This window comes from Labeo rohita, chromosome 23 (genome assembly GCF_022985175.1).
Source record: "Labeo rohita strain BAU-BD-2019 chromosome 23, IGBB_LRoh.1.0, whole genome shotgun sequence".
Taxonomy (NCBI): Eukaryota; Metazoa; Chordata; class Actinopteri; order Cypriniformes; family Cyprinidae; genus Labeo; species Labeo rohita.
Window position 1 is genome coordinate 5,387,732 of NC_066891.1, and position 72,089 is coordinate 5,459,820.

Below are 72,089 nucleotides of genomic sequence, written 5' to 3' on the forward strand. Positions count from 1 at the left end.
CTATGGAGAAGGTTTACCTCATGAATATTAATTACGTCATGATGACGTTCGAAACCTAAATAATATTTATTATTATTATTTTTTAATCCAACATTAAATTAACCATTTTATTATTATTATTATTATTATTATTATTATTAGATCATATGAAATCAGTGTACAAATACTAAACCCGTATGCAGTTAGTGAACTTTGTTTTTTATATATAAAGGAAGCAAACCAAAAAAACGCTTTTAAAAAATAAACTTTCGTAATTAAAAAACAAAACAACAACTAACAAGCACCAAACTGGCACAAAGAACCCTTAGAAAAACTTAGCCAATAAAAACGTCGAACGTCACACCATGTAATTAATATTCATGAGTCGTTCCTTCCCGCTAGTAGGATTCGTAAACTTCCTAGCCGCCTCAGGTGAGTTTAAATCGCAGAGAGATAAACAAAGTGGCACAACTGGCTTACAAGGTAATTATTTATTTGATTAACTTGAATCACAGAGCTGTCAGTCGATTAATTAGTAAAACAACAAATGTATCGTTACTTTAGTGAGCGCTGCACAGCTTGAATGAGACGGAAACTACGCTAATGTGAACTTGTACTGATGTGATGTGCTTAGCAAGTTGTTACAGTGATGGTTTCTTCATAACTAGACTGATTAAATCTTGTTTTTACACGGTTTTGAACTGTTTCCACAAACCGGAATCTTGAAAAATAATAATAATAGTAGTAATGCATGAGCATATTTAAGTTGCTATCAAACAAGAGTCACGTTTTCTGAATTTTGGGTCTTTAAAAATGTTTATCTCCGGTCATAGATTAATGAGCACATGGCAAGTGTAGATGTATTCCCATGTTTTTTCACATATAAATCTAGTAAATACCATTGTTTTTGAAGATGGTGTTCTCTGAAACAATCGCTGTACCTTGATACCATTTTTGTATGTTTTTTTCCGTTGACTTCCATGTACTGTACTGTAAATACTACTGTACATGGAATTCAGTAGCATAGCACTTCCTAGTGTTTACTTTTTTTCTCACTGAAAAGCGATAATATTACATGCCACTTGTTTAACTTGTTCTGATTAGTGTTGTTTTGGGGGTTGTGCTTTGCTTGGGTAAGTTTAAGCACTTATTTGTATTGTCTTTGCTATTAAAAGCCCCGTCTCCTCTGCATATGCGTGAAAGCCACACTGAGTCTGTTTCCTGAGATAAAACCCATTTGGGATGTTGCAGAAACTTGTTGCTGGTGACGTGTGTGTTTAGTGTTGAGTAACTGAACTGATCATCTTGTGAGTGCACAGGGAAATTCTGCATAATGTAATGACTTGGATTTCTCACCCAAAACTCTCAGGATAAAAAAGTACAAAAGCTATCACTTTCTAAGGATATACCTTTGTACTTAAGGGATCCATCGTGGTACTTTTAAAAGTACATATTAGTACCTTTTTTTTTGAAAAGGTACTGCCCCAGTGACAGCTTTTGTACTTTTTTTTTCTGAGAGTGAACTTGCTGCATTTAATATGTCTTAATCTGGGGACTTTATTCTTTGCTTATTTATATTGCTGTATTTATCAACAGTGGCTGTTATCAAGATTGCGTCATAGACTTGTTCTCTTTAAGTTTGTTTTATGACTTTATGAATTCACAGCACGTATCCGTATGGTACGTGCTCCGTCCCATGTGAATTTGAAACTGAAACACCTTATATAGTCATAGTGAATGGATGAATGTCACTAAACCTGTCAGGAACATGTTACGTTTTGCTCAAAGTCAAAACAATGTGATGAAATCATTTTTGATGAAGGTCTCTGAAATGTATGTCTAATTAAAAGTCGTTTAATGTGTATATAAGTGTGAACAGGACTTGTTCCAATTTTGTAGGAAAAAGAAAATTATATTATAATATATTATATAATGTATATGGGAAATATGAGATTTAAAATGTTTTTTTTTTAAAAAACATTCTGCACACAAAAAATGAATTTTCAGCATCATTTCAGAAATCATTGTAATATGCTGATTTATTATCAATGTTAAAAACAGTTGTGCCGCTTCATATTTTTTTGGAAACTTACTTGTGATACTTTTTTCAGGATTCTTTAAATAATAAAAAATGTAAAAGTACAGCAATTATTTTAAATAGACATCTCTTTCTAACAATATAAGTCTTTTCTGTCACTTTTTTTTTTATCAACTTAACACTTCCTTGCTGAAAAAAAGTATTAATTTCTATCATAAAAAGAAAGAAAAACATTACCATTTTCAGCATTGATAATAAATCAGCATATTAGATTGATTTCTGAAGGATCATGTGACACTGAAGACTTGAGTAATGACAAGAAAATTCAGCGTTGCATCACAAAAATAAATCATATTTTAAAGTATGTTAAAGTAGAAAAACTTTATTTTAAATTGCAATATTATTTCACAATATTGCAGCTTTTTCTGCATTTTTGATCACATTAATTCAACCTTGATGAGAATAAAAAAAAAAAACATTAAAAATCTTACTGACCCCAAACTTTTGAATATATGTTTAGAAAAACTTGATTTTAAATTGCAATAATATTTCTCAATATTACAGCTTTTTCTGTATTTTTGATCAAATAAATTTAGTCTGGATGAGAATAAGAAACTTCTTTAAAAACATTAAAAATCTTACTGAACCCAAACTTTTAAATATGTATGTATATATTTATATAATCTTATTTATTGAAATAATTAAAATAATAAGATTTTGGGCTGAAATGGAGTGTCCTGCGGCTTTAGTGATCTCTCATCTGACACTGCAGCTGTTTAGTTTATTTGACAGGATATTACGCTACATAATAAAATCATATGCACTATGCATGTGCTTCATAACAAGGGCACAGATTTGCATCTTCCATGCTGATTCAAAAAACCTGTTAATGAGCCCACAGGGACTGAATTTAACACCACCAAACCTGCAAAAGCACATAATAAATTGTGTTTTAAAAGTAGTTATAGTTTAAACCTGTCCAGATCAATATCTATCTATCTATCTATCTATCTATGTATATATATATAGGGCTGTTGAATGATTAATCGTGATTAATCGCATACAAAATCAAAGTTTGAGTTTGCCTAATATATGTATGTGTACTGTGTAATTATTATGTGTATATATAAATACAAACACATTAACAAATATATTTAAGAAATACTTGCAAGTATATGTAGTTATTATAATTTTTATATAAATTGTTTTATCTAAATAAAATATTTTGTACATAAATAACATTACTCTTTTTATATATTACTCAATATATACATTAATTTGTGTGTTTATATATAAATAATAATTACACACATTACACACACATATTAGGCAAACTCAAACATTTATTTTGTATGCGATTAGTTGCGATTAATCATTTGACAGCCCTTATATATTTATTATTATATAAATTTATTATGCCTTTTTTCTTTAGCATTATAACTATTTTTATGTCATAATTTACCCAATGAAATCTCATTATTGTAATGTATCTGGACATTTTACTTTTGTATGTAATTCTTATTGGTGAATCTCCGTGAATCTCTATTTTTACTGTAGTGCATTATTAAATGCAATTGCTAATGCAATTATTTTTATTACTTTAAAAAAATCTATTAAAAAAAGCAAATAAATGTGTATTTTTATATTAATATATTAAAGACATTTCATAATAGTGTTAATGCAATTTTTAAAAATATATTTTTAAATATTATTATTATGTTTTTGGGGGGGAGTGAAATATGGCTTGGACATATTCTTGACAGGTTTCCTGAGATCCACCCCCTCGATTTATGAGAGGCGTGAATATATATCATGATTGGCATGCTGTACCTGATAAGATACAAGAATAGTATGTGTTGAACGTCTCACATCTGTTCCGCATATCGCAGGCCTTTATTCGCGAACAACAGCAAAACTGACATGCTGTCAACTGTTTCATTCAAGCTCTTTCAGGTAGTAGCCCGTCTATTTGTTAAGCGTTAATGTGAACAAGACATGACTTTGTTTGTTTCCAGGAAGTGATGCGTGAGAGATTACTGGCTGCGCTACATGCTGCGTGCACATAAAACGTTCAGGAAGTGCCACAACATTTGTTTGAAGCAAGTTGTTGGCACACAGGGGGCTGATTATGGGGTTTGAACATGAAAACCACCTGAAGTCACGTGCTGTTTCTAACACAGCAAGACGTCACTAAGAAATGAGTTGCAGCATTGCATTAACCTCACTTAACTGCAGCTAAACTCCTAACATTAATACTTCAAATCATGCAACACATTGTTCTGCAAATTTCTAAGACCGTGTCCTTGATGTTTCTCATTTTGACCCACTGAGAAGTTAAACTGGGAACCAAGTAGCATTCTAAATGCCATGATACTTGACATCATTAGAGATGAGGTAAAACAGGGATGTTACAAGAGCTTAACATCATGCTTGTTTCCTCAGAATTCGTATGTTTTTATTAATGCCATATGCGTTTTAGTTACAAGTGTCTGTTGTAAAGGAAGTTCTTACAGTAGCTCAGCACTTTGAGAATCAGACCGGAGATGCTGTGACGCGTGTATCATTTTACTTTCAATTTAAGCATTTAAAGGTAAGAGTTTATCAGTTTATATGCTATCAGAAATTTCTGGCACATGTCACTAGGTAGATTATTTAGCATGATAATTTTAAACATTTTTAAAATGCTTTCACTTTTCAGAAGTGTTTGAATTTAAAGTGAACTTGCTTGTTTAACTTGCCTGGAGTTTTGTACACAAGTGAAGTATTTATTCTATGTACCAAAGTGAAACAGTGTCCAAAATGAAAGAAAGCAAACTTTGTGCTTTGTAAGAAACAGCATGCGATCCAGAGACACTTGCATTTATGAAACCCACAAGAGTTGCAGGTGACACTGAATGTTGTGTTAAAATAGTCTTGCCTCAATTACAGTCATCGGTGCAAGATGCAAATCTAAATTTATACATACATCATGGTCACATGAAACACTTAGTGTAGCAATATATTCACCCTGTTTTTTTTTATACACCCTGCAGCCAGTGACTCACTTGGTGTGATGCTATGCAGTAGTACCGGTGTACTTGCTTGTTTGTTTGTTATTGTAAACTAACCTTAATCTAGTTTGTGACATATCAGTATAGTCATAAGTTATGCTTTCCCTTTACGTGAACTCTGGGTTAGCATAGGGTTAACTTCACAGTACGTTTCCTGTTAAAAGTTGTGGAACTTGATTCCATAAAGCTCATTCAGGCTGAACAATATGTAGTACTTTTGTCCAGGCACTCGTCTCCGAAACTGAACTGAATCTTTCGTCTTGTAAGTGCATTTTGTTTATTATAGTAATGTTTGTTGACTTGTGTAATCTTGTACAACATGTTATTTTAATATACAGGTGTGTGTGTGTGTGTGTATGTATAAATGTAAACATATAATTATTTATGGTAATTGAGTGTGTGTGTGTGTGTGTATACACACACACACACACACACACATACACACACATACACACACACTTGTACATTTTATTTCTAACATACATGTGTGAGTGTGTTATTATGTACAATATTTATTGTGATTATTTAAAAAAAGACAAATGAAGACTTGGGAAAAAAATTAACATTTTGTACATTTTAAAGTTAAATTATTGTATCTAATGCACTTTGAGAGTTGAAAAAAGAAAAAAAGTCAGTGAATTGATATCTACCTGAACTTTAAGGTGTACTGGATTCAACCCTCTTTTTATTTGTGGTATACTGTCTCAGTCTAATTTACATTCACTGGTATTTTAGGAAGCCAAATAAATTAGAATATAATAGTAATAATAACAACAAAAATTTTTGTAAAACAATCGCACTGCAAAATAAATGAAAATTAATATTTCGTAATTATATATTTTTGCTTTACACTACAGTAGAGAAATTACAATACTTATTTCCTAATTTCTACACTTGAAAGAGATATTTTGGACAGCAGTAATGTAACCCATTTAAACGCTAGCTGTCAGCAACTCATTATGCACTTTTAAGCTTTTAAGCTTTTAATGGAAATAGCAGTAGATCTTTTACTTTGGAAATCTCCAGCTTTAGTGAAAACAGGTAAGTCCATACTTCACTTTGATTTTTCCTCCTTAAATTTCATATTACAACAATAAAAACTTATATACTTAATATATATATAATATAATATAATAAAATGCATCAGCTGCAACACTAAGCAAAACAAATGTAGAATGTCTAATGTTTTCAAATGGCGAAAAAAATAAAGAAAGGACAGGAGTCATATCAACTTAATTTTAAACTACAGTTTTAGTATGTTTATAAGCTGTTTAATATAAAGAGTGAAGAATGGCTCACTGGATAATGTTAATTCACTAAATAATATTCTCTGAAATATAGGAATATAACAAACAAAACATAATATTTTATTGCATTTCTAAACTGGTATGTTACATCAGAATGACTAATATTTTGTCATTCTAGATTCTGACAAAACGCTGTTTACACAGAACTTCTCAAACTGCGATTGCTCGCGGAGATAATGAATAATTAATTTCCATAGAGTGCTCAAAACACCCACAAGATGACAGCGTTTATCGGTGAATCCGATATTACAAAACCGATAACTGATTATAGTAAAATGCTTAAATGTCAGAAAAAATATAGGTAATTCGATATATTGGTCGATCTCTAATAACTGTGGTCGTTGCGTTCCCAAACACGCACTGAACTCGCAGTACATGCAATAAACAAGTTCACTGTATTCATTCACGGTGAACGGAGCCGTTTGGATGTGTGGAAAACACGAGCTGATAGCCTGAACGAAGTGTGTGCTTCGCTTTGAAACGCCCAGCAAAAACAAACTTGATGAAGGGATTAAGTTATGTTGCGTTTTCAGTTTTAGTTTTTTGACACATACTGTGTCAAAGCATAATGGCCCAAAACACAACTTTAAAGACATTTTATGTTAGAACAAGAAGTTTAAAATTTTAAAAAAGGCTTTAAATTAGTTGTTTTTTCTGCTGATGAGAGGTTTGGTCAAAAATATAATATCACAATTTTTTTTCAGAAATACTGTGGTTCTTTGTCATGTTGGTTTTACTATTTTGCAAGGGGTCTGAGAAGTAAAGCCAAACTAATTTCCCTTTTTTAAAAAAAAAAAAAAAAAAAAAAAAAAAAAAAAAGGTAACAAAGTATAATATAAAAAAGAAAGGCAGATATTTAGGCCAAAGTGAGTGAAGATAAAAATCTTTGTCATTGTTTTATGTTATTATATGTTAAAATGAGAACAAAGATACACATTTCAAATGCACGTAATGTACAAATAAAACAAACAGTGCTTTATTTTTCAGGTACAGTAGGTGTATTTAGCAGTAGCATTCAAGAAATTGAAGTAACAAATATAAAAAGTGAAACACTATATACTTATACACTATATACATCAATTGTACATTGATTCTTATTAAAGCAACTTTATTAAAGTTCTTCAGTCAAGAGCAGTGAGTAAATTTTTTTTTTTTTGTTATACCCTTATTTAGTCACACTCAGGTTGTTTTTAACCTGAATGAGTTTCTTTTTGCTATTGAACATCTATTATCTATTTGATAATCTCTATTATTATATTTAATGTGGACCAGCTACTGTTTGATTACTCACATTCTTCAAAACATCTTATTTTGTGATTAGCACATAAAAGAAATTAATGCAGGTTTGACATATAAGTGAGTAAATGATGACAAAATGATTTTGAGTGAACTATCCCTTTAATGACGAGCAGCAGCATGTTTAGTACTGTCGCTTTAAGAGCTGCACGTATCTAATATAGGCAAGCAACTGTGTTTATATGTAAACCTTGTGTGTTTTAACAGTATTTGCGCAATCAAACGCGATACGTAACTTAGTTCAGTAATTAGCTTTTAGTATGTTAACGGCGCATGTTAGAACAGCATGCATATGAAATGTTTAACCGGCAAATAATGTACTTTTTAATGTACTGATTGTGAATAAGTGCAGTGTCCTGTGAGCGTAACTACTCTACCGCTGAGTTAAAACTGATGTGAATGTATGTCGTGTTGTACAGTATATTGAGACGGAGGCGCCAGAACTTCAATAGCCCAATACTATGATTTTTCTCCAAAAGCAGATTGTGGAGACATTTTTATTGTCCACGGTCAGAAATCGTCATATTGCACACCCCTAAAGAGTCAGCATTTGAAGCAAAAACAGAATGGTCTGATATTATCTTTGTGAAATTATGCTATATTAACCACATAAAAGCAGATAACTGAATGAGAATGCTTATTCACTCTTTGCCAGCAGGTGGTGCTTATGGAACAGCAGCAATACAACATTTCCTTTACCGCTGTAAACGAAGCAGAGCTGCTTATAAACACTAATTTATCAAGCATTATACAGAGGCAAGATGAAAAGAAAAATATACCATCTAAACTTTTCTGTAGACAGTCGGTTCCCTTCAGAGATACATTCATATAAACCCCCACCCACGATCATGATTCATTTTACATCTCAACCGACTTGAATTGTCAGATATTTTCACTGAAAATTTCATGTTTAGGGCCCTTTGATTTCCACAATGCAGAAAACGTGGATGGAATTGTGGAATCCTGTCATAAAAACGTAATTTACTGAACGCGGAGTGTCACGGAATTTGTAAAAGTTTAAATGAATGAATCAAAAGTAGGTCATTACACTTAAATCAAACCACAATATAGACTAGTATCTGTAAATGTTACGCTGGAAAAATACTGTTTAAATGTGAATCCTGCATGTTCTGCGTGTCTCTGTTTTAATGAATTGAACAGATGAGTGGTTTTGTTTACTATAGACACTGAAATGCACGTGATGTTCGCAACGATTTTTAGCGTCTGTCGTCTCACTAAATGAGGACGTAAATACGTGAACAGTATCTGCTGAGAGTCACTTCATGAGCATTTGACCGTTCCATTTTAGGAAAACTAGCGTTATATCATATGCACACAGAAATGTAAACGTAGACGCGGTAACCCGTCAAAATAAAAGTCTGGTTTAACTTGAAGACATTGTGCCAGATATATATTACTACTATTACTACTACTACCAATACAAAACGAACATTATTTTTTTAGGGTATAATCACACAACATTTCTTTCATGTTTTAGTTTTAATAGTAAATTCCCCTTTGTTTGCCAAAAAAAAAGAGTTTGCTTAATTTTCAATAATTAAAAGATAAATGAAATTAATGTTTTATGCCTTCATTTGATAATCAGAACATTTTAAATACACAACACAGAATTTCTGAGGGTAAAAAAAACCTTTCATAAAGCTATTTTAAGAATAAATTCAAGTAAATTAAGTATGCATTCAAATAATTAGACATGCTAAAACACAGAATTTGATAACAGTAAAACATATGGTGAGAAAGAATAAAACAATTCATATGGCCCTAAACATGTCATTTTTGTTAAACCTTTAGTAAATTGATGTGAAATTGTATACGTTTTATGATTTTAATTAAGTAGACATGCTCTTTGATTAATAAAATTTAATTTAACCATTAAAAAGGAGTTGAGAAAAATTAAAACGGGAAAAAACAGAATCCAGAAAAATTTAAACGGAAAAAATTTTGAAAAAAATAAAACGGAATTTGGGAAAAAATAAAACTGATTTCATAGGGCCCTACATGCTGTATTACATTGTAGATTGTTGTTATATACAAACTAAAAAATATTCAGACACCAGGTATCATTTTGGATATTTTTTTTACTAGTCACTAGTTACTAGTCACCAGGTCACTATAGTTCATTTATGTAAGTGAGGATAGCAAAATAAAGTAAACCGTGACGTACCTGAAAATTCTTCATACAGTGGACTACCAGTGAAATTTTTGACCAAAAATTTGATTGGACACTTTGACCTGATCATGTTTTGTTACATACCTTTTTTATCAATTATCTGACATTATCAAGATGACAGTTTCCATCTTGAGTTCTTGTCATATTTTATTACCATTTTCTAAACTATAGCGAATAAACACTGATAATGTGACAAATTTGCAAGGTGTCTGAATAAAGTTTGGTTTGACTGTAATTCATTTGTGATTTATCAAGATGAATTTGACACAGTTTAACTCTGAGTTGGTCATATTTTATTACCATTCTCTAAACTATAGCGAATAAAATGTGAGACATGTTGAAGGCGTCTGAATAAATTTTGGTTTGACTGTAGATCACGCCTTTTTAAAGTCTTAATTTGCACTTCTGCATTTCAGAGCAGATGCAGTTCAATTCGTAAAGTCATGGCATTGTTGTATGCATTGCTAAAATGTATAACTTTGTCAGTATTTTTGCCTTGTTTTCCAGTACAAATATCTGAACATCTTTAAATGCAAACTGAACATATGAACTTTTTTTGAAACATTTCTAATACAAATAATTTTCTGATCCATGGACATTTACATTCGGGGACCCAGAGTATTATGTTCTCTTTCATTTATTTCTCAAATTTTCATTACTTGTTCTTAAAAAGGTCTTCAGAAATTTTGCAGAAACCCAGTAGATATATATATTTCATATTTATATTAAAAACTGTTACAGAGAAATAGTTTGGGGCAAATTTGGGGCAATGCAGAATCCAGTCATAAAAATGGAATTTACTGTATAACACAAAATGTCATCTAATTTGCTAAGTTTTGGATGAATAAATCTAATAGTAGGTCAGTACATTTAAATCAAAAGTTGATATGGACTAGTACACACATGCTAAAGCGCCTGTGATGCTCACAGTGTAACTGCTCTGAGAGTCACTTCATTAGAATTTTATCTTTTAAAAAAACAAAAAAAAAATTACTATTGTCATATCAGATACAAACAGAAACTTAAAGGTCTTCACAGCAACCCGTCAAAAGAAAAGTTTGTTTAAACTTGAAACTGTGACAAAAATCTGTTACTTAATGTAATGATAGTACTACTACTAATAAAATTATTATTATTTTTTTTTTAAGGAAAATTCATTTATCAGTAAAATTTTCAAAAATACAGAATAAGAAATAATATTGTAAATTATTATTTGAATGTAAAATAACTGTTTTCTTTGTGATTAATTTGTAATTAAATTACAAATGAAGTAAGTAAGTAAGTAGAGTAAATTGTAAGTAAATTGTAATTTATTCCTGTGACGCAGCACTGAATTTTCAGCATCATTACTCCAGTCTTCAGTGTCACATGATCCTTCAGAAATTATTCTAATATGCTGATTTATTATCAATATTGGAAACAGTTGTGCTGCTTAATATTTTTTGGAACCTGTGATACATTTTTCAGGATTCTTTGTTTAATAAAAAGTTAAAAAGACCAGCATTTATTTAAAATAGAAATCTTTTGTAACAATATGAAGTATACAGTTTAACAATTTAGGGTCAGTAAATTTTTATTCTTTCTTTTTTTGAAAGAAATTAGTATTTAATTCAGCAAGGATGCGTTAAATTGAAAAGTGATAGTAAAGACTTATATTGTTTGAAAATATTTCTATTTTGAATAAATGATGTTCTTTTTAAGTTTTTATTCATTAAAGAATCCTGTAAAAAGAATCACAGGTTTCAAAAACTGTTTTCAACATTGATAATAATAATAAATCAGCATATCAGAATGATATCTGAATGATCATATGACACTGAAGACTGGAAATTCAGCTTTGCATCACAGGAATAATTTCTTTTTTGAAGTATATTAAAATAGAAAACCATTATTTTAAATTGTAATAATATTTCACAATATTGCAGTTTTTCTGCGTTTTTGACAAATAAATCCAGCATTGAAGAGACTTGTTTAAAAAACATTAAAAATCTTACTGATCCCAAACTTTATTAAAATTTATTGAAACCATTAAAATGGAATTTTAAAATTAATGGAAAACGCATATACATATACATATACATATACATATAATATGTATATTCATAGGGCCTTAAAAATTGAATTTTTCTTAAACTTTTAATAAATTGCTGTTAAATTGTGTAACTTTTATGATTTAAATTAATTAGACATGGTTAAATTAAAACAGACAAATTAAAAAGGAAAAAACAGAATTTTGGGGGCCTTACAAAATAAATCCAGAAGAGAAATGCTTCTCGATGCAAGTTATGACAGGATTTGTTATATGTAATCTCCCTTTCTTTGTCACCCCTATGCTTTTGGGTTTGTTTTGCATTAAAAATTAATCTGTTAATTTCCAATGAATTTATCAATACTAATTCTAGGGAAATCCCAGTTATACTGCAATGCATCAGCCAGAACAAAAATTAAAAATAATAATAATTTCTAAAAAAAAAAAAAAAAAAAAAAAGGTAGGTGTTGCTCTTTCTCATGCAGAACTGCAGTTATGTTCTGGGTGCTTGCCAAGGTGTTGCATTTGGTAAGGTGTTAACATCAAATTTACATTTCTGTATGATATTGTGGTTTCTAGATATGACTCAGGTCCCTGCTTCATGTATAGTATTCTCTTAACAGACACTTGTATCTAAAAAAGCAACTGAGGAATGTAAATTGTAATTTTGATTGAGATATCTTTCCTTCTTGTAGCACAAATGTGACCCTGGACCACAAAATCAGTCTTAAGTAGCACGGGTATATTTGTTGCAATAGGCAAAAATACATTGTATGGGTGGAAATGATCAATTTTTCTTTTATGCCAAAAATCATTAGGATATTAAGTAAAGATTGTGTAAATTTTGTAAATTTCCTACTGTAAATATATCAAAACATAATTTTTGATTAGTAATATGCATTGCTAAGAACTTCATTTGGACAACTTTAAAGGCGATTTTCTCAATATTTTGATTTTACAGATCTTTCAGATGATGTATAAAACTCAGTTTAAAAAAAACTGACCCTTATGACTGTTTTTGTGGTCCAGGGTCTAAAAAACCGATTGAACTACATGCCAAAATTAACGTTCAGAGTTTGTTTAAATACTTTTTTTGTCAGCCAGTGAATAGCTGATGTGCTCTTTTTGTATGAAATCCCTTTGTAAAGTCTGTCTCTTGTCTCCGCAGCTCTTCTAGCAGGCTCCAGGTCTCTCCCATCACAATGGTCATCGAGTCAGACTCTGTCAGTCCCAGCCATGCTCTGTTTGACCGCTTTGTCCAGGCACAGTCCTGCAAAGAAACACAGCAGAACTTCGTTGAACTCTGCCGCCACCTGGAGGTCGATCCTAAGGACTACAAGCACTTCTACAGCAAACTCAAGGACAGACTCAACTACTGGAAAGCCAAAGAACTCTGGCAGAAGATCGACAAGAGAGGCACCCATCCGGATTATGAACAGGGCCAGGCGTGTCAGCAAAACAAGGTACCATAAATAACCTGACAAATGTTAGATATTAGTTGTTTAATGCTAGGAAATGTAACCCAAACACTCTCTTTCTCTGTGTTAGTGTTTAGTGTTGGGTGCGGGTCCATGCGGTCTCAGGACGGCGATTGAATTAGCTCTGCTAGGCGCTAAGGTAGTCATACTGGAAAAAAGAGGGTCCTTTACAAGGAATAATGTCCTGCATTTGTGGCCGTACACCATTCGAGATCTTCTCAACCTCGGTGCAAAGAAATTCTATGGCAGATTCTGCAGTGGATCCATTCATCACATAAGTGAGCATTTATATGCTGTTTTTGTTTTTTTAGGTTACCGAATTAATTCCATTCAACATGAACGACAGTGAATGGTATCCACCTATTAATCGTTTACGTTAGACAGTAAATATAGTCAAAATGAAACTTTATAATGTGTAACTTCAGGTATAGTAATGAGGTCTGTGTTTCTTTAGGTATCCGTCAGCTGCAGTTGATTCTGCTGAAACTGGCCCTTATTTTGGGGGTTGAGGTGCACACTGAAGTGACTTTTGAAGATCTGCTGGAGCCATCAGGGTCTACAGGTACTGTAGAAACCAGCTTTAGTTGTTGTAACAGGACATTGAAAGATCTGCAGTCATGAACTTGAAAAATAACATTTGTTCATTAACTTTTTCTCTTTGTTTCTCAGGATGGAGGGCAAAGATGTCTCCTGCGTCCCACACAGCTGCCGCTTTTGAGTTTGATGTTTTTATTTCAGCTGGAGGGGGAAAATATGTGCCCAGTGGTAAGTAAAACATTTACACACACTTTTTTTTTTTTTTTTTTTTTTTTAATTTTATTTATTATTAAATATTTGTATTTATTTATTTTTTTATGTTGTAAAAACCCTCCTTATTCAAGTCACTTTGTACATTTTTTTTAGCTATTATTTATTTATTTATTAGGTGAGTTTATAGAACCACTTTTACTTAATTTACTTCATTTTCAACAAAATGTTTTTCAATTAAAAAATAAAATAGTTTTTGTTATAAATTCTCATTATCCAAGTCACTTTTTACAAAATACTTTTTACAAAAAACCTTTGTTTTGTTTTTAAATAAATGTAATTTTTAATTTTGTTGTAAAACCCTCTTTATCTCAGTCACTTTGTACTAAATACTATTGTTTTTTTTATAGATTTTATTATTGAATTAAATGCATTTAAATCTTTATTTTGTAACTTTTTATTTTAATAACACTTTCCTACTTTTGTTTTCTCCATGTGTCTTCAGGTTTTAAGATTAACAATGTATTTTATTTTATTTTATTTTATTATTAAATATTTTTATTTATTGATATATTTTTTTAAAATGTTGTAAAAACCTGCCTTATCCAAGTCACTTTATGCTATTTATTTATTTATTTATCAGGTGAATTTATAGAACAAATTTTAATTCATTTTGTAGAACAAACTATTTTTAAATAAAAAAATAAAATAGTTTTTGTTCTAAAAATTCTCATTATCAGCCAGTTTGTACAAAATACTTTTGTTTTGTTTTTAAATAAATATAATATATTTTTTCATTTTGTTATAAAAGCCCTCAGTCACTTTGTACTAAATACTTTTATTGTTTTTTTTTTAATAGATTTTATTATTAAATTAAATGCATTCAAATCTTTATTTTTTAACTTTTCTTTTTTAACTTTCCTACTTTTGTTTTCCCCATGTGCCTTCAGGTTTTAAGATAAACAATGTCTTTTTATTTTATTATTATTTTTTTTTAATTTGATCTTAATTTTCTATTTTTTTTATGCTGTAAAAACCCTCCTTATCTAAGTCACTTTGTACTATTTATTTATTTATAAGGTGAGTTTATAAAACAAATTTTATTTTTAACATTTTATTTATTCATTATTTATTAAAAAATGCTAAATAAAAATATAAAAAAATACTAAATAGTTTTTGTTTTAAAAATTCTCCTTATTCAAGTCACTTTGTACAAAATACTTATTTAGTTTTGTTTCATTTTAAATGAAATGTAATGAAAAATATGTATTTTTTTATTTTGTTGTAAAAATCTGCCTTATCCTAGTCACTTTGTACTTAATATTTGTATATATTGTTTTTTCAATATATTTTATAATTAAATTAAATGCATTTAAATATTTTTTTAATGACACTTTTCTACTTTTGTTTTCCCCATGTGTCTTCAGGTTTTAAGATAAACGATGTCATTTGTTTTATTTATTTTATATTATTTTATTTATTACTAAATTAAATTAAATTAAATTTGATCTATTTTGAAATATTTTTATGTTGTAAAAACTTTCCTTATCCAAGTCACTTTGTACTATTCATTTATTTATTAATTTATTTAGGAGGTGATGTTTTTTTTTTTTTTACTTTATTTTGTAGAACAAAAAATAAATTTAATAAAATAAAATAGTTTTTGTTCTAAAAAATGTCCAAGTCACTTTCTACAAAAAAACTGGTTTTGTTTTGTTTTTTAATTAAACTAAATTAAAAATAACATTTATATTTTGTTGTAAAAATCTACCTTATCCCAGTCACTTATTTGTTTTATATATATTTTCAACACTTTTCTACTTATGCTTTTCCCATGTGTCTTTAGGTTTTTAAGATAAGCAATGTCATTTATTTTATTTAAAAAAATAAATTAGATCTTAATTTTCTATTTTTATTGTTGTAAAAACCCTCTTTATCCAAGTCACTTTGTATTATTTATTTATTTATTTGTTTGTTTATTTATTTGTTCATAAGGTGATTTATAAACACATTTATTTTATTTTGTAAAAAATATAAATTAAGTAAAATAGGTTTTGTTTTAAAAATTCTTCCAAGTCACTTTGTGCGAAATGCTTGTTTTGTTTTGTTTTTAATTAAATTTAATAAAATAAAAAAAATATATTTTATTGTAAAAACCTACCATATCCCAGTCACTTTATCTTATTAGTACTTTTCTATTTTTTTTTTTATCTATTTATTTAAATGCATTTAATAAATGCATCTTTATTTTTGAACTTTTTATTGTAATTACACTTTCCTACTTTTGTTTTCGCCATGTGCCTTCAGGTTTTAAGATAAAAGATACCAGGACAAAGTTGGCCATCGGTATCACTGCAAACTTCGTAAACCGCCACACTAAAGAGGAGGCTCAGGTGCAGGAGATCAGCGGCGTGGCCCGAATATACAACCAGAAATTCTTCCAAGCACTCCAGTCTGAAATCGGTACAGATTCACACAGTTACTTCATCTGACTGAGAATATACCATACACTGTTTTCATTTAAATGTTCAGAAATCATTTTTTCCCTTTTTGTCCAATTTAGCTATCTATTGAGAACAATTTTGTAAAAAGTAAACCCACAAACACCTTCATCTCTGTCCTGTCGCTTGTCATGTTTTCCAGGCGTTGATCTAGAGAACATTGTCTACTACAAAGATGATACTCACTACTTTGTGATGACTGCAAAAAAAGCGAGCTTGTTAAAAAAAGGAGTGATAAAGCAGGTACAAAACACAGTGAAACATTCAAAGACCTGAGGCTTTGAGAATATATTATTTAAAGGCTGAACAGAGCCTAGAAATGCTGGAAAAGAGATCGTGATTTTATCAGCAGAGGCGTGTTTCAACTCGTTTTCAGTTTACATTTACACTTACAAACACTTTTATCAATCCTCACAGCTATTCTTGTCCTTTATTCTCACTGGAATAACTGCAGACAGTTGCTATTTATGTTCTCTTAGAAATGCAACCTGTATATTTTAGCTCAAACAGAGTACAAATGAAATAAATGACTACACTAATATTGTGAAATATTATTACTGGTTGAAATAACAGTTTTCTATGTGAATATATTGTAAAATATAATTTATTTCTGTGATGCAAAGCTGAATTTTCAGCATCATTACTGCAGTTTTCATTGTCACATGATCCTACAGAAATCATTCTAAGACTGACATGAAACTGTTCTTGTTTCTCGTTCTCAGGACTTTTCTGATGTCGATCAGTTGCTCGCACCTGCAAATGTCAACCAGGGGGCCCTGCAGAAGTACGCATACGACGCCGCTGACTTCTCCACAGATCACATGCTGCCGGACCTGGAGTTTGCAAAGAACCATGTAGGCAAACCTGACGTGGCCATGTTTGACTTCACCTGCATGCACAGGGCAGAGAACGCCTCTCTGGTGAGGGAGAGGAAGGGGAAGAGACTGCTCATCGCGTTGGTGGGAGACAGTCTGGTAGAGGTATGTTATGAGTAGAGTGTACGAGTAAACAGTGTGGCTGGTTATGACAATATGATAATAATATGATAATATCAGTCTGAGTTTTCAAAAGTACTACAGTGTCTTTTTGTACATTATAAGGTTGTATGATTATTCTTTAAAAAATTGTTTATGTAAAAAAATTGTCTATATAGAAGTGTATCGACCATTAAAACTAAATATAGATATCGACCAAATATTTTATTTTATTTTATTTTATTATTTTTTATTTTATATATTTTTATTTTAATGCATTTTTTTATTTTAATATTTGTATTTTATTTTAATACATTTTAATTTTATTTTATTTTATACATGTTATTGTAATACATTTTATTATAATTTTTAATCTATTTTATTTTATTTTATTTTATTTTAAGACATATGTATTTAATTTTATTTAATATTAAATAAAAATTTTATTTAATTTATTTAAGATTAGATTCAAATTAATCTATTAAATAAAATTAAATAAAGATGTATTACAATAAAATGTATTAAAATTAAATAAAAATATAAAATTAAAAACTGTATTAAAATAAAAATATATAAAATAAAATAAAAAATGCATTAAAATATATTGTATTAAAATAAAAACTATAAAATAAAATAAATAAAATAAAAATGTATTAAAATAAAATCAAATACATTCATATAAAAAATTATTAATATAAAATAAAATAGATTAAAAATGAAAATATAAATAAAATAAGTGTATTAAAATAAAAATGTATAAAATAAAATAACATATTAAAATTAAATAAAAATGTATTAAAATACAAATGTATTAAATAAAATAAAATAAAAATGAATTAAAATGAAATAAAATACATTAAATAAAAATTTATAAAATAAAATAAAAATGTATTAAAATAAAATGTATTAAATACAATAAAATAAACATATTAAAATAAAATAAAAAAAGATTAAAAATGAATCTTTTTAAAATGTTTATTTTATTACATTTTTATTTTCCTGCAGCCGTTTTGGCCTCTGGGTACTGGCATTGCTCGTGGTTTCCTGGCTGCGTTTGACACAGCGTGGATGGTCAGGAGTTGGGGAAAAGGTGTCCCACCCCTGGAGGTGTTGGCAGAGAGGTATAATTTACTGTTTGTACACCATTTATAACATTACAAAAATATATATTTCAAATAAATGCTGTTTTCAGCATCGATAATAATAATCATGTTCCTTGAGCAGCAAATCAGCATATTTCATTTCTGAAGGATCATGTGACACTGTAGACTGAATGTAATGATGCTGACAATTCAGATTTGTGTCACAGGAATAAATTACATTTCACAATATATTAACATAGAAAAATGTATTTTAATTTTAAATAATATTTCACAATTTTACTGTGTGTTTAATTAAATAAATGCAACTTTGGTGTGCATAAGAGATTTATTTCAAAGACAAAAACAAACATATGAGCTGTATCAATAGAAAGCAATATAAAATGCCTACATGATTCAGTGCATGATGCTGTGTATATGTTTTACAGGGAGAGCGTTTATCAGTTACTCTCTCAGGCGTCTCCAGAAAACACCAGCAAGAACTACGCTGCCTACAGCATCGATCCATCCACGCGTTACCCAAACGTCAACCGGTCCTCTATCAAACCCATACAGGTCAAACACAAAGTCCTAGACGCACACCTACACACATGCAAAAGCTGCCTGAAGTACTGTAACTAGCAGTTTAAGTGTTTTTAATCATTGGGTTTTTATTTAAGACTTTTGTGTTCAATTTAAAGATCAAGCGCCTGTATGACATAGAGGATGGTAAAGCCTACAAACAGACGAAACCCATCATAAAAACTAAACCTAAAAAAGGTAAATCCCACACTGTAACTTATTTATACTTACGTTTGTGTATATATGTATGACTTTGTGTTTATCTGTAATATATGTGACCCTGGACCACAAAATCAGTCTTACATTGTATGGGTCAAAATTATAAATTTTTCTTTTGTGCCAAAAATGATTAGGATATTAAGTAAAGGTCATGTTCCATGAAGATATTTTGTAAATTTTCTACTGTAAATATATCAAATTAATTTTTGATTAGTAATCTGCATTGCTAAGAACTTCATTTGGACAACTTGGAAAACAAGGCAATTTTCTCAATATTTAGATTTTTTGCACCCTTTAGCAATTAAAAATAATGTATAATTGTTTTCAATGTGTTAATATATTATCATTATCCATCTCAAAAATGAACAAACTCAGATTTTTCAGTGAAGTGATGAGCTGAATTTGTGTTTAGACTCTATGAGGCGTCTGGAGGATCTGCTGTCCTGGTGTCAGAAGAACACATCGGGGTACAAACATGTGAAGGTGAAAGACCTGACCGAGTCCTGGAGGTCCGGCATGGCTCTCTGCGCTCTCATCCACAGCTTCAGACCTGACCTCATGTAAGAGCAGCTTAATCAACAATCTGATTAAGCATGACAGTTTATGACATTTATGAAGTTACAAAATATTTCTTAAAAAATTGGAAGTTTTCGGCATTTGAATAAAAAATATAAAAGTAATTGTGACTTTTTAACTCACAAATCTGACTTATCAAAAGTCAAAAGTTTTTGGACAGTAAGATTTTTAATGTCTCTTCTGCTCACCAAGCCTGCATTTATTTGATCCAAAGTACAGCAAAAACAGTAAAAAATATGAAATATTTTTACTATTCAAAAGAAATGTTTTCTATTTTAATATATTTTAAAATGTGATTTATTCCTGTGATTTCAAAGCTGAATTTTTAGCATCATTACTCCAGTCACATAATCCTTCAGAAATCATTCTAATATTCTGATGTGCTGCTCAAAAAACATTTTGTAACATTATAAATGCCTTTATCATCAATTTAAAGCATCCTTGCTAAATAAAAGTATTAATTTCTATAATTTCTTTCCCAGAAAAAACCCAAAGCTTTTGAATGGTATAGTGTATAATGTTACAAAAGCTTTTTATTTTAGATAAACGCTGATCTTTGGATCTTTCTATTCATCAAAGAATCCTGAAGAAAATTTACTCAACTGTTTTAAATTGATAATAATAATAATAAATGTTTCTTGAACAGCAAACCAGCATATTAAAAAAGATTTCTGAAGGATCATGTGACATTGAAGACTTCTGTAATGATGCTGAAAATTTAGCTTTGAAATCACAGGAATAAATTACATTTTGAAATATATTCAATTAGAAAGCAGTTATTTAAAATAGTAAAAATGTTTCTGACTTTGCTGTATTTGGATCAAATAAATGCCAGCTAGGTGAGCAGAAGAGACTTACTTTTTCTTTTAAAAAACAAAAAACACTTTTGACTGGTAGTGTACATCTTGCAATTCTATTTTTTTCTCCATCAGAATTGCATGATATAAACTAGAACACTGCACAGGCCTTAAATATAGGCCCTAGCCCAGCCCTGGCCCGAGGTGCTCAGGCCCTAGCCCGGCCCTTGTCCGACAGCTTATCAGAGTTCTCGGCCTGAGTCTGACCTGAGCCTGTCTTTTTTCCTCCTTCTCCCAAAGCAGCTTATACTACCGTTTCAGCTATTAAAATAGTTCAGTTTTGTATGTAATGGCAAAGTGATTATATTTCATTTTGTTTTTTAGAAAAATGTTTGAAGCATTTTTTTTTATTCATTAAATATACATTTTTGTTTTTTAAAGTAATGACCAAACAGCCAGCGGAAGACTGATAATAATCTGTTGAATCAATTTTGCCTTCTCAGATCATCAATACAATCAATATAAAATACAATCAATATAAAACATTTCAGGTTTAAAACAATGTTAGTTTAAATGTTAAACCTAGATAAATGTGCGCTGTTAGATGCATCTTCAATAATTTGTGCTGAGAGTGGAAGCTAAAGCAGATTTGCAAGACATGGAGGTGCCAGCGCAGTCGTTATTTCATTGGAAACAATTTAAAATATTCTGTCATTTTTGCCCATAAATGTAAGAGTAATACATCATTCGGAACTGTAAAGGGTCTACTTTTATTTGTGTGCACTCACACTATCAACAAAACGTTGCAAACAGTGCTTTTAGAAAATAAAGAAAACAAACATGCGCTTTCTATCGTCTCAGCAGGAACGCTTCACAAAAATGAACCAAAACTCAGCAAGTACATACGTCACAGACATGATACATGTATCTATAGAAAGTTTTAAATTATTACTTAACAAAATAAAACAAATCAAAAACAAAAAGCTCGCTGCTGATGGAGACACTAAACGCCTTCTGAGCTGGTCTTGAAAGTGAAAGCGAAAGTGAAGTCTTGTGTTGTTTCCACCAGTGCAGAATTTTTTTTCATCATCATAATTGGTAGATGTCTAAAATATAAAAACAAGGAGAATCCTAAAACAGGCCTGAAGCCCGGCCCGCGTCTGAACTATGACGTGAAAACTGGCCCAAAGCCAGGCCCTAGGGGCGTAAAAAAGTCAGGGTCCGTCAGGCTCGGGCTAAAATGCAGGGCTCTAATATAAACTCACAACTGCAAGTTACAAAGTCAGAACTGTATAATATAAAGTCACTGTTTTATGTTATAAAGTTAGAATTGTGAGATGTAAATTTGCTATTGTAAGAAATATTATATTGGACTTTATAACTTGTAATTGTGGGTTTATATTTCACAATTTTAAGAAAAGAAGCTAGAAATAAAAATCTTACTTACCCCAAACTTTTGAGAGAGAGATAGAGAGACAGACAGAGAGACAGAGAGATAGATAGATAGATAGAGAGAGGGATAGAGAGATAGAGAGAGGGATAGAGAGAGAGATAGATACATGCAACAATATGCAAATAAAATGCATTTTATCCTCTCTTTCAGTGACATGTCTTGTCTAGATGAATATAACATCACTGGGAACAATAAGTTGGCCTTTGACCTTGTGGAGAAAGAGCTTGGCGTTGCCCCCATCATGCGTCCCAGTGATATGACCACCTGCGGGAAAATTGACCAGCTGTCTATGGTTGCCTACCTCACGCAGATACGCAACGCTCTCACAGAGAAACATACACCAGCAGGTAATCACTGCTTTTTCAGTTTCAGACTGAATATCTAATTTTAAAGGGCTTTACCTTTAAAGGAGTAGTTCACATCCAGAACAAAAATGTACAAATAATTTACTCACCCCCTTGTCATCCAAGGTGTTCATGTCTTTCTGTCTTCAGTCATAAAGAAATTATGTTTTCTGAGGAAAACATTTCAGGATTGCTCTCCATGGAGTGGACTTCTATGGTGTCCCTTCTTTGGAGTTTGAACTTCCAAAATGCAGTGTAAATGCAACTTCAAAGGGCTCTAAATAACCCCAGCCGAGGAAGAAGGGTCTAATCTAGTGAAACGATTGGTCGTTTTCAAAAATTTTTTATATTTATATACTTTTAACCTCAAATGCTCATCTTTTCTAGCTCTGCATTGAAGTCGACCATATGGAGAAAAATCATGGAATGTTTTCCTCGATACACTTAATTTCTTTGCAACTGTTGAAAGAAAGACATGAACATTTTGGATGACAAGGGGGTGAGCAAATTATGAGAGATTTTTCCTATTCTGGAAGTGAACTAATTGTTTAAAAATGTCCATAATTAAATTTTAAACAATTACAAAAAATTAATTTTTGTGTGTAAATGTAGGTTGTCATACATTACGGTTTAAAATGTTTATTTTTATATATTTTTTTTAAGTCTCTTCTGCTCATCAAGGCTACATTTATTTGATTAAAAATGCAGTAAAAACAGTAATAATGTGAAATATTATTACAGTTTAAAACAACTGTTTTCTATTTGAAAATATTTAAAAATATAATGTATTTCTGTGATGCAAAGCTGAATTTTCAGCATCATTAGTTACAGTCTCCAGTGTCACATGATCCTTCAGAAACCATTCTAATATGCTGATTTGCTGCTCTATCAATGTTGAAGACTTAATGTTTTTGTATATTTCTTTTTTTTCTTTTATCTTTGATTGGAAAGTTCAAAAGAACCACATTTATTTGAAATAATATAAATCTTTTGCAACATTATAAATGCCTTTACTGTCCCTTTTGATCAATTTAATGCATCCTTCCTGAAAAAAAAATATAATTTCTTTTTAAAAAATCTCACTGACTCCAGACTTATGAACGATAGTGTATGTTAACATGCTCATGCTTGTGACCAATACTGTCACGATTTCTCAGCTGTAAATTTTCAGCTTTGTTTCAATTCATGATCCGTGTGAAAATTCAGAATCGAAAATTAATTTTAGAGAAACAGGTTGGCTGATGAATGTCTCTGATAATAGCTCATATAACAGCATCATCATCACCACCTGAAATCAGTGCTGCTGTCTCTTTAAGACCCCTTCCCAGCATGCACTGCTGCGAATGGGCAGTATTCTGCTGTAGTCTGTAGTCTGACAGCAGCGGCTGCAGCAGCAGCAAATGCACTCAGCTGGGGAGAAATCATCTGCTCATGGGTGATTCGGTGGGAGTGGATCTCAGTCCAGCCTCGACACGCACCGCTCTGTGAGACAGATTACAAAACGGCATCTGCAGAGGAGGAATCGCAGCCGCTCGAGGGGCTTTGGGGAGCGGGATTGAGCGTTTAGTTGTCGGATGCTGTGTTTGGGAGGGGATCTCACACAGATGTGCTCCAGGTTGAGCTGTCACTCACGCAGACTGTGGATGTGTGTATTCTGGGGAGGGGGGTGGGATCCGATACAGCTCCTCTCTAACACGCCACTGCAAACCGCATATTGAATGTGACGACTCGTATTTGTGCCAGATTAAAGGGTAGGAAGTTATTTTATTATATTTTCTTTTTTATTTATTGTGATTATGGAGTATTGTTTTATTTAACTTTATATTCATTTTTATGTATTGCTGAAGTGATCCAGCGAATTGCTTGCATCTAAAATGCATGGTTTATGTAAGGTTGCTCTTGATTATGAAAGAGATTATAAATTACGCTTTTTTTGTTCAGTTATGTGTGTGTGATACGGTCAGTGATGTTCGGGATGTGAATGCATTTTAAGCATTTTTAATTTACATGTTTAATTTACAATTCACAATGTTTGTACTACATTTATTGTAAATGTAATTATTTATTTTATTTATCTGTTTTTGTTTTTATTTTAAATGTATTTAGATATTTATTAACTTCATTTTTTTGTATGATTAATATTATGTTATTGCTTTGAGATGTTGAACTACATGTAAAATACAGTGCTTTTAAGATTTTGCATTTTTAAATTTATTATTGTTTATTAATATTTAAATATATTTGTATTTTTGTTTTTATTTTAAATGCATTTAGATATTTATTATTTATTTATTTTATATTACGTTATTGTCTTTTCCTACAGTGGTATGTACAATACCATGCTTTTAGGTTTTTGCTATTTTTATTTAAATAAATAAATTAATTAATTAATTTTATTTATTTATTTATTTACTTGTATTTCTATATTTATTATTTTTTTATATAAAAAATAAATAAAAAAACAAATTATATATTTTTAATTATTATTATTATTATTATTATTATTATTATTATATTAAAATAAATAAATAAATTAATAAAATATATAATTATTTTATTTTATAATAATAATATTATTATTATTATTATTATTATTATTATTATTATTATTATTATTATTATTATTTCAGTTGTCAGTTGTCAAACACAGGAAATAAGATTTGGCAATTTTTTTTTTTTTTTTTTTTTTTTTTTAATTAATGTATTTAGATATTTATGAACTTTTTTATGTTATTTAAATTTTTATGTTATTGCTTTTTTATTTATTTATTTATTTTATTTATTTATTTATTTTATTTATTTATTTATTTATTTGTGTGTGTATATGTATATGTATATATGTGTGTATGTGTATATATATATATATATATATATATAATTTTTTTTTTTTTTTTGTATATTTTATACATACACATTTTCTTATATTTTTTTATTTATATTATTATTATGTATACTGCTATAAGTTGTTGAATTACACAGTGTTTACAAGGTTTTGATGCAATATGAAAATCGTAAATAATAGATGATGTTTTATGAACAGGTTATATGTTATGTTTTATGATTTGTAGTCATTTTTATGGTTTAAAAATATTGAAGCATTTTTGCTTTTACGTATCATTTATTTCTTGCCACATTAACCTATTTCTTAAATTTATACAATTGTACTTTGCTTTTAGTGCTGCGTGAGCTGCATCTTTAAATATAGCTGTGGAAACGTTTCTGGGAGACTTATTTCTCCATATCTATTATCCATTTATTTGCATCTCACTATTTTCTCTCTTCTCGTCTTTCTCAGAGCGCTCCAACAGCCTCTCACCCAACACCAAGACCCTCTCGCTGTCCAGAGCCCGCACGGCCACCTTCTTCCTCAACACGCTTAAGCGCAACTCTATCCAAAGGCGCAAGGTACACAAACATCTGCCTGTTATCATATAAAACAGACCCTTTATTGTTGATATTTTAGCAGTGGTGCCCTTCAAAGGTCATGTGTAGTTTTTAGGTTAAATAGAGCATGAAGTCGTAACGAACCACAACTGAATGGGCGTTCTTACACAGCTGTTGCCAAAGCTAATTACTTCCATGCTGTCACCACAGTGAGGAAGTAAAACCAATGATAAAAGAAGGAGACAAAAAAAGAGGCTAGTGTTTGCTCGCTGTGTGTTTGCAGTGCAGGGTAACAGTGAAATCATTGTTTATTTCTGTCGATCTGCTGTCGCCACATTATGTAACCTGAGCTGTAAATGAGATCATGTGATCTGTGTCTCTCAGGACCGGCTGGCATCGGAGAAAGGACCAAAACAGCAAAAGATGAAGGAGAAAGAGGAGGAGAAGGAAGTGAAAGAGGAAAAAGTAAGTGGTGAAATAAAGTTTCTCAATGTAACGGTGCAACAGTGCTGTTCAAAGCCGTTAAAAGTGAAGACAGTTATTCTGTTATGTGTGCGTGTCATTGTATGTGCAATATCTTAAACGTTGTCTTATGTCCAGCCTGCGGCGCCTGTAGTGCCCATGTCCTCATCAGAGGCAGGCAGCAGTGAGCTCTGTTATTTCTGCAACAAGCATCTCTACGTGCTGGAGAGAGGAAGTGCTGAGGGCAAGTTCTTCCATCGCAGTTGCTTCAATTGTTATCAGTGCAACTCCACCCTGCGGCAGGGCGGATACACTTTCCACGCCGACACGGGTAAGTCCCGTATATATGGTCAGTGCCAAAAATCCTTGATATGACGTAGTGCTTCTTTATTTTATTTTATTTTATTTTATTTTATTTTATTTTTACTTTAGTATACCTCATTTTATTTTACCTTATTGTAATTCATTTTACTTTAGCTTATTATATTTTTATTTTATTTTATATTTTATTTTATTTTATTTCATTTTGTTATTTTATTTTATTTTTGTATTATTTTTTACTTTATTATACTTCATTTTATTTTATTTTATTATTTAATTTTTTATTTTTACTTTAGTGTACTTCATTTTCTTTACCTTATTATGCTTTATTGTATTTTATTGTATTTTATTTTTATTTTTATTTTACATTATTATACTTTATTTTTTATTTTATTTTATTTTATTTTTATTTTACCTTATTATACTTTATTTTATGTTTTATTTTATTTTTTTATTTTATTTCATTTTATTCATTTTATTATACTCTGTTATACTTCATTTTACCTTATTATACTTTATTTTACATTTTATTTTTTGTTATTTTATTTTATTTTACTCTATTATACTTAATTTATTCTACTTTTGTATATTTGAATTTATTTTACCATATTGTACTTCTTTTTACTTTACCTTATTTATTTATTTATTTATTTATTATACTACTTTTTATTTTTATTTTATTTTATTTTATTTTATTTCATTTTTAGGTTTACCTTTTTTTAAAAAAAAGTTTTTACTTCATTTAATTTTACTTAAGTATACTTGATTTTATTTTCCCTTATTATATTTCATTTTATTTTATGTTATTATGCTTCATTTAATTTTGCTTTATTATACATAATTTTATTTTATTTTACTTTATTTTATTTCATTTTATTTTACCTTATTATATTTAATTTTATGTAACTTTATTATGCTTCATTTTATTATATTTTATTTTGTTTTATATTTTTTACTTTTATTTTTATTTTTACTTTAATACACTTCATTTTATTTTACCTTATTGTGCTTTTATTTAATTTTTATTTAATTTTTTATTTAATTTTACTTTATTATTCTTCATTATATTTTAGTTTAGTATACTTGATTTTATTTTACCCTATGCTTCATTTTACTTTACCATATAATATTTTATTTTTATTTTAGTACTTCATTTTATTTTACCTTAATATACTCCATTTTACTTTACCTTATTATGCTTTTTTTATTTTATTATTTTTTTTTACTTTAGTATACTTATTTTTATTATACATCATTTTATTTTACATTATTATGCTTTATTTTATTTTGCTTTGTTATACATCATTTTATTTTACTTCATTTTATTTAGTTTTATTTTTGTAATCAATGTGTAACAGCAGATAAAAGTAGGCCTACATACAGTATATAATTTTTCATCATTTCTGAATGATAATAAATATTCCAGCATTGTTATTTTTTATATTTCTTATGTTACGCAATGCAATTTATTTTATTATTTATCATGCACTTCATCTTGTCTCTCATCTTCTATCATAAGGACCGAAACATCTTGGACGTTACATAAATTATTACATAAGCTATTCATAACTTGCACAGTGTGAAATGCTGTTTTATTACCTTCCAGTTATTACAACACATCTAAATCACAATCAACCACCTATGCACTTCAAAAACCGATCTTCTCTGCTTGTGGCGTCTTGTTCAATAATTTACCCCTTGTCTGAAAAAGCACGTACATCAGTGTTACATCCCTTAATATTTACAGCGCAGACCAGTGCAAAACATGTTGTTGAATTTGATTTGTCTGCAGGGAGATTCTACTGTGAGCTGCACTCAGCGGCCGAGGAAGAAGAGGGTGATGAAGGTCACAGAGGCTCACAGGTATGAATCACATCAGAGCTAATGAGACGCTTGATTGCCTCCTATTTACTGTCGGATCTCTTGTGTGAGGAAACTGGGAAGGATATTGCTCTGAGAGTGTGGGGAGCATAATAACTTTGATTATTAAGCCATAGTTCTGTAGTTCATATACGCTAAAATATATATGAAATTGATTTATTTGGATATGATACCATGGTAATAGATTTTAACTTCCTCAGGGCTGATTTTCTAGTAGTTTTATCATCTGTCAGATGAAAATCTCAAGTATCATGACTTAAAAGTAATCTGATGAGTCTTCATCAGTAAGATATATTCAGCCATTTCTTATGAAACAACATGATATGACAAGAACTAATGTGGGTCAGTTGCTGCGTCAGGGAAAACATTTCCTTTCCTTTCCAGCTCTTGTGCAGAGTGGTGTTTAACGCTGTGTGATTGTACTGTGAATCTGTTTCTGTGGCGTGTGTGTGTGTGTGTGTGTGTGTGTGTGTGTGTGTGTGAAGAGGGCGTTTGTGGGATTGGATTCCTAGTGGTTGGTCATAAGACTCCTCCGAGCTGATGCAGTTTTCTGTGAGCTACTGATGTAATTTTCTTGCAGCCTATTCATGACTTGAGGACAAGCAGCTAGTACTACTTATTTTAACAAACATAATGCTAGTACGCAAATGAATGTACATATTTAATGTGCATTATTGTGTTAGGTGCGGTTTAGGGGTGTGCGATATTGACAAAAATTGAATTAATATCTCAATACTTTAGGGATTTTATTGCAATAATGATAATTAAACAATATTTTTACCAAGTGCTGGTACCTTGGTTGGTTTATGACTGTCATGGATAAATAAATATGACACAAATTTCACGATTTGATTCAATTCTGATTCACAAGCTTGCAATTCGATTCAATTTGACTCTATATTGCTTATTTTGGTTATATATCAGGTACAGTACATGCCAGATTTTCTCAGGGGAAAAAAAAAAATCTCTCGACTAATGCTGTAAAATATACATGAGAGCAGTGTTGGGGGTAACTAGTTACTAAGTAATTAGTTACTGTAATTACCTTTCCTCTGAAAAAGTAAAGTAAGGGATTACTAAGTAACAGTTACTTCTTATGTAATTAAACTTAATACTGTGTATAGACTGTAGAACATTTATATACGATACAATAGTGGATTTAACATCAAAATTTAAAGTCTAACCTTAAAATGCATGCTTTTTATGTACCCCTCTCATTTTAAAGGAGAAGTGCACTTCCAGAACAGCAATTTACAGATAATGTACTCACCCACTTGCCATTCAAGATGTTCATGTCTTTCTGTGTTTTTTGAGGAAAACATTTCCGGATTTTTCTCCGTATAATGGACTGATACGGTACCCCGATCCCAAATGCGGTTGTAAACGATCCAGATCTAGCGAAGTGATCAGTTATTTTCTTTAAAAAAAAATACAATTTAAATACTTTTTAATCTCAAATGCTCGTCTTGCTCTACCTGTACTCAAGACAGTTGGGGAATGTTGAAAAACTCCAATCATATTTTCTCCCTCAACTTCAAAAAACATTTCAAAATCATCCTACATTGCTGCAGAAGTACCGACACAGTTTTTGCAAAGTGAACATGCAAAGAAGATCAAACACTCTTAACAAAAAAGGTAAAACAGCGAAATAGGACGATTTTGAAGTTGAGGGAGAACATGAGATGGGAGTATTTAGACATACCCTAACTGTCATAAACCAGAAAAAACAAGTCGGGAAGAGCAAGACAAGACTAGTGTTTGACATTAAAAAGTATTTAAATTGTATTATCTTTATGAAAATAACTGATCGTTTTGCTAGATAAGACCCTTCTTCCTCGGCTGGGATTGTTTACAACCACAACTGGGATCGTTTGAAGCCACATTTAAACTGCATTTTGGAAGTTCAAAATCGGGGTGCCATATCAGTCCATTATATGGAGAAAAATGAATTTTTTTCCTCAAAAACGTAATTTCTTTACGACTGAAGAAAGAAAGACATGAACATCTTGGATGACAAGGGGGTGAGTGCATTATAAATCTTTGTTCTGGAAGTGGACTTCTCCTTTAAATACTTTGGTGACTTAATAAGAATATTGGTAACACTTTAGTGTCCAATTCTCACTATTAACTAGTTGGTTATTAGTATGAGTATTACTTAAAAAGCACATATTAATGTCTTATTCTGCAAGACCTTATTTCTAAATCCTACTCAATTCTTACCAAATTCTAAAATTGAACAACTATTAATAAGCAGTAATTAGGAGTGTTTATTTTATATTTATATTATTTATTTGACAGGTTTAAAAGAACCATTTCATGTATATCCTTGTATCATTAACTTGTCTGGGTGAAATATGTTTACTATTTAAAAAGCTGTTTTCTATGTGAATATATTTTAAAATGTAATTTATTACTGTAATCAAAGCATCATTACTCCAGTCTTCAGTGTCACAGGACCCTTCAGAAATCATTCTAATAAGCTGATTTGCTGTTCAAGAAGTATTTTTCGATTCTTCTTCTTCTTCTTCTTCTTCTTCTTCTTCTTCTTCTTCTTATTATTATTATTATTATTATTATTATTATTATTATTATTATTATCATCATCAATATTTATCAACATCAGGATTCTTTGATGAATAGAAAGATCCAAAGATCAGCATTTATCTAAAATAAAAAGCTTTTGTAACATTTATACAGTATAACATTCAGAAGCTTGGAGTTAATATAATTTTTGTAGAAATTATAGAAATTAATACTTTTATTTAGCAAAGATACTGTAAACTGATCAAAAGTGATGATTAAGATAATTATAGTGTTACAAAAGATTTCTATTTCAAATAAATGCTGTTCTTCAGAATTTTTTATTCATCAAAGAAACCTGAAAAAATTCTGCTCAGCTGTTTTCAACATAATAATAATGAATGTTTTTTTGAGTGGCATATCAGAATGATTTCTGAAGGATCATGTGACTGGATTAATGATGCTAAAAATTCAGCTTTGAATAAATGACTTTTTAAAATATATTCAAATAGAAACCGCTATTTTAAATAGTAAAAATATTTACAAATTTTACTGTTTTTGCTGTGCTTTGGATCAAATAAATGCGGACTTGGTTAATCTAGAAACTAAAAATCTAAAAACTTTTGACTGGTAGTGTACTTGGTAATGTCAGCTTACACATTGTTAAAAACAATTATGATATTATTGTAGACGATAAATCTCACACACCCCTAGGGCAGTCACATTTACTGCTATTCTAAACATTTTCACTGTTAAAATGAGTCATTTCAACAGGAATTTGTGCAGTCAGGAGTTTTATCAGCATATCAGAATGATTTCTGAAGGATCATGACACTGAAGACTGTAGTAATGATGCTGAAAATTCAGCTTTGCGTCACAAATATAAGTTACTTAAATTAAATTAATTTTAAAATACATTCACATAGATAACAGGTATTTTAAATTCTCATAATATTTCACAATTTCACTGTTTTTATTGTATTGTTGATCAAATAAATGCAGCCTTAATAAGCATAAAAGACTTCTTTCAAAATATTTAAAAATCATACCAACCCAAACTTTTGAATTGCATTTTGACACATTTCTGTATCTAAAACAATTTTTCAGTGCAACAGTTCACACACTTGATCCAAAATATCATGAAAATGTCATGTTTTTCTGTTTTCTAGAATTGTGTCGAAAATAAGGGGGAGGATAAAGAGAAAACTCAAAATGGTGAAACTGTGGAGATCTCATCCCCACCTCCACACCTCTCCGTACGAAGGAAGGGCTCGTATAAGATCTCCGTTGACCCTGACTTTGAAGAATCGACTGAGTGTCTTACTCCAACAGAGCAGGAAGACCAACCGCCATCTGACTCTCAAGAACCGCACAAACCCTCAGAGAGCACAGGCGCTGAGAACCAACCAAACAACAGCAGTCCGTCCGTTCCAGTGCCGGCCCCGCGAGCGTCCAGAGCTCCGCTTGCGAAACCTCGCACTGTCCATAACGTGGTGCCCTCAGAGGCAGAGCAGAACCAAGAGGAAAGTCATCACGACCTCACACCAGAATCCAAACCCAAACCATCCCTGCGCAAACTTCAGCTGAGCGAAGAGGAAAAAGCCGACCTGCTCAGCCAGGATTCAGACTCGGAGACGCCCGCCTCGTCTTCTGCCGCTTCCACCTCCTCTTCCTCCAAGCAGCACGAAGGAGTTGAGGAGGAGGGCTACTGGAGCGGAGGCACCGCGACCGGGAGGAGCATGAGGGACCAGCGGAACCGTCGCTGCATGAGAAGAAAGAGCGAACCGCCACCGTCCACACAGTCGCAACATGGAAAGTTGCGCTCCAAGTTTTCTCCGTGGAATCTGTCTTCACCTCGACTACAACAGCGCTTCAGCGTCCTTAGAGTCGCACCTTCAGGTTAGGAGCCCAATTTTTTTTATAGTCATGTTGATTTTATACATTGCTTTATATAATACAGATTGCTTCAAAGGAGCTTCAGAGCGGTGAACAGGTAATTTACAGACTTCTGTTAAAATGTTAAAATACTGTTCAAAAGTTTTTGAACAGTAAGATTTCTCTTCCGCTTCTACCAAGCCTGGATTTATTTAATCCAAAGTACAGCAAAAGTAGTAAAATTTTGAAATATTTTTACTATTTAAAATAACTGTTTTCTATTTGAAAATATTTAAAAAAATGTAATTTATTTCTGTGATTTCTAAGCTGAATTTTTAGCATCAATACTCCAGTCACATGATCATTCAGAAAGCATTGTAATATGCTGATTTGCTGCTTTAAAAAAATTATTATTATTATGTTAAAAACAGCTGAGTATATTTTTTCAGCTTTTTTTTTTTTTTTTGATGAACAAAGTTCATAAGAACAGCATTTAGCTTAAATAGAAATCTTTTGTAACATTATAAACGTTGTTATTATCACTTTTGATCAATTTAAAGCATCCTTGCTACATAAAAGTATTAATTTTCTAAAAACAAAAAATAATAATTTTCAAAAAAAAAGAAACTACAAAAGCTTTTTATTTCAGGTAAATGGATTCTATTCATTAAAGAATCTTATATTGATAATAATAATAATAATAATAATAATAAATGTTTCTCTAACAGTAAATCAGCATATTAGAATGATTTCTGAAGGATCATGTGACACTGAAGACTGGAGTAATGATGCTGAAAATGTATTTTTGATCTCAGAAATAAATTACATTTTAAAATATATTCAAATAGAAAACAGTTATTTTAAATAGTAAAAATATTTCACAATATTACTGTTTTTGTTGTATTTTGGATCATTTAAATGCAGGCTTGGTGAGCAGAAGAGACTTCTTTAAAAAACATTAAAAATATTACTGTTCAAAAACTTTTGACTGGTATATATATAATTTCACTGCAAAATAAAAAAAAATGCATTTAATACAAATAACATAATAAATAATAATTTGCTACAGTTTTACAATTTTACAGTGCAATACTAATATTTATTGTCTTAATTTCTTCATTTTCAAACCATCAAGCTTTTATTTTAGTGGAAAACACCTGCCGGTAGACTAAATAAAAGAAAATCAACAGAAAATATTTTAAATAGTATTTTTAATACTCTAATAATTTTTATTTTAATAATTGTAATATTATTAATAGTATTAAATGTCTTTTAGCACTAAACATCTCTATTGTAAACTTTAAAGTTTTAAATAGTTAATTTTGCTGTTATTTTTCATTAGGACAAGCTCAGCTAGACCATTATGTGTCAGAAGATGATAATGAAGCTGGTGCTGATGATGACGAAGATGAGGATGAAGAGGATCTTCAACGAGAAGACAATTATTTGGATTGCAAGGTGAGATTATGTTCAAATTAGTATTTTAACACTTGCACCGTATCTTATTTTGGCTGGGGAACAACTCTAGATTTGGTCAGAAGGCCGCGTTTTTATGCATGATGGTTTTTTACACATAATTACAAACAAAGAGGAATATTTAGGTATTTTTGTTGATACTTGAGCATGACTGCCCAGAATAAAACGTTGATGCCATTTCATGAACAAAGGCTGCATGATTTGGGGAAAAAAAAATATTTGTTTTCCCTTGATAAAAATTGGATTGGAATTTAAAATGCAATTAAAATAATAAATAAATTAATAAATAAATTTAATTGCATTTTAAATTAAATTCAAATATATATATTTTTTAAAGGTAATACATTATTTTTTTATTAATAATAATGATGATGATAATAATAATAATAATAATGATGATGATAATGATAATAATAATAATAATAATAAATACAGATATTAAATTAGGAAGCATATTGTAATATTTCACTGTAAAATACTAAAAATAATACAGTATTTATACCTGTCTTAATGTCTTTTTCAAACTATTAAGCTTTTATTTTTGTGGAAAAAATCCTAGATCATGTGATCCTGATTTCTGGTAGACTGATTAAAATGTGTTTTATAGGAAGTTGTTGACTTGGGTTTGTGTTTTATGTGTTCAGGGGGCTGATTTTGAGATTTCTGAGTCAGAGAAACGTGACCTAAAGAGGATGAAAACTCTGGAACGGAAAGCAAGGATGAGCGAAATTCAGCGCTTCCACAAAGCTCAGGTGAGCAAGATCATACACTTCAAAGTCCACAGAAAAAGTGTAGATTGTTTCCCATATTTGTGAAAAAACACATGCATGTTATACAAAAGGGTCAATCTGTACAGTAAGGTCCCATCACCTAACATTAACCTTAAAATACATCTGTTCATTGTTGGTTTATGTTGACTCAGCTCCATGAAGTAATTTTAACTGATGCAACAGTTGATTTTGGTATGTATCATTAAGTGTTGACACTAACTAAGAATAAAAAATGCTTTAGAAGTATTTTTCATTGATTGGAGTTAACAAATGGGACCTTTTTGTGAAGTTTAGTGAAAAAAAACATCAGCATTAATTTTAATCAAGTATCTGATTTTCATTCTTATTTGGTCATGCCGCCGTGGTTGTGCCGCCTCCACAGACGATTCAGAGACGGCTGGATGAGATAGAAGTGACCTTTAAAGAGCTGGAGGAGAAAGGAGTGGAGCTGGAGAGAGCTCTGAGAGGAGAGGCTGGTATGACATCTCATCCATCTACAGAAAACCACATTCACTGCTAATGATTTCACTTCATCATATTCTACAGCAGTCAGACTGGGCGCTAAATTCACACTGAAGCCCAACGAACTCGTTAACCCCGATAGCACGGATAGTCACTGAGACGTCTATTAAACAAAAATGTAAAGAAATTCATATGCAAGCACAACATTTTTTACAAATGAATTTGAATTGACTTACAAAAAGTCCATCAGTCTATTAATATAGTCATGAAAGCTTATTGTCTACTACTACTACTACTACTTATTGTTTTTATTATTATTATTATTATTGTTATTATTGTCTAGTCTAACAAATTAAATAAATTAAATTTTAAAATATTATTAATATTAAATGTTTGGTTAAATTATGTAATATTAATAAATTATTTTTTAATAAAATAAATTCAATCATTATTTTTAGTTAATAATTAATAAAATAAATTTGCACTATATATTATATAATATAATATACTATATTAATAAATGTATGATATTACATGTGCATATTTATTTTATTAATTGTATAATATATATATTACATATACATGATGTAATATATATTATATATTTATGGTAATATAATAAATGTTTATTATAATATAGTGTTTATATATTTTTTTGTTAAATTATGTAATATTAATAAATATTTTATTATTTTATTTATTCTTATTATTAATTAGTTATTATTAATTAATAGTTAAAGAAATTTGCAATATACATTTTATATAATATAATATATATTTATATATTTTTTCAATATAATGTATATTTTTTAAATGTAATAAAATACAAATTGTATTTTATTAATTGTAACAAATGTATATTGTAATTTAATTTATATGTAATGTATGTATAATGTATTTAGTAATATATTTTTTATAATATAATAAATATAATATACTTATAATTTAATAATATATAGTAATAAAATATAATAATGTAATAAAAATAAGTAATAATATATATGTATGTATAATATATGTTTGGTTAAATTATGCAATAGTAATACATACTTTTGCAAAACTAAATTTGCAGTATACATTTTTTAAATGTAATAAAATAAAATTTTATATATATATATATATATATATATATATATATATGTGTGTTTTATTAATTGTTAAAAATGTATATTGAAATGTAATTTACATGTAATATATATAATACATGTAATATATTTATACTATATATTATATATTTAGAACAATATTATAATAAATAATATAATACTATAATAATAATAGTAATAATCAGACATAAATATATACATACGTAATATATTGTGTATATATTTTTATATTTATCAAATATTCACACAAAAATAAGTAACTTAAATAATTAAATAATTATAATAATAAATAAATATTTTCCGCTTTTTAAATTATTTTAATATTTAAAAATTTTATCATTTATATACTAAAATAATTAAAAATTATTATTTTTATTATTTGCTTGCATATTAATTTCTTTAAATTAAATTAGTTTAATATAATTAATTTAAAAGTTTTTTAGTGCCCTGCATGAATGGAAACTCTTTGAGTACTGTTTTATAAGCATCCCAGATTGCACTATATGCTAGGTTGGTTAGGAGAAGCCAAAAGGGTGTGAAAGTGTGGCATCAACTGAGAATAAAGCGATCTCGTCATAACTGTGTGTGGATGTATGTATGTTTTAGGTTCAGACCCTGAAACGATTGATCAGTGGATTGATCTGGTCCAGGAGAAGAACAGTCTGCTCTCTGAGGAGTCGGATCTCATGGTGGCGTAAGTCTGAACCGTAACTGTTAAATGAATAAACATCTTGGTTTCATAACCAAATAATCATGTCAACATTAATACAATTAACATTAAGGAGCTCAATAGCAGTTATTGCTCCAAGTGCATCATTTATTTTTGCATGTGTTGAAAAACCTCAAGCCTCCCTGAAAGCCAGCTCGTCGTCTTGTTGCCCCTGGCAACCTCTCTTCTGCACATCTTTGACGAGCACTAATGCTTAAGATGAATGCTTAGAGTGGCCTCATTTATTTAACCCTCCGCTTTGCATGTATTTAGCATATATTGTGCACAATTGGATCCTCTATGCAGAAACTAAATTACAGGCTGTGCTAACAGCAGCAGAAAATATATTTGTGTGATTCTAGTTTTGTGTTTCAAAGGTCTCGACAGCTGGAGCTGGAAGACAAACAGAGCATGTTAGAGATGGAGCTGCGCAGATACATGGAAATGGATGGTGGGAAATGAAAACTGATTCTGTTTTACTGAGAAATTACTTTGCTAATATTTCTTTTTATTTTATTAAATTATATAGTATTATAATTTATATCTATATAATATATCATATAAATTATTTCTAATTAATTTTATTAATTTAATTTGAATGTGAAATCAAAATGAAACTATTAATATCAAAATAGCGTTACTTATTATATTCTCTTTAAATAATAGTCATTTACATAGTCCTGTGATGTGACCAATTCATTTTGGATTGAGTTTCATGAACGCTTCATGTATAATTAATAATAATAATAATAATAATAATTAGGAAGAATCTAAATAAAATAATAATAATAATTACTGTTGTTGTTGTTGTTGTTGGTTAGCTTTGCAAATGCTCCAAGATGAACAAAAACCCTCCAAGTATTTAAAAAAACCAAAATTAAATATAATATTAAATATTTCAATTACATTACACATTTTAATTATTTAAATCATTTAATAGTAATAATATAAAATAATCAATTATTGTTGTTGTTTAGCTCTTGCACATGCTCCAGCACAATGAGGAAAAAGCCCAAAATAAATATTTTTATTGTATTTAATTATATAATGTTAAATAATTATATTATGTTATATTATATTATATTATATTATATATTTTTAGTTATTTTAATAATTGAAGAATAATAATAATATAAAATAATACAGTATTGTTGTTTTTGCTTTCCATCTGACAAATAATATGAGGTCATGAAAGCTTCATGTATAATTAATATTAGCAATAATAATAATAAAACAGAAGAATGCTAATATAATAATAATAATAATAATAATTATTATTATTATTATTATTATTATTATTACTACTACTTTTGTGTTTGTTGTTAGATGTCCAAATGCTCCAGCACAATGAACAGAAATCCTCAAAATAAATTGTTTTTATTTTATTAAATTATATAATATTAAATATTTAAATTACATTTCACATTTTAATAATTTAAATCATTTAATAGTAATAATATAAAATAATAAATTATTGTTGTTGTTTAGCTCTTGCACATGCTCCAGCACAATGAGGAAAAAGAAAAAAATAATTATTTTTATTGTATTTAATTATATATTGTCAAATATTATTATATTATATTATATTATCTGACAAATAATAAGAGGTCATGAAAGCTTCATATATAATTAATAATAATAATAATGATAAGAGTAAAAATATTAATATCATTTAATTATTATTTTTGTTGTTGTTGGTTAGGTGTGCAAATGCTCCAACACAATGAACATGAACCACCCAAAAAAATAAATGTTTTTATTGCATTTAATTATATAATGTTAAATATTTAGATTATATTATGAATTATTTAATTAATTTATTGTTGTTTTTATTGTATTAAATTATATAATATTTTACGTCATTTATTTTTACATGTATTATTATTAAAGATTAAAGAATTCATAATAATATAAAGTAGTAAGTTGTTATTTAGCTGTTGCACTTCAGGATAATGTATATTTGTTATGTTAAATTAAATAATATTAATATTAAACTTTTAAATATTTTTTTGATAATTTAATATTAATATTGAATTAGAATTATATTGTTTTTAATATTAAAAAAAATTTATTGAATTTTTAGTGTTTTTATTTATATGAACATATACACACATGCATTAATGTATTTCTTGTCCATGTAGACTCTGAGAAAACTTCTGAGCAGCGACAACATGAGAATCAGATCCTGCAGGAGATGCTGGACGTGGTGGACATGAGGGATTCACTGGTGGCCTTCCTAGAGGAAAAGAGGTTGAAGGAAGTCAATGATGAACTGCTGGGAAGCTCAGTACTGGAGGCCAAGAGACATTCAACCGCAGCATCCCAGGTGCTCTGGGACTAAGACATCACGAACACCACACTTTTGAGTGCCACAACACCTTAACAGAGTAGTTCACTATAAACTTAATTAGCTAATCATCCTCATGCCATTAAAAACCTTCTATGACTTTCTATCTTCTGGAAAACAAAAGGAAAAATTACATACAATGAAACTGAAAGGTCACCAAGAGCTGTCAAGCAACAAGAAGGACAAAAAGCACCACAAAATCATCATAAAAGTACTTATAAGTCCTTGAAGCCACATGATTGATGTGATGTTTTATTAGCTTTCATATAAAGTTTTAAAAGTGTTTTTTCTGACTCAAGTCGCATTAGTGCCTCATAACCAGTTTTGAGCCTCAACAGCTCACTATTTACTTTTATAGCATAGAAAATAGAAAGTCATGCACTTAATTAAAGAGAAAGTCATATAGGTTTGCACTGACACAAGGGTGAATAAATGATAACAGAATATTTATTTCTGGGTGAACTGTCTCTTTAAAGATTCACTTATGTCACACAAACCCAATGACTTGCAGGCACAAATACATACATTGCACAACTTTGTGCAGAGACTTTGCTCTTGAAAACCAAAGACTTCAACGCATCTGCGCACACAGGTTTATGACACTTAAGATTCAGAAAATAGTGCCAGCCGATATGGTCTCGCTCCAACATTAAATGTGCTTTCAAACGGATACAGAAACTCTGAAGACTGTAGAAAGTGTTGTGGAACTGCACATCCGTCTCAGCCTTCACTGCCCGGACACAGCCTTTCACGAGACCAACGGCGGTCAAGCTTCAGACTCACAAACTTAAACGCTTAAACACACGGACTTTACTGGGGCAGATGTTTACGCACACGTGTGCGATTGTATTGCATCTCGCACTTTTATAAGAGTCTATCAAGGTCATGTATGTTCTAGTATCAAAAATATCGAAGCTTGTTGTTTCTGCCACAGGATTTAAAAAAAATTATGTATAGGTAATGGTGACTTTTTATCTCACAAGTGCAAGATGTAAACTCAGAATTACCAGATATAAAGTTAGAAATGCTAAATGCAGTTGTAACAAAAAAAATTTGAAAACAAAAACAAAATTGTATGATGCAAAGTCAGAATTTTGAGAAAAAAAAGTCAAGCTTGTTTTTGTTCTTGGAATTGAAAAAAAAAAAAAAAGTAAATATGACGACTTTTCTTAAAATTCAGATTTTAAGATAAATTTACAATTATTCTTGTGAAATGTAGTCAGAATTTTGAAAAAAGTCTGAATTATAATAATAGTTTTTATCATCATTATTGTTTGGCAGGAAAAAAAAGATAATTGTTACTTTTTACTTTCAGAATTCTAACTTTTTTTTTTTTTTTTTTTTTTTTTTTGGCAAAATTAAACTTTCTGAGGTGTAAAGTCAGCAATTGCTATTGATATAAACTTGCAGTTGTGAGGGAAAAAAAAACTTAGAACTGCCAGATATAAAGTCAGAATTGCAAAATGTAAAATGCAAAAAAAAAAAGTCAAGCTTGTTTTTGCCATAAAATTAAAAAAGGGGGTAAATGCTAATTTTTATCTTAAAATTCTGTTGTTTTTTTTCCTTGTGAAATCTAATCTCACAGTTTAAACTTGTAAAATGTAGTTACAATTCTGAGGAAAAAAAGGCAGAATTGTAGGATAAAAAGTGCAATTGCAATAATCCTTTATTTAAACCATTATTGTTATTATTACTTGGAAGGAAAAGAAGATAATTGCTCTTACTTTTAGAATTCTAACTTTATATTTTTGCAAAAATTTAAACTTAAAGTTTTGAGATGTAAAGTCAGAATTGCAAATGCCAGATATAAAGTAAAAATTGCAAAATGCAAAAAAAAAAAAATAATAATAATAATAAAAGTAAACTTGTTTTTGCCATGGAATTAAAAAAGGGGGTAAATGTAAAATTTAATCTCAAAATTCAGATTTTTTTCTTGCAAAATGTAAACTCACAATTAAACTTGTATGTTAGAATTTAAAAATGTAGTTCGAATTCTGAGGGGAAAAATAAGTCAGAACTGTAGGATAAAAAACTGCAATAATCCTTTTTAATCATTATTATTATTACTTGGCAGGAAAAAAAGGACAATTGCTACTTTTTATCTTAGAATTCTAACTTTTTGATATTTTGGTGCAATTCAAACTTAGAATTCTGAGATGTAAAGTCAAAAATACAAGTTTTTAACTTCAAGGTCAGAATTGTAAGGTAAAAAGGTCATGATTACCTTTATTTTTTTTTATTTTGTGGCAGAAATAAGCTTGCATAGAAAATGTCCTCATTAAAAGATATTATATAAAAAGGTATTTACATATTTATAATGTCGTATTTGGCAGAAATAATGGCATAACCTGATTCATGTCCAAGTTCATGTCTTAAACAGCACTTGCATTGTATAATTATGAATATATTACAGCTTTGCAACAAGAGATTCAATATCACAATGAGCTTTTGTGCAATGTATTATGTATTTAGGTTTTTCCTTGTAAGTGATTGTATTTTGTTATTCTTCTAAATTTCACACATTCTTCTTCTGATTATTCATTGTTTTGCTATTTTCTGCATGATCATGTTTTTCTCTCAGGGGTACATATGCCTGGACCGGTTGGCATTTCTATATTTTTAATTCCGTATATTTGCGTATCATTATTTGAATGATATATACAGTATATAATACTCGTTCATGAATTCATTTAGGGACACACGAAGAAGCAGAAAGTCTGTGGAGAATTATTACTTGGTATTTTTGTGTTTGATAAAGTGATTTTCATTTTTCTGAGGCACTGAGAATAATTAGTGGCATTAATTCTTGTCGGAGAGGAATTTGTGCTCGTGTTTTGGGAACAGTGGTGTAATTTTTGCTGTTTGCTTTTGCTCCCTGATTGTATTTCTTTTCTTTAACTATGTTCACGCACACATTACTTGTACACACCAGTGGTTTCTTTTCTATGGGGACGGTAATTCACTAAATATGCTAATAAAATATCTAGCACTTTGATTTTCTTCTCAGTTGGCTTTCGGTGCTGTGGAAACGGCCTTGATTTTCTGATTTACATCAGAAACTGATTTTTAACATTGACGTCATGACTGCTTTTACACAGACATGCTTTTTTTGAATGAGTTTGTGAAACAGACAGTATGTACTTGTTCTGGTATATCATGTTTCAAGCAGATGTAAGCTACATTGTTTTCACATGGCCTTGACATACTTGTATGTATAGTATAGTACACAGTGTACATGCTATACTGCAGAAATAGTAAGGGCTGGATGTTAGTATGCTATTCTGACATGCTTTCAAGTGCTTTGTTAAAGGTACATTGGACCACTAGAGGGCCTCCTACATCAGGACATCAGGAGCAAGAAGATCTACATAGACCAGTCAGAGTTTGATTTTGACATTGTTGGTGGGTATGGTAGCTAACATACTCATAGTTCATAAAGAGATTTTTTTATGTTAGCATATCTATCAGACAATAATTACACAATTTTTATTATGTAAAACCAACGATATTACAGATGCAGTGTTAAAGATGTTTTCTTTGGATTGTTTGGCTACTCAAAAGAGAAAACTGGAATTGTAATGGAGCAAGTAATTTGTGTTTCCTCCTAGCTAAATTTAATATACATAAAAAAAAATTACTGGCTATAAACCTCTTTGCTTTACTCACAGTTAATCTAGACAAGTATATGAAAACAATCCAAAACTTGTTCATCCTAAAGCAGTGAAATATCTATATTCATCTAATGAAAATTATTCTCAATTCCCGCTCCAAAAGTTCCGATCAAAATGAATGATTCGCGATTCGCTCCGAAGTTCCCATTTGAATCAAATGTTTCGCGAACCGAACCCGCTCTGAGTTTCGATCTGATGCTGAACAAATGACTTGCGATACCTGTTTAGAAGTTCCCATCTAGATCAAATGATTTGCGAACTGAAACCGCTCTGAATCAAAAGAGTCGCGTTCCCACTCCGAAGTTCCGATCTAACTCAAATGATTTGCGAACTGAACTCGCTCTGAAGTTCCGATCTAAATCAAATGATTCGCAAACTGAACCAGCTCTTAAGTTCCGATCTGAATCAAAAGATTCGCGAACCCACTCCGATGTTCCGATCTGAATCAAATGATTTGTGAACTGAACCTGCTCTGAAGTTCCGATCTGAATCAAAAGATTTGCGAACCCACTCCGATGTTCCAATCTAAATCAAATGATTCGCAAACCGAACCCGCTCTTAAGTTCCGATCTGAATCAAAAGATTCACGAACCCACTCCAAAGTTCCGATCATAATCAAATGATTCAAGAACCCAACCCACCTTCAAGTTCCGATCCAAATCAAAAGATTTGCGAACCCACTCCGCAGTTCCAATGTAAATCAAATGATTCACGAACTGAAACCGCTCTGAATCAAAAGAGTCGCATTCCCACTCCGAAGTTCTGATCTAAATCAAATGATTTCTAAATCAAAACTGAACCTGCTCTGAAGTTCCAAATCTAAATCAAATGATTCGCAAATCAAATGATTCGCAAACCGAACCCGCTCTTCAGTTCCGATCTGAATCAAAAGATTCACGAACCCACTCCGAAGTTCTGATCATAATCAAATGATTCGAGAACCCAACCCGCCTTCAAGTTCCGATCCAAATCAAAAGATTCGCGAACCCACTCCGAAGTTCCAATGTAAATCAAATGATTCGCAAACCAAACCCGCTCTTAAGTTCCGATCTGAATCAAAAGATTCACGAACCCACTCCGAAGTTCCGATCATAATCAAATGATTCAAGAACCCAACCCGCCTTCAAGTTCTGATCCAAATCAAAAGATTCGCGAACCGACTCTGAAGTTCCGATCTAAATCAAATGATTCACAAACCCAACCAGCTCTTAAGTTCCAATCTGAATCAAAAGATTCACGAACCCACTCCGAAGTTCCGATCATAATCAAATGATTCGCAAACCGAACCCGCTCTTAAGTTCCGATCTGAATCAAAAGATTCATGAACCCACTCCGAAGTTCCGATCTAAATCAAATGATTCGAGAACCGAACCCACCTCAAGTTCCGATCATAATCAAATGATTCGCAAACCGAACCCGCTCTGAAGTTCCGATCCAAATCAAAAGATTCGCGAACCCACTCTGAAGTTCCGATCTAAATCAAATGATTCGAGAACCGAACCCACCCTCAAGTTCCGATCATAATCAAATGATTCGCAAACCGAACCCGCTCTGAAGTTCCGATCCAAATCAAAAGATTCGCGAACCCACTCTGAAGTTCCGATCTAAATCAAATGATTCGCAAACCCAACCAGCTCTTAAGTTCCAATCTGAATCAAAAGATTCACGAACCCACTCCGAAGTTCCGATCATAATCAAATGATTCGAGAACCGAACCCACCCTCAAGTTCCGATCTAAATCAAATGATTTGCGAACCATCATTTTAGATCGGGACTTGGGAGCGAATCTTTAGATTTGCAAAATGATTTGCGATACGCGCTCCGAAGTCACGATACGAGACAAATGAATCACTATCTTGTTCGAACGCTCCGCAACGGTTTACCTGATTTGAAAGCTCAGTTTCACCCATCACTACGTGCTTCTTAAAGTCAGTAATTGTCAAAATTCGAAAATGAATGGCTCTTTTGATCTTTTTTTTTTTTTTTTTTTTTTGCTAGTGAATCGAGTTTGAATCAATCGGACCAGTTCCATGCAGCGTAAATGACTCACTCAATTGAATCGATATTTTTGTTCTTCCACTTTTGCACCTTCGGATATGTTTATACGACTTTGTATGTTTGTAGGACTCATTACACCATTGAAATGAATGTTAAATTTATCAGTATATATTGTAATTAATATTTTAAGTAGTTTTGTTATATTTAATTGTATCAGTCTATATAGAGTGAAAGTGTAAAAAGAGCAAATTGGAGAAGCAGATGAACATAAACAACTTCTCAAAGAGGTCTTCTTTTTTGCAGGCCACTTTCGAGCAATCATTACCACAAGACAGTAAAACATTCTCCTTGCAGCAGATTTTGGATCAGTTGATCTTAGATGTTTGATGGTAACTGGATCAGGTTTCAGAGCAGCACATACAGTACTGCAGATTCATCTATACTGGACAGTTTACTTAGGATCCAGTTGATGGGTCATATAGGGTCAAGTGAGAGGGAGATTGTTGTAGATTAGTAAAGATAGTGAATTAATCTCAGGTCAGATGCACTCTTCTCAGCAAATGCACAAACCTGTAATTATCTAGCATCATCCGTGAGTGCAGATGCATCTGTGTGCTGCTCAATCAAGAGCTCTACTGCAGCACAACAGATGCTCATTTGATTTGATGAGTATGTGCCTGCTCCTCAATCACGGCCTTTTTAATCACCGATACATTTTAAATTACATTTGCCATTCCTTCTCTAGAGAATCAATTTGATTTGAGAAGGGCAGAAAGAAAGGGAGAAAAATAATTATAAAAGAGTCTGTTTTAAAGCTTTTAAACACAATCTAATGTTCAATAAAATGGGTTTTTTTTTTACCATTAAAAACTCAAGATTTTTTTTTTATTTTTTCTTTTTAAAGAAGTCTTTTCTGCTCATCAAGCCTGTGTTTGATTAATAATACAGGGGAAAAAACAGTATTATTGTGAAATATTATTGCACTTTAAAACAGCATTTTTGTTTTGTAATATACTTTAAAATAGAATTTATTTCTGTGATGCAAAGCTGAATTTTCATCATCATTACTCCAGTCTTCAGTGTTACATGACACTTCAGAAATCATTCTAATATGCTGATTTATTATCAATGTTGGAAACTGTGCTGCTTTTCTTTTCTTTTTTTTTTATTTTATTTTATTTTATTTTATTTTTTTTTTTGGAGCCTGTGATGTATTTTTCAGGATTCTTTGATGAATAATAAAAAAAAAAAAAAAATAGAACTATTTTCTAACAATATACACCACTGTTCAAAATTTGGGGTCAGTAAGTTTTTTTCTTTCTTTTTTGAAAGCAAGGATGTGTTAGATTGATTAAAAAGAGATAGTAAAGTCATATATTGTTAGAAACAATTTCTATTTTCAATAAATGCTGTTCTTATTAACATTTTTATCCATCAAAGAATCCTAATCACAGTTTTAAAAAATAATATTAAGCAGCACAACTGTTTCCAACACTGATAATAAATCAGCTTATGAGAATGATTTCTGAAGGGTCATGTGATACTAAAGGCTGCAGTAATGACCGGGTGAAAATTCAGCCTTTCATCACAGAAATAAATGTTATTTTAAAGTATAATATAATAAAAAAACTGCTATTTTAAATTACAATAATTTTTCATAATATTATTTTTTTTCTGTAAATTTCTGTAAATTTTAAAATTCTTTAAATAACTTAAAAAATCTTACTGATCCCTAACATTTGAACAGCAGTGTATATGTATATTAATTATATATGATAAATAAATAATTACAGTTATGTTAATTAATTCATTTTGAATTATTTTAACATTTTAGTAAAAAAAAAAAAATTACTTTCAGTTTTTTTTGGGAATTTTTTTATAGATTTATATATTTTTAGTATTTATTTATAATTCTTATATATAATTATATATAGAACATTAAATAATCATTACAATTATTTAAATTTTTATTACAAAATATTTTTGTACCTTTTAACAATAATTTAAATTATTTTAACTTTCTTTTAAAATGTCACACGCTTGTATTACTTATGTGACCATAATATATCTATGATTTCATACAAGTGTTCTTTCTGAAAAACAGTGGCATATGGTGCAAAATGACTGATTTGTTTGCTTTAAAGAGAATGGTTCTCAACAGCCTGTTGGCAATCTGTTACCTTGATGACTGACAGATTTAAATTAGCAAAATGCATAAAGTCAATCTTCAAATCATTACACAAAACCAGTACGTTTGTGAATTGTATGTGACCTGAAAGTCTCTCACACATCCTTGTTATTAAGCCCAGCAAACTGTCCTTCACACTGCTGGTGATCCATTCCGCCTGTGCGCGTCTGATGGATGGTGTGTTCGTTGATTACAGCACTGGAAAGTGAGCGGCCAGATGTGATTGATCGCTGTTATGGACAGGTGATTTCTGAGGAACTGTGTTCAATTACAGTGATATACCTATTTTTCAAATTATATACACATATATAATTCAAGTTGCATGGACTCTTTTATTTCAGTTGTAAAAAATAGAAAATCCTGTCTAACATTTTCTCTTTTTTCCACAGAAGAAAAACATAGAGGTTTGTATAAGGGTGAGTAAATGATGATACAATAGTTATTTTTACCTTTTTCTTTTTGTCCTATTATTGGTTGTTCTATCATCACTGTCATGTGTCCTCCTCTCTCTTCTTCTATTACCGTCTGACACCTTTCACCGTGTCTAACACCAAGTCTGATTACATAAGACACATCAGTATATCATTGTTCATGACTGTGACATCACTGTCAGATTATCAGTGGCTTTAGATGAGGCAAGAGCTGCTTTTCAATGTCCAGCAGAAGCTCAATAGAGGTTTGTCAGAGGTAATCAGCTTTAAATGAGTGTTCTGTAAACTTGCTTTAATAGTATTGCATTTTACCTTAGACAAACAATGGAGAATTGATATAGTACAACTGCGTTTTAGTACCATGTTAAAAAAAAAAATTAAAAATCGAAGATTACAGGAATAAGGTCGAAATATTTCAAGAATAAAGTTGAAATATTTCAACAGTAAAGTCAAAATTCTGAGAATAAAGTCAAAAGGTTTCGAGAATAAAGTCAAAATTACGAAAATTAACAATTAGCAATTACGAGATTATAAATAATAATTTGTGTATGCAAATGGCCCAGATTAGGAGCATTGATTGACATGAATATTGAATACAGCATTAATCACATGAATACAGTGATCTGTCCCACCACAGAGCATGAAAAACACATTGCAAGACACATTGTTTATATTTTGCTATAAAACTGACAGATTTTAAAGGAGAACTCCACTTCCAGAACAACAATTCACAAATACTTTACTCACCCTCTTGTCATCCAAGATGTTCATGTCTTTCTGTCTTCAGTCGTGAAGAAACTATGGTTTTTGAGGAAAGCATTTGAGGATTTTTCTCCATATAATGGACTTCATTGGTGCCCCGATTTTGTACCAAAATGTAGTTTAAATGCAGCTTCAAAGGGCTCTAAATGATCCCAGCTGAGGAAGAAGGGTCTTATCTAGCGAAACGATCGGTAATTGTTTTCGGAAAATAAAAATTTGTTTACTTTTTAAGCACAAAAGCCCGTACACAGGCTCTGGGATGCACGTCCACGACACTATGGTTTATTGAATCACGTCAAAAGGTCACACGGAATGCAGCCAGTACTACAGACCCAGTGTTTACAAAGTGAAGACACACTACAAACAAGACAGACTATAATGCTATAAGAAATGGAAAAGATTAATTCATAGTTTACCTGGGTCTTTAGTCTATGATTAGCTCATCTCACCTCTTATCTGACCAGTTTTCAGGTTTGAGTCATTCGTTCATCAGTTGACAGCCCCATAAGATGAACGAACGACTCGAAAAACCCAAAGACTCGAAACAGGTGAACTAATTCCAGTACAGAACCTAATAGGATGTTGCGCATGTGTGACTGAGCAAATCACTCCCGAGATGATTTGTTCTTCCCAAGTCACATTAAAGATTCGTTTAAAATGAATGTGCATCCCAGAGCCTGTGCTACACAAGCTTTTGTGCTTAAAAAGTATACAAATTTTTATTTTTTGAAAAAAATGACCAATCATTTCGCTGGGGGTGAGTAAATTATTTGTAAATTGTTGTTCTGGAAGTGTAGTTCTCCTTTAAAACCTTAGACTTTGTTTTACATCAAAAGTACAAAAAGCACAAAGTTGATTGCTATTATTGGGTGGTTAGCGCACTACAAATAGGCCTAATGAATGCAATCAAAGAGGTGAAATAGTATTTATTTTATTTATTACTGTCCCTGCAAGTATAACACATGGTGGTATTTTCAAAATTATTATAACTTTATTATAATTATAACATTTCGACTTTATTTCTTGAAACATTTAAAATTTATTCTTGTAATTTCGACATTATTCTCGAAACATTTTGACTTTATTTTCAAAATTTCAACCCAAAATATTATAACTTTGCTACAATTTCATTCTCGTAATTTCGACTTTATTCTCAGAACATTTAAAATGTATTCTTGTAATTTTGACATTATTCTTGAAACATTTAAACTTTATTCTCGTAATTTCAACTTTATTTTTAAACCATTTCAAATTTATTCTCATAATTTCTACTGTATTCCCGAAACATTTCAACTTTATTCTCGTAATTTTGACTTTATCACATTTCGACTTTATTTTCTAAAATTTATTTTCTAAAATTTTCTAAACTTAAATTCCTGTGATTAAATTCTTGTAATTTCTACTTTATTCTCGAAACAATTCAAATTTATTCTTGTAATTTTTACCCTGAGAAACTTACCCTGGCTGCAGCGTCATAACAAGCGACGGCATGTTTACATCCTGTCAGGATCTGCCATTTGTAAGCTCTTTCAGTAGCTGTGCTCTACTAAAAACCTTAAAGGCATCAGGGCTAAAGTGGAGAGAACAAAGACGCAGGTCTTGAGGAAGTTTCATTCATCTACATGCATCTTTCCATTCTTTTCTCTTCTTCTTATCGCTAGGAAAAGCAGTGAAGACTTGCATTGCTTCTCTTGTTGCCTTTTGACTGAAAATTACAACCAAAAGTCGCACAAAGTGGCATCGTATCAGTATTTTATTTTCTGAGTTGTGTTGTGGTAAGAATAGCAACAGTAGCTCACTGAGTGCAGCCATTTCACGTCACTGAAATAATGCCGCCCACATAGTCCAAAAGTCTTTTATGGATTTTCTACATATTTCACCAAGAAACATTATTTACATTATATTAACCCTTTCTTGAATTTAATGTTGTTTTATATGGTTTCATTAACTTTTCAGATGACTCAACTTACCCTTGTCCTTGGGCAGGACCAGCCTGATGTCATGTGTCAGTGTCATTTCCTGATGAAAGCAGTTGAGACACAAGATCTTCACTGAATATTCAGGCAAACCTACAATAATTTCTAATGATACCTGTTAAAACATTCTCCTGTATGTGGGTTTACACTGTGTTTTTCATCAGTGTGAAAGGGAAAGGTAAACTATCAAAAAACTCATGTTGTTCTATTGTTGTTCCATTGTTTTGCAAGCAGAATGTTTTTGTGATTATGGTTGCTGGTTGGCTGGCATCAAGAATTGTTGCTGTCATGCAAACTCTAAGTGCATCCAGTAGAAATAAATCTGTCGTGCTGCTGTCCTCTGAAAAGTTTTTCAAAGTCAGGACAGTAAAATAAGGTAGAAGTACCTCACTAGAGTCAATTTTAAAGAGTTAATCGAAATAATTGTCTGCTTAGCTTATGTATAAACTGTCAACATACCACCTCATCACTTCAAAACAAATGTTTTTGAACATTTACTCATTGCTGAACATTTTGTTGTTACTTTTTATTTTCACTACTAAGCAAAAGTTTGAAAGACATTTCTTCTGCTTACCAAGGCTGCATTTATTTGATTAAAAATAGAGTAAAACAGTAAAATTGTGAAATATTATTGCAATTTAAAAGAACTGTTTTCTGTATGATTATATTAAAAAATGTAATTTATTACTGTAATGCAGGAATAAGTAAATTAATATGTAAATTAATTTATTTTTCAAATCTAAAGTTGAAATTGGTATCTGACAACTTGCTACAGATGCGTAATAGTTATTTAAACATTAATATTATGTGGATGATTCTACAGCAGTTTCAAGCCATATTCCTAATAAATGTTTTTATTTTTTTAATATTTCATGTAACTCATATTTAATCCATTTCTGTATTGTTTTAGATCTTGTGAATGGTAGGTGGGATGAGCGGGTGATTGTGATGAAAGGAAACATTGTCACTCTGCAAACAGGAGCTACTCATCTACAAAACGATGCTGAAGTAATGTGGCTGTTTGAAAGTGGAGACCAAATGACCCGTATAGCACAGCTGTATAAAGGAACAGTTTTCACTCATTATGAACTGAAACTCTTCAACAGACTAAAGCTGGACCGTGAAACTGGATCACTGACGATCTGGAACATCAGCACCAGTGAAACTGGACTTTATGAAGTCACTATCAGTGGATTCATACTAGTGAGAAAATTTAAAGTTGATGTTTATGGTAAGATTTAAAGAGCATTCTATTTGTCATAACTATAAATAATGATCAGCATATAAAGTGTGTGTGTTTGTGTTTGTGTGTGTGTTTTAAAGAGCCAGTTTCTGTCCCTGTCATCACGACTGGCTCATCTGTGCCTCACCCAAATCAAAAACTCTGTTCTGTCCTCTGCTCTGTAAAAGGTGCGTCCATCTCATGGTATAAAGAGGCTGAAATGGTGAACCAGACCAGCAATCCAGATCTCAGCATGAACCTGAGTTTACTGTTAGACCTCCATTATAATGATTCTGGAAAGGTAATTGCAAAGATTCATAAAAAAACTCACTTCTGCTGTAAGTGAAGCTGGATCAAGAATGATTTGCACAAACATAGTGCAAATCACATGCGTTTATGTAGATCGGGGGGCGCATTCCCTTCACAAACAAACGTAATTCACTGCATCTTCAGCGGCTCAGATGTCGGGAGTAAATGACGACCACTATGTTCATTATTACATCCAACAACAGAACACCTCAATTGCTCAGGAGCCATTTTTGTGTACGTCCCCGCCTGCTCAGGCATCGAAACAATGGCGATCGGACTGTTACAGCTCATTCAGGGCGGGTCTAAGGTAAGACGACAGTGTCAATCAGACTATCGAGGGAGTGGCTTCTGTCGGCGCTAAGAATGGCTTGATTTGGAAACATGTAAGAACATGTAAGAGTGAACTTTGCATCCGATCCAACCCCTTTGGCTATTGTTGATTTCATGCCTGTCTTTCTTTCTTCTCTTTTAGATTGTCCGGAGCATTGTGGTGTCACTGAGGTTTTGATTCGATTGGCTCTGTCTTGTCTGGTGGGAATTGGCACTGTTGTCTTTCTGGTTGAGCACATCATGATGTGCTCCACTCAAGGAAGAGCTTCATCTGTTTGATAAAGACTTGCCATTATAGTTTTTAAGGTTATAAGCATAAAATAAAATGAAAATTAAAGGTCCAAACTATTTGTACTGTAAATCAGTTAAGCGCTGCAGGGATGATGTATTTTTGTAGGTGAAAAAATATGACCCTGAACCACAAAACCAGTCATAAGTAGCACGGGTATATTTGTAGCAATAGCCAAAAATACACTGTATAGGTCACTGTATAGGTCTGTATAGGTCAAAATGATCAAAAATCATTAGGATATTAAGTAAAGATCATGTTCCATGAAGATATTTTGTAAATTTCCTACTGTAAATGTATCAAAACTTAATTTTTGATTAGTAATATGCATTGCTAAGAACTTCATATGGACAACAAAGGTGATTTTCTGAGTATTTTGATTTTCTTTGCATTTTCAGATTCAGATCTCAGATTCCAGATTTTCAAATAGTTGTACAGTGTCTCGGCTTAACAAACCATACATGAATGGAAAGCGTATTTATTCAGCTTTCAGATGATGCATAAATCAATTTGAAAAAAATTGACCCTTATAACTGGTTTTGTGGTCCAGGGTCACAAATTAAGCAATTCTGTCAAGTCAGCACGTTTTAAATGGGTTTTTGATTAAATGTCTGAAATAAGGTCTGCGGTTAAAACAGGTTTTCTGTTTTAACAGAAAGAATTTTAAAGAATTTGCATTACATTTTTTTTTATTGAGCTTATTTTGTCTTCTGGAAAACAACTAGGTCTTCTGTAGGTTCAAAAGGGCAGTACTAAATGAAAAAGGCAAAATAAGAAAAATGTACACAATCATTTTGTTCAAAAGTTTACACCCCTGGCTCTTAATGCATTATGTTTCCTTCTGAAACGTCAGTGAGCGTGGTCATTTTTATAAATTCAGCTATTATTTTATCTTGTGAACTATGAAAACGTCTTTTATGTGAAATTATTCAGGTCAGTACAAAATAAAAAATAACATGTATTTTGTATGATCCCTCCTATTTTGGTGTAATAATGAACATTTTGCAGATTCTGCAGGGTGTGTGTAAACTTTTAACATAGACTGTATTTTCCTCAGTGCAGCTCCAAGGATGTTTTTAAAGTAAAGTTTAGTTTCAGTTTTTCAGTTGTCTTTTAATTCCTTTCTTTCCTTATCAGATGCATAACATTCCATTATCACATCACGTCAGACAGATTCTGTTGGACTGTAATGCAAGCTCATCCCATTTGTTTTCTACACTAATACTGTATTATAGTGCACTACTAAAATATTCTATATTTAGTTTCCACTTCTCCATTATCTAACATTAAAGTCTAACTGAGGCATCATTATCTTTTTGCTCATACAAGTTTGTAAGTCAATTGTTCTGCTCATAATTACATTAATAACAGGCGTTTTGAAGATCGTGAGTGTGAGTCCTGCTGTGCTGCGAGCACTTCTAGCCATTTAGGGGTTGTTTGACTTGGCAGAGTGACTGATGCGTTGGCTGGCATGACAGATTTACAGCAAATACGACTGAACTACTGCCAAAGGAAAACAGGAAGATGTCCAGGAGCTAAACGATCCTTCCAAAACAGATTCCAAGCTAGTTGTACTCACATATAAGATTTATGCAGCTGGAAATTGGATAATATCTGCTGATAAGAAACCCACAGGGGTCCAGCAGAACCATTTAAAGGGCTTGAAATAAAAAGACTGAGCTGCTGGACTTGCGTAAGTCACCCCGTCTCAGGTCAGTGACGCTTAATTAGATTGTTAGCTGAATTATTTCACTGTTTTCACCAGGCTGAATCTTCCCATGCAATCGGATCCAAACATCTGAGAACACTGAAATACAGTACTTGTTATAAAATGACTCTCACTATTGTAGTTTAGAATTATTTCTGAAATATCATGTGACACAGAAAACTGGAATAATGGTGTTGAAAATTCAGCTTTGACTCACAAAAATAAAAAACATTTTAAAATGCATCCAATTAGAAACTATTTTAAATTGTAATAACATTTCACAATTTTACTGTGTTTTTTTTATTTTTTATTTTGCAGTGAGAAGTTTACTGAATGTGATTCACATCCTCTATGAAACCCTCTTAGGTGGAAACAGGTTCCTCGTCTCCACATTCGTTTTCCCATTTACGCAAATCACCCTCCCTGAAATAGAAGTATCTAGAGATCTTCATGTCCGGTTATCTGCCATGTTTCCTCTCCCCACCATGGCAACACTGTACACAGAGAGTGTTTTAATGAGAGAACTGTTTTGCCCAGGTTCATCGTTCCTCCCAGGACTCATAAGAGAACATCTTGCACACAAGTCAGACTTACACTGGCGTTCTTGAGAGCGTTACGTTTGCCACTGGGCGCAGTTTTGCCAGCGATGCCATCGTACTTCATCAAGCAACACAAAGCACTGCTCAGCAAAAAACAGCATCACAAAGGTAAGCCTTTACAGGCAAAAGTTTGGATATTTTTGGACCTAATTTGTTTCACATGCTCCTAAAAACCTTTTGATATAAAGGCTTTTGCTTAAAAGCTTAAAAATTTGTTTTGTACAAATACAAATTGTGTACATATGAATTTGCTTATAAAACAACTTTTTTTTTTTTTTTTTACAATTGAATTTTAGATAAAAAACTACTATTATTCTAAAATGTAAAATAAAAAATCAGTTGATGTAAATTTAAATGTTTTAAATTGTGTGTGTGTATATATATATATATATATATATATATATATATATATATATATATATATATAGTTATATATATATATATATATATATATATATATATATATATATATATATATATATATATATATATATATACTATATATATATATATATATATATATATATATATATATATATATATATATATATATGTATATATATATATATATATATATATATATATATATATATATATATATATATATATATATATATATATATATATATATATATATATATATATAATATAAAAAACTTATAGAAACTAAACTAAAACTAAACAAAAATTAATAGTTAGTTGATGTATCTAAATTAACTGTAGATCCAAAATAAAAAATTATATTTGATCAATTTATTAATTTTTATAGACAATATGAATTTATTTTAATTTTCTGTATTTTTTTTATCTACAGTGTAAAAACTAGACAAGATATCCAGAATATACATTATTTTATCATATAGTTTTAAAATCAGTTATTCCAAAATGTAAAAAGTAAGTAAATAAATAAATAAATAAATAACCTGTATGTGTGCCCAAATGTTAAACTGCCTTGTAAACTAATAAGTCTTTTTTTTATCATATTGTATAGAAGTGTATATATATAAACTATTATATTTAAAGTTCTAAACTATATATATATATATATATATATATATATATATATACATACATAAAATTTTTTGATGTTATATATAGTGTAGTTGTATAATGTAATGCAGTTTTGTAAAAATAAGTAAATTAAAAAATAAATAAAAAAAGAAAACAGTGTTTCCAAAATTTGACTGTCAAAGAACTATTAAATCTACATTCAAAAAATACATTTTAATACTATTTAATTATTTTACTGAAGACACTGGTCTTTAATGTCGTAATGGTAAGAGTAACAGGACGACTAAAATTCCCGTTTGAGATTTGCTCAAGCCTATTAAAGGAGGAAGTGTCATGCTGTGTATTGAGATTATCCTGACTGGCCCCACAGGTCGCAGGCAATAACCTCACCCTTGAGCTCATGGGATGCTGCAAAACAAAACACTAATGCAGCCCATCACAACTGACTGAGCATTTTCATTTTAGTAATGACTTTTCTGTGGCTTCAGATTAAATGTGTGATTCAAAAAGACAGTATGCGTTTGCTAAAGCCTACAGTAATCCTATAAACTCACTCCAGTGACAAAGAGACGAGTACATGAACGCTGGCTCATATCTTTTCTCCTGGTAATTGTTGCTGTGCAGAAGTGATCTATATTGTCTTGCTTTGTAAATAACTGTTTCATGATGACTGGCTGTTGATTCTGGTATGAAAAATGACCTGGATATGTTTTGTGACATTCGCATGCAAGCTGTAGTTACATTACCATTCCTATCACTCATACATCTGTGTAATGCCTTATGAGTATGTTTGTCTAAATGCTTTTTGTTGCTAAGTAGTTATAGACTGAATACCACTTAGCAACCAAAAAGCAGTGCCATGGCATTGCAGCGTGGGAGTTTTGCACATGCAAACACACTCACATTTTCATAAATACACAAATTACACTTTGGTTTACTGTCAGATGTTTTCATGGTTCACCGAGTGTCAGTTTTAAAAATCTACCGACAGCCAGTTAATGGATAGTAGCCTATACTTAAATGCTTTATCAGTGAATTTTGTGTAAATGTTGTTAAACCAAATCTTTATTTAAATTAAGCAATTTTGTTTACATAGTACAAGCTCATAAAATGGTAAAGTTTAAATGCATATATCTATAGATATATATAGAGAGAGATTTAAATAGATTTACTTAATATTTAACCAAGCTGCTGTTTACTCACTAAAAACTCCCACGGATCATGCTTTTATGCCATTTTAGTCTTATTTTGACATAACAAATTGGTTATATCTAAGTGTGTGAGTTGTTTACTTACTTTTTTAAAATTAGTCTTCCCATTAACGGCATAATATTGTTCATTCAGACTGATTCGAGAACGTGGGAGGTGGGATTTATCGCATGAACCAATCACAGCCAAACATAACCAGTCATATCCAATCATATCGCGATGAAGGCATTGCCTCCTTTCATGTGACTTTCCCCCATTCATTCTCAATTAACCCCCACCAAACTCACCGCACACTTCAGGGGTCTGTTAAAACTCAATGGGCTCAGGGGAGGCGAGACAGATGTGGAGTCTCGCTGTGAAGTTATGTTTCTTTAGAAAAATTAGTGATTTATACACTTAATGTTGTTTTGTAATATTGGCTTTGTTTCATAGTGTGTTTTCATGACGCATAATTAGTCGGCCATATTGGTGGCACTGAACGTAAACAATGCTATTGAACCGAATGGAACTTTGCTAATTATTGTTGCTGAAAATGGTTAGTTATTATCATGTTTTGGGCTGTACTAATCAGTTGGACCGGGAAACACATTTGGAGTACTATAGACTGCCAACCCTGGTGAAAAAAACAGCATATGCTGGTAGGTATGTTTTGATGCTGGGATGCTGGTTAGGTATGTTTTGATGCTGGTTTCAGTTGGTCCTTTGCTGGTTTATGCTGGTCCTTAACTGGTTTATGCTGGTCCTTTGCTGGTTTTTTCTGGTCCTTGACCAGCAATATGACCAGCATAAACCAGCAAAAGACCAGCATAAACCAGCTTAAACCAGCATCAAAACATACCTACCAGTATATGCTGGTTTTTTCACCAGGGAAAAGTTATAACAAATCAAGCAGAAGAGTGTAAAAAACTGTCTGAGGAACAAAAGGCATTTGTGGTTGACTGGTGGTAAACTGAACCAGTATTTTCAGGGCAAGAATCTTGACAACATTCATGTTTGTTCTTATCATTTCTGGTAAGGAAGGTGAAATATTAATCTAATAGGTGTTTTTACCACCTATTAACTTTAGTTTGTCAAAATATTGCACGCGTTCCTGTTTACTAAGTCCGTCTCTAAATGATTTAGCAGGTTCCATGTGGTTGTTCTGTGATTTCAACAGCATACATTAGCAGAACAACTTATTAAGTACATTAAAGGTGCAGTGTGTAATTTTTAGCGGCATCTAGTGGTGAGGATTCAAATTTCAACCAACGGCTAAGTCCCCCGCTCACCCTGCCCTTTCGAAACGCATACAGTAGCTACAGAAGCTGACACAGGACAAAAATGTCGTCGTCTGTTACACCTGACAGTAGCCAATCAAGTGATGAGGTTTCTGTACAAAGGTAAGTCAAAGAATTATATTTACTTAATTATTCAGTAAACCAATATGTTATTGCGAATATTATTGTTACTCATTGATCATTGTCTCAGGTTTATTCGCTGACTTTAGTTAGATTTTTTGTATGACAGTTAGTAGGGTTGGGCGACGTCTACCAAATTGGCATCGGACGAAGTCTACAGTGAAACATCATAATGAAAAGTGAAAGTGAAATGCGATCGTGCATACGAAATCAGTTTCAATGCCATGCACATTACTAGCGGCCCCCTGATGCCCGCCATTTATATACAGTATAATTACTTAACGATATAACTGCGAGAGAAAGTAATGAAATATATATATATTTTTCGACACGAGCGGCCTCTTAAAACACCAACGAAGTAGAACAACGTACTGACGAAAGTGCTCTGTAGAAGTTTGTCCATTTAGGGCTACTACAAAAACATGGCGGCACTAAATGGTGACTTCCATGTAAGGGGACCCGCGGTGTATGTAGATATAAATTGCTCGTTCTAAGGTTATAAAATCATAACGGCTTATTATGTAAGGTCTTTACACACCTCTGAAAACATAGTTTTGTATGTTATATTGCATTTCTGCCAATAAATTCTCCTAAATATTACACACTGCACCTTTAACCATGCAATCACTGCTGTTGTTTACATCCGAGTATCGCCAATGTAGCCACGCATCCGGGTAACTAACCAAACCATAACGTAAGTGCAAACCCTCTTTTTTGTTCAAATAATTATGTTTCTTTTTAGTTTTTGTTGCTAATTATGTACGTTTGGTTGTAGGTTTAGTGTCACATCTTTAATGTTTATTGCTTTATTTTAGTGTGGCGTTTGTTACGATGACGGTGTTGTGTTTTGTTTAGGCTAGGCTAGTATTTACCTCAGCTCATGGAATGGATACTTGTGATTAGCTTATGCTGTATCTTTTAACTCTAAGGTGAGTTATCTGTAGCCTATATTGTAAAAGTCAAGTGCAAAATACATTTAAATTCTTTAGTTGGCATACTAACATCAGTTAATTAAATACCCTTCCAGTTTTTACCGTTCGCGCTAGTTAAACCTAAAACGTTGCTACCGATTTAGTGCTGGCAAACACAGCTTTTACAGTAAATTTTACAGGCTTATTTGGTCCCTTCTAAGGTGACATCACACGTAGACAGTCATTTAGAAGAGACCTTGAGAATCCGCCTCGCTGGCTGCTCCTCCTTCATTGACAGCTCATGTAATCTCCAACCTGTTGGTTATTTGCGCTTCTTGAGCTTAATCTGTCCAGACTGCATCGGGCTTTTGGCAGGAGAGTCAGAGCGGGGCATCTTTTGCGCACTTGCCTCTAGGTAAGTCAAAGGACGGGACGCTGACCCGAGTAAAGCCGATTCCTGTCCCATTCACAGAGACCAGACGAGACTGAGACAACTGCTGTTGCTAGAAAACAGGTCAGACTTTAAATTACAGTGTTCATGTTAACGTGCAGTAATTGCAATTAATTATATTTGCATGCAATACATGAGCATTGCAATTTAAAGCGTAATTTTTTGTGCAATAGACTAGTTTTACTGAGTGCACGCAACAATTGATGAAGAAAACAACTTATCTTGGATTGTTGACTTGGGTTAAATGCATAAAGCATATAAAAGATTTTTGCATACCGATCGCACTGCATTAATTGCACAGGAATGTGCATCATTGCATTTCGGACGCCTTGCAAATGTCTGTTTCGTTGAGATCTGCGCAGCATCCTCTCTCCTCGCATGTCATTCTTTGTCACTGCTGCCCTTGCTTCAGGCTCGGTAGTTTCTGCAAGAAGCAAAGATCGTGCTGGAGTTGTTACAGACCTGAAGGTAAGGTCAAAAACTGGCTGTTTGTAAAAGAATCACCCATGCATGCATTAGAATGCACGTTGTGAGAGATGATTGATTAATGCATCACATGCACATTAAAGATGCACGCTGGTTTGTGCATGAACAGATTAGATGATGACCCGTCATCGGTCACTGAGGTGTGTGGGACATCTGGCACCGGGACATGAGCTGCATGCATGCATTTAATAGTCCGTGCTGAGCTGCATGTTTATGTTCGTCAGGTAGTCCACACAGGCGCACTGTACATTAAGGGGCTGCATCTTAAAGACAAAGCCAGGCAAGTACAGAATGTTCTTTTTGTGTGAGCAAAGAGAGAGACTGCAAGTGTAATGCTTTGCGTTGACTTAATTTTGCAGTGTTGTACATTGCAATATGCATTTTTTTAATATTACAATTTAAGACAAAAACAAAGCAAAAGATAATGTAAAAAAGGTACTTTAAGTTATCTAACCATATATGGTGAAAACTATAGGTTATTAAGGCAGTGTTAGAATTGTCTGTGAAATATTGTAAATAATATATGGTTATGATATACTCATAACTGATACATTAATAGTGAGTATACTGCAGTGGGAGTTTTTATTATATTTTTATTTGTTTTATTTTAAATGTTTTTTCTATTTTAAATTAATATGCATTTTCATTAAATTATATTTTATTGTAATTTATTTTATTATAATTTATTAGATAAATTGAAATATTGAATATTTATCTTCATTGAAATTTTCTAATTTTAATTATTAATATATTTGTAATTTTATAGTGTTTCATTAATTTTTTATTATAATTTTCATTATAATTCATGTACAATTAAATTAATTTAATATTTATCTTCATTTTCATTTTACTTATTAATCATTTTTTTTATTTTAAAAAATATATTTTCTCATTAAGTTTTCATTTTAATTTTTTAAAAATATTTGTATTCATTTAAAATATTTTCAATTAAATTTATTTTATTTATTAATAATATTAGTAATTTTATTTATAATATTTTATGAATTTCATTAATTAAATGCATAACAGATTGTCATGCCTCAATTTAAATGTTACATTTATTTATTTAATTTTTAATTTATTTATTTTTAATTCAACAAAGGTGATAATACTAACTGTATTCGACTATGCAAGTTCACCTGAGTCTTCCTAAGTCGTCTTTGGGAGCTGTAGTCCATTCATGCCTCCTAATTGGATGTTCCTTTTCTCTTTAGGTTACCTAATTTGCTTATTAAGAAGTCTATTAGTGGTCTACTAATAGTCTACAAAATACTCCATTCCATAGGGTTTTCTCCACCTTGTGGTACTCAGTGACACGTTTAGTGGCAAACTGATGATATTTTTGGCTTTTGAAGTTATAAAATGCATTTGACCTTTTGAATTCAAGTAGTGAATTGTTCCAAGGTTGACTGAGAAGATCAGAGTCTTCAACCTGTTATATAAGCAGAATGAAAGCAAGAACTAAGTTCTGCTAATCCCAGGGAAGCCTTTTTATGTTGGAAGTCCAAATCTATTGGACTGTGTTTATATTTGAACTCCTTTTATGAGGAAACCTCAAAATAAACACAGTAAACATGGTGAAAAATAACCAGTCATTCCAGATATGCTTCCAATTTCTGCTGCCTTTGTGTGTAGTTGATGGGTTGTTGAATTTTCTAGATGTGTTTTGTGGAAGATGATGACTTTTGATGCATGTGTGTTGCCTTTGTGTTGGGTTTGGACATACAAAAGCAGAAAATCTGCCTTTCTACTTTACAGACATTCAAGTTAAAATAGAATCAGAGATATTTCCTTAACAAATGTGATATTAGTCATAAAGGAATCTCCAGCATTAAGACACATCTACCTGTCTGTGCACTGACCAGCCAAAACCTGATTAGCGTTTTCAACCAACCGTCTTAAAGCCATGTAGGACAGCCAATGAGAAGCTCTGGAATTTTTAAACAGGGCATCGCAGGTTAGTGACACACTAAAACAGGCTGATGGATAAACACACATCCAGTCAGGTGTGAAGCATCGACTGTCCTTCAGTTGCTGATAATGAACATGAGACTTCGTCAGAGAGACTGAGCTGGGTTCTGTATTATATCAGGAACCCTAAACGATGCAAAGAAGTTTCGATCTTGATTTTTAATTTCGATTGGATATATTTAGTAGAAATCAGGCCTCATGGCTCCTGGGATATTTGGGATTGTTTTGGCTGCAAGTAAAGGTATATTCACACATTTTTTTTTTTTTCGCTCACTCTTTCAGAACAGATCGAACGTATCATGGATGTAGGTCTTTGTTGGTCAATCTTTTGTGTTCTTGTTTTTTATCTTTTCCAGAAATCCCTGTTGAAGCTCACGCAGAAATGGGACGGAAGGAGGGCGACTACGATTGGAAAAAGAGTACGGATAACATCCAGGATGTGTTTGAATTCATGGAGGTGCTCGGATCGTAAGTACACATTTAGTTTTTATTCATTTTGAAACCTTGGAATGGTTCATTAACAAGTTTGTCAATAGGGTAAGCTTTTTGGAAGTATATATATCTTGATAGAATTAACATAACCAGTCAAAGTTTTTAGAAGTTTAGATTTTTAATGTTTTTTAAAAAAGTGTCTTCTGCTCACCAAGCCTGCATTTATTTGATTCAGAGTACAGGAAAAAACAGTACAATTCTGAAATATTTTTACTATTTAAAATAACTATTTATATTTGAATTTATTTTAACATGTAATTTATTCCTGTGATTTCAATGCTGAATTTTTGGCGTCATTACTCCAGTCACATGATCCTTTAGAAATCATTCTAATGTTCTGATTTGCTGCTCAAAAACATTTTTATTATTATTATTATGTTGAAAACAGCTGAGTAGAATTTTTCAGGTTACTTTGATGAATAGAAAGTTAGGAAGTTTTAAACATTGATGATAATAATAAAAAATGATTTCTGAAGGATCATGTGACATTGAAGACTGGTGTAATAATGCTGAAAATTCAGCTTTGCCTCACAGAAATAAATTACATTTTAAAATATATTCAAATAGAAAACAGTTATTTTAAACAGTAAAACATATTTAGAAAATTTACTGTTTTTGCTGTACTTAGAATCAAATAAATGCAGGTTTGGTGAGCAGAAGAAACTTCTTTAATAAACTTTTTTTTTTTTTTTTTTAATCCTACTGTTCAAAAACTTTTGACTTGTAGTGTGTCGCAGGTGCAATTTTAGTTTAACAAAGTTGTATCAATGAATCAAAGATTATTGGAGTATGTTAGAGTATATTTTACGGGATTTTATTTCATATTTCTTTATTTATATTGTCCTTTGTAATTATTTAAAAAAGTTCCTTTTAAATATTTGTGAAATTTACTAGCAATTTCTGAGTCAAAAATTGTCGTAGATGCTGTGGAAACAATTTTCACTTAGAATTTGCTAGAAAATTTGACAATTAGAATTACAAAGAAATGTAACAGATTGAATTAAATGTGTAATTTTTAGGTAGAAAGACTGAAATACTTTTTTATAAAATTTTGTAAAACGTACACCGATAATCAGTTTTATTTGCAACTTTGAAAAATGTTTTTCTACAGTATAAATTTACATTTTTTTTCAGTGTAGCTTAAATGTACTTCCCATAGTAAATAAATAAATAAATAAATAAATGTGTTTTTTAAAAGTACACTAAAAAGTAGTTTATATTGCACATTTTTGTTTTTCAAAAATTTGAATAAAAATGTAAACAAGTAAAAAAAAAATTCTAAGTTTGTATTTTTTACCTAGTATTTTAAGTGTGTTAGAGACATTTTTAAGAAAGCTGATTGTCCTCATCCGTCCGCTAAAGGATTGACCCGTAAATGCCTGTTTACCCAACTTTACCGTGTTTACACTGGCCTTTAGTGGTTTATAAGCTTGGTAATTCAGGTCTTGGCATTTGAGAGCTTAGCGGTTCATTCAGAAAAAGCTTATGCACAGTCAGATTCAACTGTGTCTTAACATTTTGAGCTTTGTGTTGTGATTTGGAGTGACTTCAAAAAGAAAATAATTTACTGAATGAAATGTATGTGTGATGTATCACTCTCAAAACATTGATTGTTCCAAAAAGGATTGAAAAACTGAGTTTATAGGCGGGACTATGTGTTTGACCAGCCAATAGGAGGAAGATTGTAGAAATGTTCAGGAATCCTATCTGAAAACATTATATCACTTCTGTTTGTTGATGTTTCTTCACCTTGAATAAACATGAGTTATGACTTAGGTTGTGAATAAGCTGTTTAAAAGTGTAATCTCAAATCCATTATCTCATCTGAGCAACTTAACGGGTCTCAGACTGTAAACCAGACACCAGCGATCCATCCCTGCTGTCCTGAATCGGTTGTGATGTCACTGCGGGCACAGAAAGCTGACTAGACTATGAGCTCAGCAGACATGAGCAGCTGTACATTGTCTTTGCTGACTGTACAGTGATCACCAAGCAGAATAATGTTTCATCAAGGCTGTTGTCCCTAAAGACAGACACTATGAGATCAGCACAGGCGTCAGAAACGGTTATTTGGGACCTTAATTTCCATTCATGTTTCCATTCGTGACTCAGCTACAGTAGGATTCTTTGTTTAATTGGTTTATGTCAAGTTTTAATTCAGTGAAGTACGCTCTGTACACTCAGAAAAAAAGGTACAAAAGCTGTGACTGTGGTGGTATATTTCGCTATTAGGTAACAATTTAAGCTGTGCTTTTAAGCTAACAATATGGAGCCTTTAGGTACAAATTTGTAACTTTTGAAAAGATACTGCCCGAGTGACAGCTTTTGTACCTTTATGTTTCTGAGTGCTGCATTCGGGTCACCCTGCATCTGTCGTTCTCATTGTATTGGTCTGTAGGTGAATCAAGGGTAAAGCACAGGTTAAGACACTTCCAGACCAGAGTGTGTTAATCACTTTGGCAGACAAGAACAGGGATCACAGGTGTCAGGGAACAGCTAACGGGATGGAGGCAGATTTGCGATAATCTACCGGACATGGCCTGCAATGTGCTGTCTATTGCTTTGATGCTGATTTTTGTGCAAGTTGTTATACTCGATTATTTTCGTGAATTAAGGCAAGGCACCCCAGGTGAAAAGGGTAAAATTTTAACAATTCGAATAGATTCGACTGTATTTTCCCACTTGATTAAAATTAATAATGGCAAATTTGTATTTTATTTTATTCTATTTTATTTTATTAAAATGTAATAAAATTGTAAGGTTTTTTTATTTTTATTAAATATTAATTTTAGTTCACATTAAATTAAATATAAAATTTAATAAATTAATTAATTATTTAATTAAAATTGAATTATTATTTTATTATATATTACATAAATTATATATATATATATATATATATATATATATGTTTTAATTTAATTATTTAATTAAGTATGAATTTTAACTAAACTTAAAATAATTATTAAATTCAATTAAGTAAATATTTAATTATTTAATTGTATTTTATATTATATTATTATTTATTATATACAAAGAAGTAGCAAGTAACACACTGAATTAAACATTAAAATTTTGAAATAGAAATACTGAATTTCTTGTATAATGTACTCCAATAATATTTGCTTAATTATTAACAATTTTTCAAAAAATCACAGATTTTTATCACTCAGTAAATTAGAAAATACTGTCAATGGTTAGGGAAAAAATATTTTTTTAGAATAAAATGTTGTATAAAAATATATAAAAATATATTACTGAACTAATTTTGCAAAAATTACCTTTAAAGAAATTGATAGTAATTGAAATCAAAGAAGTAAATAGATGTAGTTCAATAAATAAACATTTCGAAGTCTATTTTGCATGTTTTCTCTATGCTAACCTATAAAAAAAGCACAAAATATCAAAAATGTTTTGATGTGAAAATGTCAAAAATTTGTCTGTAGTATTTTGCCTTAATTGGCATATCATGTATTTAATAATTATTTTAAATCTTAATTTTTTTTCTTAGTATTTTTTATTTAATGATTTTATTTTATTGGCATTTCTCTTTGTTGACATAAAAAGAAAAAGAAAAAATAAATTACACAAATATTAACAAAGAAATAGCAAGCAATGCATTGAATGAAACATTAAAATTTTGAAATATAAATACAGAATTTCTTGTATAATGCACTCCAGTAATCTTTGCTATATTTACAACTTCCAGAAGTCTTTTTTTTTTTTTTTTTTTTTTTTTTTTTTACAGTCACAGAAGGGATTTTTGATTTTTTTTTTTTTTTTTTTTAGCACTTTCATCATTTTTTAAGACTAAAATGTTGTATAAAATAGTATAAAAATACTGAAGTTGACAAAAAAGCGTATTTTGAGAAAATTAGTTTTTAAAGACATGTATAGTAATTGAAATGAGATAGAAAATAGATACAGTGCAATATAAAAATCACTTAAAAGCCTATTTTGCATGTTTTCTTTATGCTAATCTAAAAAAAAAAATTCAAAAAATCTCAAAAATGGCCAGTTTGAAAATAAAGGAAAAAAAGGAAAAATTATTGTGTGTAGTATCTTGATGTATTGATTTATTATGTACTTAAATTATTTCAAATCTTAATTTTTAATAATAATAATTTTTTTTCCATCACTATATTTTATTTTATTTTATTTTATTTTATTTTGTGTTTTGCGACCACATTCACCTTGTCCTCAAATCTAAGCTGTGAATTAAAACCCAAAAACCTGAGTTTACAATTCACACAGGTCCTAAAGCGACATAATTATCTAGTTTCAGGCATAAACTAGTCTGTCTAGAGAGCTCTGTCACAACCTGCCCTTGCCTATGGGTGTTAGTGGCACCAGTGGGGCATTATGGGCCGTGGGGAGTTGAGCACAGTGGTTTCCACTGACAAAAACAACCTGAATTAAACTCCCACAATCCCTCAGCAGGCTTCTATTGGACTCAGGCTTCTATTACACCCATCAGGATGAAGAACAGCATCTAAAATTGGCTTATATTGGTGAGCCAGAGATTGTATGATAAAAAAAAAAGTGTTTTTTTTATATATTTCATTTGCAGTTTTCTTTGCCTTTGGGTGCATTCTGTGCACTGACCTTCGGTTGGAGCTGTATTTAGTTTTTATTATTTATTTATGTGTGCATTTCATTGAAATCTACAGTTGTTAATGAATTCAGAACTTTCTAAAGCATTATTTACTCATGACCGCAGGGTGAAGGTAAACACTCATCTCGGAGCTTTTGCATTCAGTGTGGGAAAATGGTGTTGTGGGAATATGTTAGACGCTGGCAGTGTCAAGAGAAACGCTTGTTTCGTGCCGCTTCATTTGTGCGTGGGAGGCCGAGATTGATGTGTGATATAGCACTTCTTTTATAACAGGTGTGATTTCAATTAGGTGTCCTGTGCATTACAAATGCAGTGTTATATCAAAAATAAATACCTACACTGCAAAAACTGCTTGTATTTCAAGTAGCAAATATTCAACAATTAAAAATAATACATTTAGTGAGACGTACACTCAAATTACACTTAAGATATTTTTTTTAAGTGATAAATGCTATTAAAATATTTTAAATAGTTAAAAAATAATACATTTAGTAAGATTTACACTCAAAATAAATAAGAGAATATATCTTGAAAATAGTAGTGTATTTTAAGTAGTAAATGTTATTAAAATATTTTATGATATATTTATATATTTATAATTAATATACTTAGTGAGGTTTACACCCACATTATACTTTATTATTTTCATAATATTCTTTTAATATTTATTTTAAGTAGTAAATGCTGTTAATTTTATACAATTAAAAATAATATTTGGTGAAATTTACACTCAAGTTGCAGTGTTATTTTAAAGATATATTCTCTTATTATTTTTTTTAAGTAGTAGATTATTAAAGTTAAATCATTTAGTGATATTTACACAACTTAGACTGTATTATTTTCAAAATATATTTATTTTAATGTTAAAATATTTTATACAGTTAAAAATAATACATTTAGTAAGATTTACACTCAAAATAAATATTACAAGAGTATATTTTGAAAATAGTACAGTGTATTTTAAGTAGTAAATGCTATTAAATTATTTTATACAGTTTTTATATTTAGTGAGGTTTACACTCAGATTATACTGTATTTTCAAAATATTCTTTTAATATTTTTAGTAGTAAATGCTTTTAAAATATTTATATTTAGTGAGGTTTTAGTGAGGTTTTCATTTAAATTATACTGTATAATTTTGAAGAATTCTAAGAATTCTCTAGTATATGTTGCTAAAATATTTTATACAGTTTATATTTTTGTTATATTATTGTACTGTATTTTTTCAAGATATATTCTTAATATTTGTTTAAGTAGTAAAATATTTTATACACAATACATTTACTGATATTTGCATTAAAATTACACTGTTATTTTCAAAATACATTCTTTTAATATTTATTTTATTGTTAATAAATTATTTTATACAAGTAAAATAATACATTTAGTGAGATTTACTTAAATTATACAGTTTTATTTTTAATATACATTTTCTTAATGTTTACTTTTAGTGTATATTGTTAAAATATTTTATACAATTAAAAATAATACATTTAATATTTATTCTCAAATTACACTATTATTTACAAGATATATTCCCTTAATATTTTTTTTTATTCTCTGAGAAGTTATATCTTATGCATTTTTACTTTTTTGTCTGACCATTTTAAGTAATTAAAACAAACATGCTGATTAAAAATTTAGTATTTGCAGTGTAATAACACAAGTAGGAAAACTTCAGCTATTAAATGGTGATTAGAGTGTTACATGAATAATATGAAGATTTGCCGCAGGTAAACTAGCATATGTAATCTCAGCAAGCGTTCATTATAGCCTGGATAAGCTTGTCTTATTTAACCAATCCCAGGCTAATTGTAACCTAGCCTCTTTCCGTCGGAGGCCTTCCAGTGCCAGCTGACCTGCTTGCAGGCCTGTGTTTATCGAGGCACCTGGATACCAGAGCCATTACTGTTTCCGTTGCGTAAGGGATTTCACATGTAATCTTTATCCCAGGACAGCTATTCCAGGTTACATCTGAGGATAGCATGGAGAAAAGAAAATTAAGCCCTTTAGGTGATCTTCCGAAGACCATCCACCAGACATTAGCAAGAGCTCATAATCATTTAAATGACCCATTTAAACAATTAGTTTTTTAATTCAGGTTTTTAAATATATTTATAAGTTGTCTGCATTATGTCAGTTTTTCCTCAGTATTAGTTACAGTGATCAGATTCAATTCTGGGATGTTTCTAAAATGTTCTAGGGTTGCTAGGATGCTGCTAAGCAGTTTTTAAGACATTCTGAATGGTTGCTAAGCAGTTAATCATTTGTTGTGAGGGATTGTTAAGGTATTCTGAGCAGGGTCATTATTATTAACTTAAACTAAAACTATTCATCTTTGAATTTGAAATGTTCCCTTGGCAACTAACTGATATAGTAAAATTTTTAATTGAAAAAAAAAAAACTGGATATAAATAAAAACTAAAACTACACTAAAACTAAAACTGAAATAAAAAAAAAACTAAATATTTAAAAATATTTATAAATATTAAAAACTGTATGAAAAAAATATATATGTAAATGTATATGTGTTAAAGACAAAAGCAAAATTAAAATGTTTAAATTTAAACACTAAAATAATAGATATAAACTAGACATAAATTAAAACTAAAATAAAAATAAACCTAAATAATTTAAAATATTTATAAATATTTTTAGAAAAGTATATATATTCATACATTTTTTAAAAAAAACTGCACTAAAACAAAATGTTTTAAAATATTTATAAATATTTAAAAAGTATGAAAAAAATATTTTATTTTTCATTTTATTATTTATAAATATTTTAAGTTTAAATTTAAGCACTAAAATAACAACTAGATATAAATTCAAACTAAATCTGCACTAAAACTAAAACTAAAAAAACGAAATATTTTATAATATTTAGAAATATTAAAAGACTCAAATATATACATTATATATATATATACACACTGTATGTATGTATGTGTGTATATATATATATATATATATATATATATATATAAACTAAAACTACACTAAAACTAAAATAAATAATATATAATATATAAATATTTGTAAATATTTTTAAAAAAACTGCTAAAACTTTTCAAAACCCATAGTATTTTAAAATATTTATAAATAATAAAAGACAAAAGCAAAATATTTAAGTATTCAAATTTAAGCAATAAAATGATAACTAGATGTAAATTAATATAAAACTAAAATTAAATTAAACATAAATATTTTTCAATTAAAAAAAATGTATATGTAGGACAAAAGCACAACTGAAATAAGTTTAATTAAAAAAAGCTAAAAAAATAAAAATAAAAATACAACTGAAGTAAAACTATTAAACTATGAGTACTACAAATTTCAAGCTTTTTTGTAAGTCTATATATAAACCTAACAAAAGAGCTTGAAATAAACCTAAAATTAAACCTGAGAATTTAAAAATAAAAGCTAATTATGAATGAATAAATGACATCTGGCATATAAATAATACTGAAATCACTGAAAAATCTAAATAATAAGAATAATCTAAGTGGTTGCTAAGGTGTTGCTAGGCATTTTCTCAGTGTCCTAATTCAAAAGTGTCCACCCTCATGTCTACAGGATTTGTATATGTATTATCAAATGTGTTTACATGATAAAATCAATTTTACAAATAGTAATTAATTGCTTCACACATTACTTCATACCAGATCTCCCCAGAGCCCCGGGCACATTCACATGTACCTTTCACATGCTGGCATCGCTACAAGCACTTCTAGCTGTTATTAAATGGACGGCTTGCAGCGCGGCACTCAGGTCTCGGCAGGGTTTAAAAGGTCACATCCTCACCTTCATTAAAACCTGCTTTGCTCTCAGGGGGAAGAGCCGCACCGGCATCACATAAACCGGGATCACGCTCTCTCTCAGATCCGCGAATAAAAACGTAATCCCAGGTAATTGCGCATTTGACCTTACCACATCTTTCTTTGCTTTGCTTTCTCCAGGGGAGCGTTCTCAGAGGTCTTCATGGTGAAGGAGAGAAAAACAGGGAAGCTTTTTGCCATGAAGTGCGTGAAGAAGAAAAACAAAAGGGACATCAACCTGGAGAATGAAATCGCTGTGTTGAGGAGGTAAGACTGAATGAAACCAACACTA

General features: G+C 30.7%; 2 protein-coding genes across 10 annotated transcripts in view; both read left to right on the forward strand.

Annotated features, from left to right (window-relative positions):
• The first annotated feature begins 370 nt into the window (after nucleotides 1–370).
• mical1 (microtubule associated monooxygenase, calponin and LIM domain containing 1) lies at nucleotides 371–42,948 on the forward strand. Of its 6 annotated transcripts, none has more exons than XM_051096634.1 (24): nucleotides 371–462; nucleotides 13,059–13,353; nucleotides 13,439–13,646; nucleotides 13,823–13,930; nucleotides 14,038–14,133; nucleotides 16,423–16,578; nucleotides 16,759–16,859; nucleotides 17,339–17,596; nucleotides 18,596–18,711; nucleotides 19,119–19,245; nucleotides 19,371–19,449; nucleotides 19,883–20,030; nucleotides 22,447–22,643; nucleotides 25,936–26,045; nucleotides 26,409–26,489; nucleotides 26,625–26,817; nucleotides 28,600–28,670; nucleotides 32,378–33,107; nucleotides 34,426–34,541; nucleotides 35,204–35,311; nucleotides 35,712–35,805; nucleotides 37,504–37,591; nucleotides 37,984–38,057; nucleotides 39,748–42,948. In XM_051096634.1, exons 2-24 carry the CDS (start codon nucleotides 13,093–13,095, stop codon nucleotides 39,945–39,947), a joined length of 3,720 nt encoding a protein of 1,239 aa, XP_050952591.1. In that variant the 5' UTR covers nucleotides 371–462; nucleotides 13,059–13,092; the 3' UTR covers nucleotides 39,948–42,948. The 6 variants fall into 6 exon arrangements, with proteins under 6 accessions (XP_050952591.1, XP_050952593.1, XP_050952594.1 ...); XM_051096636.1 differs by having other exon boundaries at nucleotides 380–411; XM_051096637.1 differs by lacking the exon at nucleotides 371–462 and adding an exon at nucleotides 3,870–3,970.
• A 12,433-nt stretch (nucleotides 42,949–55,381) lies between these two features.
• The window catches only part of camk1gb (calcium/calmodulin-dependent protein kinase IGb), a 26,537-nt gene continuing 9,829 nt past the window's right edge, over nucleotides 55,382–72,089 (forward strand). The window contains exons 1-4 of one of the 4 annotated variants that reach the window (XM_051097405.1): nucleotides 60,225–60,379; nucleotides 60,828–60,883; nucleotides 63,229–63,340; nucleotides 71,939–72,064. In XM_051097405.1, the coding sequence (XP_050953362.1) occupies nucleotides 63,255–63,340; nucleotides 71,939–72,064 (212 nt within the window). In that variant the 5' untranslated portion in view covers nucleotides 60,225–60,379; nucleotides 60,828–60,883; nucleotides 63,229–63,254. Of the gene's footprint in view, nucleotides 55,545–60,224; nucleotides 60,380–60,827; nucleotides 60,884–62,888; nucleotides 63,114–63,228; nucleotides 63,341–71,938; nucleotides 72,065–72,089 lie in introns of those variants that run through there. The other 3 variants (XM_051097402.1, XM_051097404.1, XM_051097403.1) reach the window with 3 other exon arrangements.

Bases quoted from the DNA above. Each gene is read 5' to 3' on its own strand.
- mical1 (XM_051096633.1), top strand. The intron at 14,134-16,422 runs GTAAGTAAAACA...ATGTGCCTTCAG, and splicing joins GGGAAAATATGTGCCCAGTG to GTTTTAAGATAAAAGATACC. The intron at 34,542-35,203 runs GTGAGATTATGT...TTATGTGTTCAG, and splicing joins ACAATTATTTGGATTGCAAG to GGGGCTGATTTTGAGATTTC.